Source organism: Mobula hypostoma, chromosome 8 (assembly GCF_963921235.1).
Source record: "Mobula hypostoma chromosome 8, sMobHyp1.1, whole genome shotgun sequence".
NCBI classification, from domain to species: Eukaryota; Metazoa; Chordata; class Chondrichthyes; order Myliobatiformes; family Myliobatidae; genus Mobula; species Mobula hypostoma.
The window spans coordinates 100345526-100417614 of record NC_086104.1 but is presented as its reverse complement, the minus strand read 5'-3'; the positions used below and the strand labels follow the sequence as shown (position 1 = coordinate 100417614).

The following is a 72089-nucleotide window of genomic DNA, read 5'->3' as shown; positions in this document are numbered from 1 at the left end:
AAGTTTCACAACAAATAGCACACGTGATTTGTGGCAAGGGTTGCATACCATCGCAGACTTCAAAGCCAAACGCAGTGGTGCTGCCAACATCGCAGCCTCTCTCCCAGATGAACTCAATCTCTTTTACGCTCCGTTCAATGTCGCTAACTCTGAGCCTCCGAGGAAAGCCACCACTACAACCTGCAACCTGGTCATCTCTGAGGCTGATGTACGCTGATGTTTCCAACGAGTGGACAGTCGCAAGGCTGCGGGACTGGATGGCATCCCAGGGTGAGTACTCAGGATTTGTGCAGCACAACAGACAGTTGTGTTTACTGAAATTCTTAATCTTTCCCTCTCCCAGTGTGAAGTGCCCTCCTGCTTCAAATTATCCACAATTGTCCCTGTACTAAAAAAGACCAAGGTAAACTGCCTGAATGAGTGGCTTCCTGTCATACTCACCTCAATAATAAGCAAATGCTTTGAGAGGCTGGTCAAGGATTACATCTGCAGCTTGCTACCACCCACACTGGACCCCCTACAATTTGCCTACTAACACAACCAATCGACAGACGATACAATGCCCACTGCTCTACATACCGTCCTTACACATCTGGAGAAGAAGGATGCTTATGTGAGAATACTGTTCTTGGACTACAGTTCAGCATTCAACACCATAATTCCATTCAGTCTCGACAGGAAGCTCACAGACTTTGACCTTGACCCTGTCTTGTGCAGCTGGATCCTGGACTTCCTGTCAGATCGCCGTTATGTGGTAAGAGTGGGCTCCCTCACCTCCAGCCCTCTAACTCTTAATACAGGTGCCCCTCAGGACTGCGTACTGAGTCCTCTCCTTTACTCCCTGTATACCCATGACTAGTGTCGCCACCCACAGCTCCAATTTTCTAATTAAATTTGCTGACGACACTACATTGATTGGCCTTATCTCAAACAATAACGATGTGGCCTACAGGGAAGAAGTCACCTCTCTGACACAGTGGTGTCAAGAAAACAACCTTCCCTTAATATTGCGAAAACAAAGGAGCTGGTTGTGGATTACAGGAGGAATGGAGACTGGCTAACCCAGACATTCCACCTCTCCTGGAACTTCCAGGAGTCTCCCGCATATTAATAGTGGCTCCCTGATGCCCGCAAATTATATACAATATCACGGAAATCAATTTTTTTGAGAGTGAGCGAGAGAAAAGCAAGAGAGAGCGTGAGAGCGACCACAAGAGAAAGTGCGTGCGAGAGAGCGAAGGCAAGCGAGCGAGAAAGCGAGAGCGAGACAGAAAGCAAGCGAAAATGCTTGAGAGCGCGCCATGGCAGAGTGTTCCAAAAAAATACAAAACGTATGTCACCCCAGACTACACTAAAGTGTACCCCTGCCTAATAGGGGTCAAAATAATGACAGTGCTGCTCACTGCACTGTTTGCAACAGTGACTTTTCTATTGCCCATGGTGGGTTAAGACTGTAAAAGACATTTTAAGGTAAGTTTAACAGGTGTCATTCGTTCATTAGCATAGCTAATGTTATTTAAACTAGCTGTCCGGCTGCTAAGGTGCTACTCTATTGCAGACATCTCACCTCTCCTGGAAGTCTCCTGCAAATTGATGGTGCTACCTCCCTGAAATGAGTTTTTGCAGGGTGGGGTGTTTGCTAACCCATACTGACATCAATGGATCTGGGGTTGAGAGGGTAAACAGCTTTAAGTTCCTCGGCATCCACATCACTCAGGATCTCGTGTGGTCTGTACACACCAGCTGTGTGGTGAAAAAGGCACAACTCTTTCACCTCAGATGATTGAGAAAGTTTGGTATAGATTCTCAAATCCTAAGAACTTTCTACAGGGGCACAATTGAGAGCATCCTGACTGGCTGCATCACTGCCTGGTAATGGGAAATGTACTTGCCTCAATTGCAGGACTCTGCAGAGAGTGGTGTGAACAGCCCAGCACATCTGTAGTTGTGAACTTCCCATGATTCAGGACATTTACAAAGACCGTTGTGTAAAAAGGGCCTGTAAGATCATTGGGGACTTGAGTTACCCCAACCACAATCTATTCCAGCTGCTACCATCCAGGAAACGGTACCACAGCATAAAAGCCAGGACCAACGGGGTCCGGGACAGCTTCTTCCACCAGGCCAACAGACTGATTAACTCACGCTGATTTGAGTGTATTTCTATGTTACATTGACTGTTCTATTTTTATAAACTACTTTGCTTGCACATTGCACATTTAGACGGAGACGTAACGCACAGATTTTTACTCCTCATGCATGTGAAGGATGTAAGAAATAAAGTCAATTCAATTTGATAAGAATCCTGCTATAAACCCTGTATTCTGCCTTCATGCTTGAACTTCCAAAGTGAAACTTTAGTTTTCCAAGTTGAACTTCACCTTCTCTTCCCGTCAATGACCCACTATAACACACTACCCACAATTCCACCGATGTTCATGTCATCTCAAAACATACTAACCTATTCTTCCATTTCTTCATCCAACTCATTTATAAAAATCACAAAAAGCGGGCGACCTAGAACAGATCTCTGAAGATCAACTCTAGTCACCGACTTCCAGGCAGGACACACTCCATCTGCAGGCACGCTCTGCCTTCTGTGAGCAAGACAATTCTGAATCTACATAACCGAGTTTCCATGGATCCCATGTCTTCCATCTTTCTGAATGAGTCTACCATGGGAATCTTATCAAATGCCTTACTAAAATCCATATTATCACCACATCCACTGCTCTACCTTCATCAATATGACTGCAACATTAATTGTATTTCTCTCTACGAATGCCACTTGACCTGCTAGGCATTTCCAACATTTCCTCCTTAATTTTGGATGTGCAACTAAAATTATAACAAACCTCTAATGGAACTAAGCAGCTGTAACCATGCATTATCATCATTATGTGCTCTGTCGCATGACGTGGGTGATAATTCTTTTCAATGACCACGACTGTTCTTGGCAAATCTTTTCTACAGAAGTGGTTTGCCATTGCCATCTTCTGGGCAGTCACCACTATGTTAGTCAAATTCCATTCTTTTTAGTTTAACCGTCACACTAAAACAACATCACTTTCATCTTCATACCGAATATCTTCTCCAGGTCTTTGCATCTGTATGTAAGACATGCAAAACAAAACCTTTCACTGTGAAATAAACAGTGTCTATAAAAAGTACTCCCCCTACTTGGAAGTTTTCATGTTTTATTGTTTTACAACATTGAATCACAGTGGATTTATTTTGGCTTTTTTGATACTGCAATACAAAAAGTCTCTTTCGTGTCAAAGTGAAAACTACAGATCTCTACAAAATGATTTAAATTAATTAAAAATATAAAACAGAAAATAATCAATTGCATATGTATTCACCTTTAATATGACACAACAAATCATCACTGGTGCAGCCAATTCGTTTTAGAAGTCACATAATTAGTTAAATGGAGAAAACCTGTGTACAGTTGAGGTATTTCAATTGATTGCAGTGAAAATACACCTGTATCTAGAAGGTCCAGCTGGGGAGTCGAGTGGATGCATGCATGAATGTGGTTGCGGAACTTGTTGAGGGAAAGAGAGTGGGGAAGGAGAGGGAATTGCTGGGAGGGGGTTGTGTGGTTCCGGTAATGGCGGACCAGGTGAGTGGGGGGTTGAGGGAAAGAGAGTGGAGAAGGAGTGGGATAGGTATTCGGGATCAGAGGTAGGCAGCTGGGGAGAAATGGATTATTGTGAAGAGAGAAATAAAGGGAATGAGGAGATAGTGAGGGGACAGATGAATGAAAACCGAGACAAAGGGAATAAAAGAATAAGAAATGACAGTGGAGAGAGCTCTGAAAGTGAGTAAGATGAACAAGTTCAGAGAGAAGGTTAGATTAGATTAGATTATGAAGACATGTAGTCCTCTTTTATTGTCATTTAGTAATGCATGCATTAAGAAATGATACAATATTTCCTCTGCTGTGATATCACAAAACACAGGACAGACCAAGACTGAAAAAAACTGACAAAACCACATAGTTATAACATATAGTTACAACAGTGCAACAATACCATAACTTGATGAAGAAGTCCATGAGCACAGTAAAAGTTCAAAGTCTCTCAAATGTCCCACATCTCACGCAGATGGGAGAAGGAAGAACTCTCCCTGCCATGTCGACCATAGTCCAACTCTGAGTCATCCGAAAACTTCGAGCTCTGATCAGCTCTCTGACACCGAGTACTGAGCGCCATCTCTGTCCGAACAATTCGACCTCAACCTCGGTCACCAACAGCAGGCAAAGCCGGGGATTTTGAGGCCTACCCTCCGAAAGATTCCCGACCACGCAGTAACGACAGCAGCGATCAAGCGTTTCAGAAATTTCTCCAGATGTTCCTCTGTGCTTTCACGTCCATTCTCCATCAAATCAGAATTGTTCACGGCCCCTATTTAACCGATACAATATCATTTTTCACCGGAGGGCTGTTGTCATAATTAGGAGAAGGCTCAAGGAAACATGAAGAAAATTAACCCGTTTGTGCTAACAACAACTCTGGCAAATAAGATAGGGGAAATAGTATCTGCAGAAGTCTTTAGTGATGGCAACCTATTGGTAAGATGTGCGAATGAGGAACAACTTGAGAAAGCACTCAAGCTGAAAGAGATAGGAAAATACAAGGTGGAATACACAGTGAGGGTGGGAGCATGAAATGGCGGTGGATGTAAAGGAGTGATCACGGGGGTACCAATGAGTATAAGTATGGAGGAGTTAAAGAGGAATATCAAAGGAGGAAAAGTAAGGAATGTTCAAAGACTGAAAACAACAAAGGAGGGAATGAAAAAGAAAAGCCAAACAGTATTGATTGAATTTGAAGAAGAAAGAGTGCCGAGGAAGGTGTTCCTGGGTTTCATGAGTTACCCAGTAAGGGTGTATGTGCCAAAGCCACTAAGGTGCTATGATTGTCAAAGTTTTGGACACATAGCTAAAAACTGTAAAAGGCAGAGGAGAGGTGCTAGATGTGGGGGTGATCATGAATATGGAAAGTGCGGAACAGGAGTTCAACCAAAATGCTGCAATTGTGGAGGAGCTCATAACGTGGCATATAGTGGGTGTGAGGTTACGAGACAGGAGAATAAAATTCAAGAAATAAGAGTGAAAATAAAGATCACTTATGCAGAAGCTGTAAGAAAGTCAAGAGAATAGAATAATGCTCCTAATGAACAGGGAGCAATAGGGATGCGAGAGATGCAACAAAGAACAAATGACAGGATTTATGTATACAAAAAGGCTCTAGTAACATTGATTGCAGGAGTGTTAATAGTATGGCTGGGGTAAGGTCAAAAATGACAAAGTTCAGCTGGTGGTCAAAGCAGCAGTAAACCATTTAGGGTTAGCAGGACTGACATGGGAGGAAGTGAGGGAGAACCTCACTAATCAGTCAAGCCAGGAAGTGTCATGGGTTCGTTAATACTAATTATGGTGATTCTTTTGCAATGGAATGCAAGGAGCTTACTGGCCAATAGCCAGGAATTCAAGCACATTATTAAAGAAATGGTTGTAAAACCAGATGCAGTGTGTATTCAGGAAACTTGGTTGAAACCAACTTTAGACTTTGTGGTATATGGGTATACAATGAAAAGGAAAAATAGAAATCTAGGGGGAGGAGGGGGTTGTGCTATGTTAGTCAACCAAGGTATACCATATAGGGTACTGGAAAAAGGAGATGATCAGGAATACATCGTGGTGGAATGTGGGAGAGAGGGGAGGGAGATTTATAATTAACTACTACAATCCATGTAAAAGGTTAGATTTGGACAGCCTATTAAGGATACAAGGACAAAACAGACATAAAGTAGTGTAGTGTGCAGATTTCAATGCTCACAGCACAATATGGGGGGGATCCGATTACAGATTCAAATGGAAAGGTAACTGAAGATTTGATGGAAGGAAGGGATTTGGTGTGTATGAATGATGGTAGAGGAACAAGAATAAACATAATAACAGGAACTGAGTCAGTATTAGATATTACGTTAGTGTCTAATAACTTGGCTGGAGTTAGTAACTGGGGAGTTTGGACTGTTTCAGCAGTGATCACTACCCAGTTTTATGTTCAGTGGGTGAAAGAGTTGAAGTAAGACCAGGTGGTGGAATCCCAAAGTGGGTGTTTGGAAAAGCAGATTGGGGTAAGTTCCAGAAGTTGAGTGAAGAAGCATTGACAAAGATTGACAGTTCTGGAAATATACATGAATATCAGGTGACTTCAGCAATTATTATGGCAGCAGAAGGATCTATACTCAGGAGTAAAAATAGGATGAATAGAAAACTGGTACCATGGTGGACAGAGGAATGTTGTCAGGCTGTAAAAAACAGAAATAGAGCATTCAGATTAGTTAAAAGAACCCATAATATGCAGTATTTGATTCAATATAAAAAGGCACAGGCAGTGGTGAGAACTATATGTCCAGCTAAAAGGGCAAGTTGGAGGAGTTTTTGCAACAAAATAGGAAGAGCAACACCTGTGGGAGAGATATGGGGAATGATTAAGAGGATGGGAGGAGATAGAAGGGAATGGGAATATCCAGTAATGATATCTGAGGAGGAAACTGCAGTTTCCAGTAGGGATAAGGCTGACATCATGGCCAAGTCATTTGTACAGATGCACAGTTCAGAAAATTTGTCTGAAGAAGGGAGAAAGGGAAAGAACAATGAGTCAACACCCAGGTGTGTTAAACAGGAGGGAAGAAACAGATGATATAATTGATGACCCATTTATGTTGGCAGAAATAGTGAGAGCAATAAAGAGATTGAGACCAACCTCTCCAGGGAAAGCGCAAACACAAGGAAATCTGCAGATGCTGGAAATTCGAGCAATACACACAAAATGCTGGTGGAACTAAGTAACCCTCTAACTATCTCTTCTTTCAGTTAGTCCTGACAAAGGGTCTCGGCCCGAAACGTCGACTGTACCTCTTCCCATAGATGCTGCCTGGCCTGCTGCATTCCACCAGCATTTTGTGTATGTTCCCCAGGGAAAGATCTGATATGCTATGTTATGCTAAAAAATCTAGGAGAAGGAGCGCTCTTGAAGTTGCTGCATTTTTATAACAGAGTGTGGGAGGAGGGCAGATTACCAAGTGCATGGAAAGAAGCAGTAGTAATTCCAATAAGGAAACCTGGCAAGGATCCATCAAAACTCACTAGCTACAGACTAATAGCATTAACATCAAATATATGTAAGATAATGGAAAGGATGATAACAGAAAGGTTATCTTATGAGCTTGAGAAGAGGGGAATGCTGGCAAGTTATCAGAGTGGTTTTAGGAAGGGAAGGAATTCCATGGACTCAGTGATGAGGTTAGAGACTGAAATAAAAAAGGCCCAGGCAAATAAACAGTCAGTAGTTGCAGTGTTTTTTGACATAGAAAAAGGCTATGATATGATGTGGAAAGAAGGATTGTTAATTAAACTGCACAAGATGGGGGTTGGTGGGAGAGTTTTTAATTGGATTAAAGATTTTCTGTCTGGTAGAAAAATTCAAGTTCAGATTGGATCAGAATTATCAAAATAGTACATAGTGGGAAATGGTACACCTCAAGGTAGTGTGATTAGCCCATTGCTTTTCATCATTGTGATCAATGATGTCTTCACAAAGGTACCAGTGGATATAGGTAGGTCACTGTTTGCGGATGATGGGGCCTTGTGGAAAAGAGGCAGGAACATGGAGCATATAATCAGGAAACTACAAGAAGCAATTGATGAAGTGGTGGGGTGGGGTTATGATTGGGGATGTAGATTTTCAGTAGAAAAAACTCAAAATGTATTTTTCACCAGGAAAAGAACTGAGGTAGGGAAGAAGTTAAGAATGTAAGGGATTGAATTAGAAAGGGTTGGATCATTTAAGTTTCTGGGAGTTATATTTGACTCACAATTAACAGGGGCAGACCATATCAGGAAAGTTGAGGAGAAATGTAAGAAAGTAATAAACGTGATTCGATGTCTGACTGGTAGGGAATAGGGAGCAAGTTGTTCAGCATTGAAGAAAATGTACGTGGCTTTAGTAAGATCTATGTTGGACTATGGAAATATAGCATATAGATCAGCAGCTAGGTCTCTTATAAGGAAACTGGATGTGATTCAGGCTCAGGTTTTGAGAGTGTGCACTGGGGCTTTTAAAACATCACCAGTGTCAGCCCTACAGGTAGAAATGGGAGTAATGCTTTTGTAACTAAGAAGGATGTAATTGATGGCAAACTACTGGGCTAATTTGCAGGGGCACAATGATTCTCACCCTGCAAAAGGAGTGTTGCAGGAGTGCTGGGAAAATGGGAGGTTTCAGAAGGATAACTTCAGTCGTGTAGGGAATGATATTGCTAAAGAATGTGGAGTGTTTGATCTAAGGATAAGTCCTTCAGTAGTTTATCCGGTTCTAGCTCCATGGAAGCTTGTATGGCCTGACATAGACTGGCATTTGTTAGAGGTAAAAAGGAAAGGAAAATATAAAACTGATTTGGTAAGTACATTTAACTGTCATGTGATGGAAAAATATAGTGATTATACTCAGATTTATATAGATGGTGCTAAGGAACCTGAAACAGGAGTGACAGGGTTTGGGGTGGTTATACCAGCAAAAGAAATTGGAATCAGCAGAAGAACATCTAATAAGTTAGGGGTGTATACAGTGGAGATGCTGGCAGTGTTGGTTGCGTTGCAATGGGTGCAGAAAGCCAGACAAGCCAAAGCATTGATATGTTCAGATTCATCCTCAGTTCTAGCAAGTTTAAGGTCTTTTCACACAAACAGTCGGCAAGATGTACTTTATGAAGTCCTTCAGTTAGTTACAAGAATTGCAAATCAGGGAGGTCAGGTAAAATTTCTATGGGTTCCAGCACATGTAGGGGTGAAGGGAAATGAGAGGGTGGATGAGTTGGCAAAGAGGGTGTTAAAGAAAGAAAGTATAGAAATGCACACACGAGGAAATCTGCAAATGCTGGGATTTCAAGCAACACACATAACAGTTGCTGGTGAACGCAGCAGGCCAGGCAGCATCTCTAGGAAGAGGTACAGTCGACGTTTCGGGCCGAGACCCTTTGTCAGGACTAACTGAGAGAAGAGCCAGTAAGAGATTTGAAAGTGGAAGGGGAGATCCAAAATGATAGAAGACAGGAGGGGGAGGGATGAAGCCAAGAGCTGGACAGGTGATTGGCAAAAGGGATATGAGAGGATCATGGGACAGGAGGCCTAGGGAGAAAGAAAAGGGGGAGGGAGGGAAACCCAGAGATGCACATTAGTATCAGTAAAGCAGAGGTTAAATGTGTAATCTGGGAAAAAATCAATCCAATGTGGCAAGAAAGATGGGACGGGGAGGGGAAAGGGAGGCACTTACATCAAATACAAAAAAGTGTTTCCGGTACCAGGGTAGGTAGTGGATATAGAAGAGAGGAGACTGTGGGGACTAGGTTAAGGCTGGGACACTGTACGTTAAACAAAACATTGAAAATGATGGGGAAACACCAGACAGGATTGTGTGAGGAATGTCAGGAAGAGGAGTCAGTAGAACATGTAGTTCTGAGTTGCAGGAAGTATGGGTTACAGAGAGAGATGATGAGAATTAATCTAAGGGAATTGGGGGTGCAGGAATTCACATTAAAAGGGTTGCTGGGCATGGGTGAGAGAGCACAGGTCAGGGTACTTTTAGCTTTCTTAAGGGGTATATGGGTTTTTTATAGGATATGACGGATAAACAGGAATAGGATACTAGGATGGTCAACGATAGGAGGATAAAGTGTAGGTGAGGGCAGTGGTCCCCAGCCTCCGGGCCGCAGACCGATATGTTGCCGCAAAGCATGCAGCAGTGGCCGAAATGCACCCAGCACATCTTTAAGAAAAAAGCTGAAATAAACGAGCTAATTGATTAGGTGCCCGATGTGTGTGTGTGTGTGAGTGAGAGAGAGAGAGAGAGAGAGAGAGAGATTGGGTGAAGGGATATAGAATGTAAGTCTATTGCACACTCCGGAGCAGAAGGTGGCAGTAATGCACCATTAAGCTGGGTGCCAACCGCCGTAAAACAAGACGGAGAAGAAGAAGAAGGTCCAACTGCTGATGAGTCAGTATCCTGGCAAAAACTACACCGTGAAGATAAAAGAACACTCCAAGCAATTCCACAAAAAGGTTATTGAAAAGCACAAGTCAGGAGATGGATGCAAGAAAATTTCCAAGTCACTGAATATCCCTTGGAGTACAGTTAAGTCAATCATCAGGAAATGGAAAGAAGATGACACAGCTGTAAATCTGCCTAGAGCAGGCCGTCCTCAAAAACTGAGTGACTGTGCAAGAAGGGGACGAGTGAGGGAGGCTACCAGGAGATCTATGACAACTCTGGAGAAGTTACACAAGCTTCAGTGGCTGAGATGGAAGAGACTGTACATACAACAACTGTTGCCTGGGTGCTTCACCAGTTGCAGCTTTATGGGAGAGTGGCAAAGAGAAAGCCACTGTTGAAAGAAATCATGATATTCTGGCCAGAGTTTGCCGGAAGGCATGTGAGAGACTCTATAGTTATCTGGAAGAAGGTTCTATGGACTGATGAAACCAAAATTGAGCTTTTTGGCCATCAGACTAAATGCTATGTTTGACGTAAGCTAAACGTCACACATCATCAAAAACACCATCCCTACTGTTTGGTATGGTGGTGACTGCATCATGCTGTAGGGATGTTTCACTGCAGCAGGCCCTGGAAAGTTTCTGAAGGTAGAGGGTAAAATGAATGCAGCAAAATGCACGGAAATCCTGGAGGAAAACCAGATGCAGCCTGCAAGAGAACTGCGATTTGGGAGAAGATTTGTTTTCCAGCAAGACAATGACCACAAGCATAAAGCCCAAGTTACACAGGGTGGCTTAAAAACAACAAAATTAATGTCCTGGAGTGGCCAAGTCAGAGTCCAGACCCCAATCCAAATGAGAATTGGTGGCCGGGCTTGAAAAGGGCTGTTCCCTCACGATCAGAATCAGGTTCATTATCACTGGCTTGTGATGTGAAATTTGTTAACTTAGCAATTCAATGCAATACATAACATAGAAGGAAAAATAATAATGATCAATCACAAGATCACAAGACAAAGGAGCAGAAGTAGGCCATTCGGCCCATCGAGCCTGCTCCGCAGCTCCCCCATGAGCTAAACTATTCTCCCATCTAGTTCCAATTTCCGGCTTTTTCCCCATATCCCTTGATACCCTGACTAATTAGATACCTATCAATCTCCTCCTTAAACACCCTCAATGACTGGGCCTCCACAGTTCTATGTGGCAACGAATTCCATAGATCCACGACCCTCTGGCTAAAAAAATCTCTCCTCATCTCTGTTTTAACTGGGTACCCTCTAATTCTAAGACTGTGGCCTCTTGTCCTGGACTCACCCACCAAGGGAAACAGCCTTTCCACATCTACTCTGTCCAGCCCTTTCAACATTCCAAATGTTTCTATGAGATCCCCTCTCATTCTTCTATACTCTAATGAATACAGTCCAAGAGCCAACAAACGCTCCTTATATGTTAGCCCCTGCATTCCAGGAATCATCCTCGTAAATCTTCTCCGAACTCTCTCCAACATCAGTACACCCCTTCTAAGATAGGGGGCCCAAAACTGCACACAGCATTCCAAATGAGGTCTCACCAGTGCCCCATAGAGCCTCACCAACACCTCCTTACTCTTATACACTATTCCTCTTGAAATGAATGCCAACATAGCATTCGCTTTCCTTACTGCTGATCCAACCTGGTGGTTAACCTTTAGGGTATCCTGCATGAGGACCCCCAAGTCCCTTTGCACTTCCAATTTTTGAATTTTCTCCCCATCTAAATAATAATCTACCCGATTATTTCTTCTTCTAAAATGTACAACCGTACATTTCTCAACATTGTATCTCATCTGCCATTTCTTTGCCCACTCTCCTAAACTGATTAAGTCTCTCTGCAACCTTTCCGTTTCTTCAACATTTCCTGCTCCTCCACCTATCTTGGTGTCACCTGCAAACTTAGCTACAAAACCATTTATTCTATAATCTAAATCATCGATATACATTGTAAAAAGAAGCGGCCCCAACACCAACCCCTGCGGAACACCACTAGTAACCAGCAACCAATCAGAATAGGATCCCTTTATTCCCACCCTTTGCTTTCTGCCTATCAGCCAGTGCTCCACCCATTCCAATATCTTTCCTATAATTCCATGGGCTCTCATCTTATTAAGCAGCCTCATATGCAGCACCTTATCGAAGGCCTTTTGAAAATCCAAATACACAACATCCACAGCCTCTCCCTTGTCAATCTTATTCGAGATTACCTCAAAAAATTCCAATAGGTTGGTGAGACAGGATCTTCCCTTCATGAAACTATGCTGGCTTGGGCCTATCTTGTCATGCACCTCAAGGTAAATACATAAGTAAATCTTATTCCGTATACCTCATACAGTATATGTATATTGAATAGATTAGAAATCATGCAAAAAACAGAAATACTGTATATTAAAAAAGTGAGGTAGTGTCCAAGGGTTCAATGTCCATTTAGGAATCGGATGGCAGAGGGGAAGAAGCTGTTCCTGAATTGCTAACTGTGTGCCTTCAGGCTTCTGTACCTCCTACCTGATGGTAACAGTGAGAAAAGGGCATGCCCTGGATGCTGGGTGTCCTTAATAATGGATAGTGCCTTTCTGAGACACCGCTCCTTGAAGATGTCCTGGGTACTTTATAGAAGGAGCTGACTAGATTTACAACCCTCTGCAGCTTCTTTCGGTCCTGTGCAGTAGCTCCCTCCCCCCATACCAGAGAGTGATGCAGCCTGTCAGAATGCTCTCTACAGTACATCTATAGAAGTTCTTGAGTGTATTTGTTGACATACCAAATCTCTTCAAACTCCTAATAAAGTATAGCTGCTGTCTTGCCTTCTTTATAACTGCATCGATATCCCCATGCAATTTGAGAGTTTAAGCACTTTTGTAAAGAATGGGGAAAAGTTGCAGTGCCCAGATGTGCAAAGCTGATAGAGACCTATCCACACAGACTGTAATTGCTGCCAAAGGTGACTCTGCTAAATACTGACTTGTAGGGGGTGAATAGTTATGCAATCAATTATTTTTTATTTATATTTGTAATGAATTTAGATCACTTTGTAGAGATCTGCTTTCACTTTTATACTAAAATCTTTTTCTGTTAATTCAATCCACTGTGATTCAATGTTGTAAAACAATCAAATATGAAAACTTCCAAGAGGAATGAATACTTTTCATAGGCACTGTATACACACACAGAAAGTATATATTATATATGGAAGCGTAGTGGTTCGCACTACACTAATTACATCCTGGAGAGTCAGAGTTTATCTTCTGCACCGTCTGTATGTCCTTTCCGTGACCGTGTGGATTTTCTCCCACATTGTAAAAATGAACTGGTTATTTCGTCCATTGATTAGTCTAGAATTCAGCAGGTGGGTTCTTGGGCGGCGTGGCTCGTTGGGCCTGTTCCGTGCTGGATCTTTAGATAAATAAATGACTTTCCATCCATCTATCAGACATCAAACTGCTTTTAATGTTCTCTATTACTTTAGTTTAGTTTCTCGAACGAATTTATGAGCAAATTCTCCAAACTTTTCTTCCTGTGGAGCAACTCTTCCTGATAAATCAATTGAAGTGTATTTTTAATCTTCGCAAATTTTCACTGTTCCTATTTACTGCCATTTGTAATCGATGCAAAAATATATACATATTTTTAAACTGCTAGATGCAGATTTACTTTTTAAGGGTAGCAGAACTCCACCAGTTTCGGGATTCCCGCAATCCCGCGCTTTGTAAAAACTCACTTCCGGAATCGGGGGTGGGGAACGGCAGCGATCCCCGGATGTGACGCACGAATCTCGTTGCCGTTCCGAAAGCGCTCACGTGACCGCTTTTTTTTATAAAAACGCCTCTGACACCCTGCGGTTTATTTATTTTCTGAAAACGTCTATAAAAATTATTCCCTTTTTAAATTCTCGAAACACGACGACAACAATTGTAAGAGTGAAAGGGGGGTGGGGTGTATGTGCGGCTGTTAGTGCGAGCGATCCCTTGCCTTCAGGGTGCGGGAGCATCGGGGCCCGGCGAGATCGACCCGCCTCGAGTCTTTGTTCGGGAGATTCCGGTGAGACTACTTCACTCTTCCCCTTCCCTTTCGCCTTCTCCCCGACCGGTTGAATGAGGCGGGGGAGCGAGTGGTAGCGGTCGGGCTGCGGCCGCGGGCGCCGGGCCTGCCGGTTGCCTGGGTAACCGGCTCCCCTCCCCCCGCCTGCGTGCTGGTCCCGGCGCGCCTGTCAATCAAGCCGCTGGGTCGAGCGCTTCCTCCTCTCTCTGTGCCGGGGGGTGGAGGGGGGAAGCGGTCTGAACGAGCTCGTCTGCGGCGACAGGAGGTGTACGAGGACGCCGGCGGGCACAGGAAGCATGGGCGCTTATCTCTCTCAACCCAACACGGTGAAGAGCTCCTGCGAGCGATCCACCGACAAATTCGGCTTCGGCGTCTCGGCCATGCAAGGCTGGAGGGTTTCCATGGAGGTGAGTGGAGACTGTGTGAATAAATGCACAAATGCACACGTTATCTACAAGGGGCCTTGCATTTGGGCTTTGCCTAGCCCTGACCATCTTGTATCCAATCGCTCCCTGTTTAATGGTGCCGGTTGACAGATGGGAACAATCAAAATCACTTGTTCATTCCACTCCCGTAACAATGAACGATAGTGTGAACAAAGCGATAAAATACCGTTTTTGAGATTGGTCTAATTTGAAAATGGGAAACTAAAAGAGAAAACTTTCAGTGTTAGTTCAACGAATTAGAGTAATCTCGGGAAGATCGCATTTTCCACCTCGTGGTTTGAAAAGAAAACAGCGCGCCAACATTGGAGGTCTATTCGGTTATCCAGGTGTACTAAGTGCAAATGCATGGCTCTTTGTAATTTTTACCCTTGTAAATGTTGTTAAACCTGATGTGTTTTTTCATGCTTGTAGTTTTTAAGCAAATGTCGGCTTTTGCAAACGAACACCTCATCCAGATTCGGTAACTATTGTTTTTCTTCAGGATTATGACTTCACTGCATGTTATTGGTACATTTAATTGTATTAGAATTCATTTTGTCTTTGGTATTACCAGCAGATTACCAGTGGCAGTTTAATTAAACTTCTGACAGCCTTGGCTTCAGAATCCCTGCAGAAGAGGTATGGTGATAGCAGGCATAGTACAAAATTTAGCTGATTTAAAACGCAGAAGAAGTGAACATTTTGAATTAATGCATACAGGTTATGGAATGCACTTTTAGGGGTGGTGGTAGAGCCAGATGCATTAGGGACATTTAAAAGACTTAGATAGGCCCAAGTAATTGAGATTGTGTTTCTGAAGATAATGAGACCATGGAGATTGTCAGTCAAGACCCTCATGCCTGTTCTGTTGGTCGTTGAGCTTAATGCTGATGTGTATGTCAATTCTATTTAATCACCTTGGCTTCATTTCCCTTTAAGGCCCTGATAGCTTCTGTCACCTTTAGCATTGCCCTCAAAGCTCTAGGAAGTTTCTCATCTCTAAATAAATATAAATGTCCTCTTCCAAAATTATTCCCTCCTTTTCAACATTAAACACTTTTTCAGGAAAATGGGCACCTCCTTATCTGCTTCATTTTGATTCCTTGGGGAAATTTTCTGCCGTCGAGGCACCTGCACTTGCTGCTTCCTTGAATCAGGTGGTGATGAGGAGGCGTACAGAAGTTAGATGTGTCGTCTGGTTAAGTGCAATTGCAATAACAACCTTGCACTCAATGTCACTCAGAGAAAGGAGCTCGCTGTAGGCTTGCAGAAGGCAAAGTAAGGAGAATGCACACCAGTCCTCATTGAGGGGGGAGTCAGTGGTGGAAAGGACGCGCAGCTACAAGTTCCTGGGTGGTAACAGCACCGAAAGGATCTACCCTGAGCAGAACACATTTGTTGCAATAACAAAGAAGGTATGCCTGCAGTCAAGAGTCTGTGGAGATTTGAAATATCAGCAAATTCTCTTGCAAATTTCTATAGATGCATGGTGAAGGGCACTTGGACTGGTGGCACCACAGCCTAGTATGGAGCCTCCAGTCATTGCAAGAACGTGAAGAGATTTATGAGAATGGTACCTGGAGTTACAGGGAAAGGTTGCTCTTTCATCCAGGGAGAGGTTTGAACAATATCAAAGTGATTAGTCAAAAGCTTTTTCCAAGTATGTAAAAATAAATAAGAGAGATGAGAGTGGATATAGGACCACTAGAAAATAAGGCCGGAGAAATAATTACAACGGACAAGGAGATGGCAGATGAACTAAATGAATATTTTGCATCAGTCTTCACTGAGGAGGACATGAGCAGTATGCCAGATGTTGAAGGGTGTGAAGGAAGAGAAGTGGGTGCAGTTGCTGTTATAAGAGGGAAGGTGACCTAAAGGTACATAACTCACCTGGACCAGATGAACTGCACCCTAAGGATCTGAAAGAGGTAGCGTTAGAGATTGTGGTGGCATTAGAAATGATCTTTCAAAAATCATTGGACTCTGGCATGACTCTGACTTGTGCAGAACACCCTGAAGGTTAACTTGTAGGGAGAGTCGGTGGTGAGGAAGGTAAATACAATGTTAGCATTCATTTCAAGAGCTCTAGAATATAAGAGCAAGGTTGTGATGCTGAGGCTTTATTAAGCACTGGTGAGGCTTCACCTTGAGTATTGTAAACAGTTTTGGTCTCTTCATCTAAGATGCTGGCATTGGAGAGGGTTCAGAGATGGTTTGCAAGGATGATTCCGGGAATGGAAGTTATACGAGGAACATTTGATAGCTCTGGGTCTGTACTCGCTGGAATTTAGAAGGGTTGGGCGGGGGGATCTCATAGAAACCTTTTGAATGTTGAAAGGCCTAGACAGAGTAGATGTAGAAAGGGTGTTTCCCATGGTGGGGGAGTCTAGGAGAAGAGGGCACAGCCTCATGAAAGAGGGGCGTCCATTTAAAATAGAGATGCAGAGAAATTTCTTCAGCCAGAGAGTGGTGAATTCGTGGAATTTATTACGACAGGCAGTTGTGGGGGCCAGGTCCTTGGGTATATTTAAGGCAGAGCTTGATAGGTTCTTGATTGGATACAGCATTAAAAGTTACAGGAAGAAGGCCGGGGAGTGGAGCTGAGGAGGGGGGAAAAAGGCTCAGCCATGATTGAATAGCGGCACAGACTCAATGGGCCAAATGGCCTAACTCCTGTCTTGTGGTCTTGTGTTGGATCTTCCTTAGACCAGAGGAGAATGAAGGTGCTGTCATCAAAGCTTATATAATGAGGGATAGAAATAAGGTGAATAGTCTGTTTTTTCTGTAGCATTGGGGAATCCAAAACTAAAGGGCACAGATACAAGATCTGGGGGGGGGGGGGCGGGAGGAGAGAGAATTAAGAGACCTGAGGGGTGACTGCTTTACATGGAGAATAGTGAGTACCTTGAATGAGCTGCCGAGAGAATGGTTGAGACAGGTTCAATTGCAACACTTCAGGATAATTTGGATTGGTACATGGAGGGATGGGGCTTGGATGGTTCTGGGCTAAAATGCAGGTAACTTGGACTAGTAGGTAGGAAGTGGTGGTCATCATGGACAATTTGGGATTAATGGTCTGTTTCTGTGCTCTATTACTCTGACTCTCAGGTGGCAGACAAAGCCATCTCTGTTGTAGGCGCAACCCTCCCACCACATAGGACATCCTCAAGAGGAGGTGATTCAAGAAGGCCACCATCTGGAACTTGCCCTGCGCTCATTCCTCCCAATTGGGAGAAGGTACAAAAGCTGGAAGACCCCTATTCAACAATTTAGGAACAGCGTCTTCCCCTCTGAACTCGGATTTCTATATGGTTTATATGCACTACCTCATTTAAAAAAAATCTCTTGCGAATTTGTTTTTCGCTGTTCTGCCGCAAACAACAGTTGCAGCCACAGTTGTGATCATAGCAGGTGATGTTACCTGAGCACTGAAAATTCTTTGTGTTATCTGGCTTGTAGTGCTGTTCATATCAGTTGTAAAAGTCTGGATATTTTTAATAGGTGAGTCATTCTCTAGCACAAAGTTTCACTCGCTGGCCCATTGTTTTGAACTGAGCAATACAAACTATTTGTTTCTATTTTCACTGTGTCCTTTTTTTTAATGTCCAATAGACGTGATGGAGAAGTTCATTAAATCGTAGAATTGCTCAGCCCACTGAGGCCATTGAAGAATGATCTTGCTCTTTTTATAGCAATACTGTTTTTGTTATTGTCAGCCCATCACCTCTACTGGGGCATAGGCAGCTTGCTGAAGTCCACGGTCCTGGTCCAGTCTTTCAACATGTAGCCCACGGTAGACCCTTCCTCGGCCAGACATGGGATTGCTAGCCCCTTGCCCAATCTTCCTCCTCTTGTAACTGAGCTTGGGAATGTCCATGGCATAGTTAGTATGTTGTTTGTTTTTTTTTAAAAGTTGGATAAATATTTGAAGGTCATAATGTATTCTGCATCCATGGTGTATTCTGGATTATTACTGCCTGTTAGGTAATGAAGTTTTCTTTCCTCATTCCCCTTTCTTTTGCCAATGCCTGTTTGTGTCCTCTACCTTTTGACCTTGTTGATGTTTCTCTCTTTGCCCATTTCAACTTAACAAATCAAACTTGCATATCTCCAGAAAATCTATCATATCTCCTATAATCCTACTTTCCGAAAGGGAATAACCTTAGATTCTTGATCCTTGTAATTTCCAGAGTCGTTCCAGGACCTCTTTTCTGCATCCTGTCCAGAGCTTTCACACTTTTCTTAAAGCATTAGTGGCTTGAATCTGATGTATTACCCTGGCTGTGGGCTAACCAGCTTTTGTAGCGCTCCTGTGTTTACGAAATGTGGAATCCCAATGCTTCATTAACTACATTTTCAAAGTTCTGTTGTATTCTAGACATGTATAGATGCATGTATGTTGAAACTCTTGCCTTTATTCATTATTCATTGAATATAAACTGTTCTCGCTCTGCATTTCATTAGTGATGTGGCTATCTGTGTTGTGAAAGTCCTTATCTACCTTATCTAATGTTGATCATACTTCCAAGCTTTGTGTATTCTATAAATTGTACTTGTTTTGTCCTTTAATATGCATGTTAAAAGTTAAATGTTCCAAGTTTGTGATTCCATTTTTGTAGTGCATCCCTTTTTTATTAATCAATGGTATAATTATTTTTGGATGGATACTCTGCTCACAAACAGCAATCCCATCATGTATGTTCCTGTACAAAGTCAAAGTCCAAAGCAAATTGCTCTGCTATTTTTTAATCAGTTGCCAATGTTGTTTAAATAACAACAATGATGCTGGGAACCTTGTATGTGATGTATATTAACGATGTGCCTATGAAAGTAGGAGGTGCGATAAGTAAATTTGCAAATGGAACAAAATTTGGTGGTGTTGTGGATAGTGGGAAAGGTTGTCAAATGCTACAGCAGAATATGGATCAGGTGAAAAGTTGGATGGTCTTTTGGCTGATGGAATTAATACTGATAACACATGCAGTAATTGGGAGGGTGTAAGAGCATAGTGACCTTTGAGTTGAAGTCCATAGTTCCCTGAAAGTGCCAACATAGTTAGATGGTGGTGAAGAAAGCAGATGGCATACTTGATAGGTCAGGCATAGGATTTAAAAGCTGGAAGTTGCTACAACTTAACAAAACACTGACTAGACCACATCTCAAATCTTGTGTGCATTTCTAGTCGCTGCACTATAGAAACAAGGTGGTTGTGTTGGACAGAGTACATAGCAGATTCACCAAGATGTTGCCTGTATTGAATAGTCTGGGCTTGTTTTACTGATAGCAAAGGAGGCTAAGGGGTGCTTTGACAGGTGAGTATAAAATTATTAGAGGTATAAAGTGGATAGGCAGAATCTTTTTTCCATGGTAGCTATATCTAGCACATGAGGTTATAGGTTTAAGTTGAAAAGGAGTTGAAAGGGGGAACTGAGGAAGTCTCTCCCCTGCCCTGAGTTTGGAACCGGTGGTGAGAGGAGTCAGATAAAAATTGCTGTTTAGATAGGCACTTAATCAAGGCAGAGAAGGCTATGGACCTTGTTTATTTAGATGCAAAGAGTATTTCTGAAGACCCACACATCAAATATTTGAAGCTGGAGCAACAGTTAATCTGCCAGAGGAACTCAGCAGGTCAAGCAGCATCAGATGGGATGGTGGGGATGAGGAATTGTTAACATTTTGGTTCAACACCCTGCATCAGAAAGCTGGGAGTCAGTTGATTTCTTGTCTGCCACAGACCTGGCATTTCTGGCATCTATAATTCTTTGTAAATTGATGTTACTTTAAATGTTTTTTCTCCTAGGTATTATGCTTTCGTTATTGTGATGACTCTGTAGTATTGATTTATGTTGGTGCTGTTGGAGGGATGGATGTAAGATTAACAAAAAGAGAACTTGAATTATTACTGATAGTAACCTAGCCCATAGTGTTTTCCTCGGGTGAAATAAAGGTGAGTTGTATATTCTAAAAGACCACAGATAATGACTTAGTTTTGAAGCAAAATAATGTGATTCCATGATTGCTATTTTTCAAGTGTTAATATCATCGGATTGACATTCTTTTGATAATGAGGCATCAACACTGAAGTGTGAGCCTTTATAATTGTTTTGTTAGACTTTCATTCTATGTTAAATCTCAAACATTTGATGTCCAACTTAGTGTAGATCTGTCAAGTCACAATCACTTTGAAGTGTGAAAGTCAATAAACAATGATGATAAGATAGAGCAACATGAGGCCGCTCAATCATCCCAGTTTTTTTTTCAACTTTATTCTCTCCTTGTCCAATCAATAACCTATCAATCTCTTCCTTAAAAATATCCCTGGACTTCGTCCATCCTGGGATCCTGATTAAAACTGGGTGGTATGATTTGGTTTTCCAAAGCAAAATATTGCAGGTGCTGGAAGTACTCAGCTGTTGAAGCAACATTAATGGAGAGAGGTAAACAGAAGATATTTTCAGATGATGACTTTTCATCTGTACCAGGTGCAGTTACAGAAGCTGGGGCATGCAGATGACAGAGAACAAATGACTATTTAGAGCAACACACATCAAAGTTGCTGGTGAACGCAGCAGGCCAGGCAGCATCTCTCGGAGGAGGTACAGTCGACATTTCAGGCCGAGACCCTTCGTCAGGACTAAAGGAAGAGTTAGTAAGAGATTTGAGAGGGGGAGGGGGAGGGGGAGATCCAAAATGATAGGAGAAGACAGGAGGGGGAGGGATGGAGCCAAGAGCTGGACAGGTGATAGGCAAAAGGGATATGAGAGGATCATGGGACAGGAGGCCCAGGGAGAAAGACGGGGGGGGGGAACCAGAGGATGGGCAAGGGGTATATTCAGAGGGACAGAGGGAGAAAAAGGAGAGTGAGAGAAAGAATGTGTGTATAAAAATAAGTAACAGATGGGGTACGAGGGGGAGGTGGGGCATTAGTGGAAGTTAGAGAAGTCGATGTTCATGCCATCAGGTTGGAGGCTACCCAGACGGAATATAAGGTGTTGTTCCTCCAACCTGAGTGTGGCTTCATCTTTACAGTAGAGGAGGCCGTGGATAGACATGTCAGAATGGGAATGGGATGTGGAATTAAAATGTGTGGCCACTGGGAGATCCTGCTTTCTCTGGCGGACAGAGCGTAGGTGTTCAGCAAAGCGGTCTCCCAGTCTGCATCGGGTCTCGCCAATATATAGAAGGCCACATCGGGGCCAATATATAGAAGGCCACATCGAGATGCTGCCTGGCCTGCTGCGTTCACCAGCAACTTTGATGTGTGCTGCTTGAATTTCCAGCATCTGCAGAATTCCTGTTGTTTGACTATTTAGAGGCCTGGAAAGGAATGGTACTGAAAGCCAGTGCATAACAAAAGTTGTGTGTTTGGCAGGTTATAGTTGAAGGAGCCAAAGATTACATGCTGAAGTGAGGAAGAAAGAACTCAATCTTGGAAAGGGGAGAGGAGGTTATAATGGCTGATTGCTTAAAACTGATGAGTTTGGAAGATAGTCAAGAGTCTTGTTGGAAGATGAGAGAATTACTCCTTTTGCCTGTATTGAGGTTTATTGGAGCAGTGTGGGTGAGAGGAGACCTAGTAAATAATTTTTAAAGACACTGTGTTACTCCTTAAGGATAATTGGCACACACCAAAGGCTGTCAGAATTGTATTTCGTTTGTTGTCCCTGTGATAAATGCTGATGAATCGTACATCAGTGTATCTGTCATTGGTTATAATGTTTTATTTTCATTGTTTTAATCAAAATCTGGTAATGTGTTACTCAATTTTGTATTATTTGATTGAAATGTGATCTAATTTTTTTGTTTCAGGATGCCCATAACTGTATACCAGAGTTGGATAATGAAACTGCTATGTTTGCAGTCTATGATGGACATGGAGGTAAGAGGCTCTGAGCGAAGAATATTTTTGCCTTTGTGCATGTGATGTAGGACAGACATAGATAGGCCTTTTAAAGTGGGCTTCACATGACTTTCTCTTGTCCTTCTAGTCTTCAACACGGCTCCCTGAGTTGAGTTCCCATGTGAAGTTTGTAGCCTTGGATGTTAATATATAAAATGAGCTGATGTTTGTTGCACTTTGGCTCAACATTCCCTTCCATGTTCCACAAGCCCTGTAAGAAATAAAAAGGAAATCTCTATTTCCTCTTCAGCTCCCTCAGGCAGTTGCCAGATACACTCAGTGGCTATTTTGTTGCATACACCTTATTAATCCAGATGTCTAATCAGCCTGTCATATGGCAACAACTCGATACATTAAAAGCCTGCAGACATGGTCAAGAGGTTCAGTTGTTGTTCAGATCAAACATTATAATAGGGAAGCAATGAGATCTAAGTGACTTTAACTGTAGAATGATTGTTGGTGCCAGATGGTGTGGTTTGAATATCTCAGAAATTGCTGATCTGTGATTTTCAAACACAACAGTTTTTAGAGTTTATAGAGAATTCTGTTTTTTTTTAAACAAAGCATCCAGCAAGCGGCAATTTTGTGGGCGAAAATACCTTGATAGTGAGAGAGGCTAGACTGATTCAAGCTGACAGAAAGGTGACAATAACTCTAACAAGTTCAAGTTTAACTATCATTCAACCACCCATGAAGACAGCCAAACGAAACTGCGTTCCTCCACGGCCAAAGTGCAAACCATGGTACCAACAGTCATACACAGCACAAGACTCATACAGCAAATATAAGATGGCAGTAAAACATAGTGACACTAAAAAATATAATATTGCCCGAGTCCCTGAATCACATGCCCTTTAAATTGATGGTGCATGAGTGTTATCAGCAAGAACAAGCAGTTCTCAGCAGTCTGGGGACCAATGCAAACATGCAACCCTGTGTCATTCCACTGACTGAACACTAGAGGGCAGCACTGATGGACGGGGCCAGCCCCCGACCCAGCATGGACGCCTCTGCCTCTGGACTCTGTCTCAAGCTCATTTGTTGTCTGTCTCGCCTATAACCAAGGGATTTTACGTTATCAATGTCCAACAGTGTCTTGTGGTCCCAAGTGAAACAACATAGACAGTCACTCGCTGTTAGATTGCACACAGCCTTCGTGCATCAACTCCAATGTCGCCACGTAGCAGACAGGAACACAATCTGCACCAAGTCCAACTCCTTCAGCTGTGCACAACAGTGGTGTGTAGAAGACTTCAAGTTGATGGCCTACAGCAGCAGAAGACCACACCGGGTTCCACCCCTGCACGTAATACACTGGCTACTGAGAGTAAATGGCTTTCTTTGAAATGGCTGATTCCTTCCTTCCATTTGCAGTTGTTTGCAGCCCTTCAGTCAGGAATGTTGCAGACACTTTCCACTAATACAACACACGAGTATAGAATATCTAAGGTAGTTTGGAGCAGTGACCAAGATATTTTATAGACTGATGATTTCTGTCAGCTTAAATTTTATGATTGCAATTTTAACTTTGTAATTCGGTTTTAAAAAGAGAGCTTTAATTCCACAACAATATCTAGTTGTTTAACTAGATATTGTTGATCTGCATGTTTTCTCACTCCAAAATCAGGAATCTATGCTGAAAACTCTAAAAATTCAGTATATTTAATGGGGCTGTTAATAAAATGTTGGAATGTTGAGGCTTCTGATGTACCTTGATTGGCAGCAGAAGTCTCAATGGATACAATTAAATATTCTTGTTGCAGCCTGATACAGCTTAAAGATCACAACTGCTTCTGAGGTTAGTATAGTCAACAAAGATGTCTTAATGTGATTAAATGAACATTCACTGCTTAAAACTGATGGAAACAATGCCAATTGTGGACATATTCCTCGCCAGATTTCACGCAGAAGTGGCTGCAGGTCAGGGATACAAGTGCGTTTAAGGAAACTGCCAATACTGACTATCTTGCTGGCATATGTGCAATCTCTGCTGAATAAAATTGATGATTTCAGAGCTAGGGTTGCTGATTCAGAGGACATTAGGACCGTATGTGTCCTCTGTGCCACGGAATCCTGGTTAACTCCCTTCTGTACCGGATGCAGTGATTCAGATCTGTAGAGTCTCTCAAAAGCAGAGGTGGTAGAATATGCCTCATGATCAACTCCTCTTGGTGCATAAGTATGTCCCAGATCTGCTCACCAGACCCGGAATATCCTCACAATTAAGTGCTGTCCATTTTACCTACCAAGGGAGATTTCTGTGATTATTCTGGTAGCAGTGTATATTCCACTTCAGGCCAATGTCAGTCAGGCTTCAGATAATCTGAGCAATGGGATCAACATGCACGAAACAGCGCACCTTAATGCCTTCACCATCGTTTTGGGAGATTTTAACCAGGTCAGTCTGGAAAATATCACTAAGGAATTACCATCAACAGATCACTTGCAATACTAGAGGAAATAACACACTGCACCATTGCTACACCGCCATCAAGAATTGCTTACCGTGCTATCCCAAGCCCACTGGTAAGTCTGAACACCTGGCTGTATTTCTACTTCCTGAGTATAGGCAGAGACTGAAGACTGCAGCACCAGCAGTGAGGACCAAGAAGGTATGGACAAGCGAAGCACAGGAGCACCTAGAGGACTGCTTTGAATCGGTGGTCTGGACCATATTCAGGGATTCATCTTTGAATCTGGATGAGTATGCTGCAGTTGTTACTGATGTCTTTAAAACCTGTGTGGATGAATGTGTGTGTCCACAAACACTTACTGTACATTCCCAAACCAAAAACTGTAGATTAACCAAGAGGTACATTGTCTGCTGAAGGCTAGATCTGTGGCATTCAAATCTGGTGACACGGGTCTGTACCGGAAAACCAGGAATGACACGCAGAGGGCTATTTCAAAGGTGAAGAGACAATTTCAAACGAGGATGGAGGTGACATCGGTTGTAAGACAACTCTGGCAGGTTTGCAAGACTTTACTTCCTACAAAGTGAACCCAATAGCGTGGATGGCAGTGATGCTTCACTACGAGATGAACTCAATGCCTTCTATGCCTGCTTTGAAAGGGAGAATATAACTGCAGCTGTGAAGATCCCGGCAACCGGTGACCGTGTGATCTTTGTCTCGGAGGCTGATGTTAGGCCGTCTTTAAAGAGGGTGAACCCTCAGAAGGCAGAAGACCCTGACAGAGCACCTGGTAAGGCTCTGAAAATGTGCGCCAACCAACTGGCGGGAGTATTAAGGACATTTTCAACCTCACTGCTACGGGTGGAAGTTCCCACTTGCTTCAAAAAGGTAACAGTTATACCAATGTCTGAGAAGAGTAGTGTGAGCTTTTTAATGACTCTCGCCCAGTAGTACTCATGTCTACAGTGATGAAATGTTTTGAGAGGTTGACCATGGCTAGACTGAACTCCTGCCTCAGCGAGGACCTGGACCCACTGCAATTTACCTATAGCCACAATAGGTCAATGGCAGATGCAATCTCAGTGGCTCTTCACATGGCCTAAGACCACCTGGACCAATGTCAGGATGCTGTTCATTGACACTGTAGCTCAGCATTTAACACCATCATTCCCACAATCCTGATTGATATGTTAGAGAACCTGGGCCTCTGTACCACCATCTGTAATTAGATCCTCGACTTCCTGAACAGAAGACCACAATCTGTGCGGATTGGTGATAATATCTCCTCCTCGCTGACGATCAACACTGGTGCACCTCAGGGGTGTGTGCTTAGCCCACTGCTCTACTTTCCCTATACCCATAGTCATAGTCATACTTTATTGATCCCGGGGGAAATTGGTTTTCGTTACAGTTGCACCATAAATAATAATAGAACCCTAAGTAGTTAAATAGTAATATGTAAATTATGCCAGTAAATTATGAAGTAAGACCAGGACCAGCCTATTGGCTCAGGGTGTCTGACCCTCCAAGGGAGGAGTTGTAAAGTTTGATGGCCACAGGCAGGAATGACTTCCTATGACGCTCTGTGCTGCATCTCGGAGGAATGAGTCTCTGGCTGAATGTACTCCTGTGCCCACCCAGTACATTATGTAGTGGATGGGAGACATTGACCAAGATGGCATGCAACTTAGACAGCATCCTCTTTTCAGACACCACCGTGAGAGAGTCCAGTTCCATCCCCACAACATCACTGGCCTTATGAATGAGTTTGTTGATTCTGTTGGTGTCTGCTACCCTCAGCGTGCTGCCCCAGCACACAACAGCAAACATGATAGCACTGGCCACCACAGATTCGTAGAACATCCTCAGCATCGTCCAACAGATGTTAAAGGACCTCAGTCTCCTCAGGAAATAGAGACGGCTCTGACCCTTCTTGTAGACAGCCTCAGTGTTCTTAGACCAGTCCAGTTTATTGTCAATTCGTATCCTCAGGTATTTGTAATCCTCCACCATGTCCACACTGACCCCCTGGATGGAAACAGGGGTTACCTGTACCTTAGCTCTGCTCAGGTCTACCACCAGCTCCTTAGTCTTTTACACATTAAGCTGCAGATAATTCTGCTCACACCATGTGACGAAGTTTCCTACTGTAGCCCTGTTCTCAACCTCATCTCCCTTGCTGATGCATCCAACTATGGCAGAGTCATCCGAAAACTTCTGAAGATGACAAGACTTTGTGCAGTAGTTGAAGTCCGAGGCGTAAATGGTGAAGAAAAAGGGAGACAAGACAGTCCCCTGTGGAGCCCCAGTGCTGCTGATCACTCTGTCGGACACACAGTGTTGCAAGCACACGTACTGTGGTCTGCCAGTCAGGTAATCAAGAATCCATGATACCAGGGAAGCATCCACCTGCATCACTGTCAGCTTCTCCCCCAGCAGAGCAGGGCGGATGGTGTTGAACGCACTGGAGAAGTCAAAAAACGTGACCCTCACAGTGCTCGCTGGCTTGTCCAGGTGGGTGTAGACACGGTTCAGCAGGTAGACGATGGCATCCACAACTCCTAGTCGGGGCTGGTAGGCGACCCGGAGGGGATCTAAGTGTGGCCTGACCATAGGCCGGAGCAGCTCCAGAACAAGTCTCTCCAGGGTCTTCATGATATGGGAGGTCAATGCCACCGGTCTGTAGTCATTGAGGCCGCCCAGGACTGTGACTAGGCATAGCTCAAATACCATCAATTTGCTGATGATACAACCATTGTTGATAGAATCTCAGATGGAGACAAGAGGGTGTACAGGAGTGAGATATGCCGACAAGGTGTCGCAGCAACAACCTTGTGCTCTACGTCAGTAAGATGAAAGAGCTGATTGTGGACTTCGGAAGGGTAAGATGAAGGAACACATACCGATCCCCACAGAGAAGTCAGAAGTGAAGAGAGTGAGCAGCTTCAAGTTCCTGGGGATCCAGCCTGGTCCCAACATATCAATGCAGCTATGAAGAAGGCAAGACAGTGACAGTACCTTGGAGAGCACTCTGACAGGCTGCACCACTGTTTGGTGTGGGAGGGTGGGGGGGGTGGGGGGTGGCTACCTCACAGGACCGAAAGAAGCTGCAAAAGGTCGTGAATTTTGTTGGCTTCATCTTGGATAATGGCCTACAAAGTACCCAGGACATCTTCAGGGAGCGGTGTCTCAGAAAGGCAGCATCCATTATTAAGGACCCCCAGCACCCAGGGCATGCCCTTTTCTCACTGTTACCATCAGGTAGGAGGTACAGAAGCCTGAAGACACACACTCAGTGATTCAGGAACAGATTCTTTCCCTCTGACATCCGATTCTTAAACGGACATTGAACCCATGAACACGACCTCACCTTTTTAATATATATTATTTCTATTTTTGCATGATGGTTAATCTATTCAATATACATGTACTGTTATTTATTTTTACTTTTTTTCCCTCTACGTTATGTATTGCAGTGAACTGCTGCTGCTAAGTTAGCAAATTTCACGACACATGCCGGTGATGATAAACCTGATTCTGATTCTGAAATTTTGGTGTCAAGAGCATGCCAGTTTTTGACTCCTCATCTCCTTTGATGTCCCCCCTTTGCATTTGTTGTGCTTCCACATTTGTACTTTTGGGATTCAACAACCCTTGCCTCTTGTAACTTCTGATTCCTGAAGAAATTCTATATTATCGTCGACATATGTTGTGAAATTTGTTGTTTTACAGCACCAGTACAGTGCAATACATAAAAATGCTTTAGGAAATACTGGAGTGATGGAGTTGGCATCCATCATTTTGGACCCCCACCACTCACAGCATGCCTTTTTCTCATTACAGTCAGAGAAAAGGTACACTCTCACTAAGCATTTTAGGAACAGCTTCTTCCTCTCAGTCAACAGAATTCTAAATGGATACTACCTCATCTTTTTGCTTTTTTCCTGCGCAATTATTTGTATATTTATTTTAATTTACAATAAATTTCATGATCTATGTCAATGATAATATGGAATTAATTTGGGAAAATTGTGCCTTGGATCTTACAAGAGGCAAGGGTTGTTGAGGAGGTTGATTTCTCCACCTAACGGTTTCTGAATGGGCAATGAACCTATTATTACTTTTCCTCTTTTTGTTCTACTTAGTTAATTTTTATGTATATATTTCTTGTTATTTATGGACGGCAGCTCGGCATTCAAAACTATTGTTCCCTCAACTAATCAGTAAGCTTCAAAACTTTGGCTTCAATACCTCGTAGTGCAATTGGGACCTGTATTTCCTCACTTGTAGATCCCAGTCAATTTGGATTGGCAACAGTATTTCCTCCACAATCTCCATCAGCACAGGTGCACCATAATGCTGTGTGCTTAGCCCTCTGCTTTACTTGTTTTATATTTATTATAGTGTGGCTAAGCACAGCTCCAATGCCACTGTCATAGGCTGAATGAAAAGTGGTGATGAATCAGCATATATCAGGGAGACTGAAAATCTGGCTGGATGGTGCTGTAACAACACCTCTTGCTCAACGTCAGCAAGACCAAGGAGCTGATTATTGGCTCAAGGAGAAGGAGGGATTGGGGAATGAAAGGTGGAAAAGGACAGCAACTTTAAATTCTTTGGTGTTACTTCAGTGGACCTGTCCTGGATCCAGCACGTAAGTGCAATTATGCAGAAAGCATAGCAGCGAGGCTACCCCCTTGGAAGTTTGTGAAGATTTGGCATGATATCTAAAACTTGAACAAACTTCTGTAGATGTTTAGTGGAGAGTGTATTGACTGGTTGCATCATGACCTGGTATGGAAACACTAATGCCCTTGAATGGCAAAATGTGTCAGAAGTAGTGGATATGGCCCAGTCCAACTTGGAATGCTGTTGCAGGAAAGCAGCATCCATCATCAAGTACCCCCAGCACGCAGGCTGTGCTCTCTTCTTGCTACTACCATCAGGAAGAGGTTACAGGAGCCTCAGGACCCACCATCAGGTTCAGGAACAGTTATAACCCCTCAACCATCAGGCCCTTGAAGCAGTGGGGAATAACTTCACTCACCCCGTCACTGAGCTGTTCCCACAGTCTTCATCTCATGTTGTCAGTATTTATTGATTCCCCCCCCCCCCGCCCCCTTGGTGTTTGAACAGTTTGTTGCTATTGCACATTGGTTGTTTGTGCATCCTGTTGGGTGTGGTCTTTCATTGATTCTGTTACATTTCTTGAGTTACTGAGTTTGTCCACAAGAAAATGAATCTCAAGGTTGTATATGCTGACATGTGTACTTTGATAATTTACTTTAATCTTATATTTTATGCATTGCACTGCCCTGCTACCACAAAACATCAAATTTCATGACATGTCAGTAATAATAAATCTGATTCTGAAGCACTAATTTAGAATGACTGCAGCTGCCACCTATGACTTATATTCAGCTGGCCTTGACCTTGTGTGATCTGGTTTTCTGCCTCAATTCATCTATATTCCCAATCTGGGGTTTTGCTTCATGTGAAGTCAAGATGTGGTAATTATTTTCCACACAGTTTCCTCTGTTCTTTCAACTCTGACTTAATTTCTTCTCCACTAACCCATTCCCTCTGCATATGAAATCTTTTCTTACTTTAAAATACTTCAACTGTTTTCTTTCAGGTGAAGAGGTGGCGTTATACTGTGCAAAGTATCTGCCAGATGTTATTAAGGAGCAGCAGGCTTACAGGAATGGAAAATTGCAGAAGGTATAATCTTCACATGCTGTCTTTGAAATTAAAGTAACAATGCATTTGTCTGGTTCAAATGTAAGCTGAGTCATTTTGAGTAATTGCTTTTTGCAAATGATTGATTCGAGATACAATTGTCTTTGTCTGATTTAGTTTAGAAAGTAGTTTTTTCACACCATGTCAGAGGGCAAGTTTGCAGAAAGTACTGTGTTATTGGGAATGTCTCTCTTTGGCCACTCCTCAGGCTTGAGAATAATTTGCTTCCACCAGTTCTGAGATGACTAGTGAGGCCAATGTGGGACTTGCAGAATATGTCAGGAGTAGGCAGGAGTTGCTTAACAGAGCAATGGTTAGTTATTTTGGGAGGTGGTATGTCACTTCCAGTATTAATGCTGGGTTTCTGTGTGCTCCTGGAAAATAAGCTCTGTTGTATTTTAACGAATATGATCGATCGTTTTGTGCAGACATGGCTGGGTGATTCCCAGAAGACGGTGGGGATATTGTATCTTTTCAAGAAGAACAAACTTAAGTATTTGCCTCTTTCCACCTAGTAATCTATTGATTTATTAGTTTGGGGAAAAGATTTTGCTGAGGAATATGGTGCCAAGAATGTCCTTTGGAGCCAAGTATAGTGAAGAGGTCAATACTGAGGATTTAATTTTTAATCTGTCTTGAAATACGGCATGTATTGCACCCAAAGGAGTCTGCCACCCAATTACACCCAAAGGAGTCTGCCACCCAATTACACCCATGTGTGACTAATTAATCTACTAAAATTGTGCACCTTTGGGATATGGGGAGAAACTGGATCACCTGGGGCAAACCCAATGCAGTCAAGGGAAGAATGTACAAATTCCAGAAACACCATGGTGGGAATTGGCCTCTGAGTCATTTTGTTTTTATACAATGAGTTTTAACACAAACTGCTGTGTGCAGTTTTGTTCTCTGTACCTAGGGAAGTAGTTACTTGCCTTGGGAAATGATGCTTTGTTTACTGGCATAATCAACATGTCCTCCTGTAGGGTGGTTGAAAGTCACTGGTGTTCAGTACATTGGAAGGTAATCTCATTCGACATATACGAGTGATGTATGGACTGGAGGCTGAGGCGCAGGCTAGCTGGGACACGTGTTCTTTCCATTTGATTGATGGGGTTTGGGCAGGGCTTTCAGTAGTGCCTGTGCAATCTCATAGAACAATCTAGTCAGTCCCATGCTGCTCCAATGTTTCCTTTTTTTTCCTCAGTATTTTTACAAGTTGAAATTTATCATCATTCAACTGTACACATAGCCAGTCTATTGCCAACTGAGACAGTGTTCTTCAGACCAAGGTGCACAGCACAATACGTACAGTAACTCATACATAACACATCAAGTCATATTACCACAACTGAATTAACAAGTAATAGGTGCCTATGCTATACAAGCTTAAAAAGTAAACGGTATAATGCTACTAGTGCTTCATGCATGGTGAGATCTGTGTGGTGGCAGGGAGTACAGCAGCCTTACAGCTGTGTGGGGGGGGGGGAAGAAGTTGTTTTTCACCCTAACAGTTCTTGTCCTAGTGTTTTGGTACCTCCTACCTGATGATAGGGGGGGGGGTCATAGAGATTATTGGATAGATGTGGGCGGGGTATTCAATTTCTTGTTCAAATCTGATGATTTTGCTGGCTGTAAGAATTCTGGAAGCAATTTCCAGATTATAACTGCTTAAATGCTCTTAAAAATATTCCTCTCATCTGGTATCTTTTTGCTACCACTGTAATCAGAATTCTCTGCTCATTGAGTTCTTTTAATTTTTTGTTAGCCTTGTGTAAATCTGTCAGGATCTTGCACACCTCTGTTAAATCCTTGATGATTGCTTCAAGGTAATAGCCCCAGCTTCTCCTCTGCTTTTGAGTTGAAGACTCTTATCCTTGGAGCCATGCTGATAAATAGTTGGTGTTGAAATGAACCGCAATATGATGCAACTGTTCTATAGGATCCAGTTTTCGATGTAATAGGATGAAAGGAGAAGGCTTTAGGGATTATTCCAAAATTGGAAGTTGTCCTTTAATGTATTTGGCCAAAATTCAGAATTTGGAAAAATCAGTGTTATTTCTATTGATCCTCATGAGTTAATTTAAAACCTTTCTTCCCCCAAAAATAGCTTCCATCCTATCAGCATTAAAGTGCGGAGCTACAGCATTCCCAGACAGGTATTAGCATGATGAAAGTTCTGGTGTTCAATATTACAGCAGGTGAACGAAAGGGCGTTGTGTAACTAGGCAATGGAAGTGATTGAACTGCAGTTGTATACAGGGCTCCTTTGGTAGGGTATTAACTACAGACTTGGACAGCAGTGTTCCAGAGAATGTGTGTATGTGTATGTATATGTGTGTGTGTGTGTGTGTGTATATATTTCAGAAAAGCGTGCATGATTTTTGTTTATATTGTTTAAAAAAAACGAATCATAATGGAAAATGTTTCATGAAAGCAACACACAAAATGCTGGAGGAACTCAGCAGGTCAGGCAGCATCATTGGAAGAGTATAGTCAATGTTTTGGACCAAGATCCTTCAGCAGGACCTGAGGGGGAAAAAAAGATGAGGTGTCAGAGTTAGAAGGTGGGGGAGGGAAGGGAGAAACACAAGGTGATAGGTGAAGCTGGGAAAGGGGACGGGTGAAGTAAAGAGCGGAGACGTTGATTGATGAAAAAGATACAGGGCTGGAGAAAGGGGAATCTAATAGGGGACAGAAGATCATGGGAGAAAGAAAAAGGGGAAGGTGCACCAGAGGAATGCAATGGGTGGGTAATGAGATAAAGTGAGAGAGGATAAGGGGATGGGGAAGAGAGAAAGAGGCGGAGGGGCATTACTGGAAGTTCGAGAAATCGATGTTCATGCCATCAGGTTGGAGGCTACCCAGACGAATACAAGGTGTTGCTCCTCCACTTCAAGTGAGGCCTGATCGCGACAGTAGAGCTTGCCATGGATGAACATGTCGGAATTCCCATTGTAATTCCACTTCCTATTCCCATTCTGACATGTCCATCCATGGTCACTTTAATCGGCAGAATGGAGACAAACAACGGCTCGCCCCTCAACCCACAGATTGTCTGCCATCTAACTCCTGGAATATTCTCGGAGACCACAGAGCACCCAAACCATCTCCACATTTACTGCCTTCACCTGGATGTTTCAATCTCTCTGATGGCTTTAATCAGTGAACAATGGAAGCATTAATCGGTGAAATGGAGTCCAACATTAGCTCATGCACAGTACCTCTGCCTCTTTGCTTCCTGGAATCCTCGCAGAGACTGCTGAGCGCTGAAACACCCAAACTATTTCCAAGCAGCAACAGTTCTAGAATCACATCCAAGACGAAAAACAAATGTAAAAGACATAAAGGAAGTGAAATATGTGGTTTGTGATCTATCCAGAAGACGTTGACTGAAGAAGTGTTGTACGCAGATGCCATCTTGACTGGAAGTTTCTTAACAATCACCTATACAGCTAAAAAGTATTTTTAATAATCTTCTGCCATTGGTAAGAATGTGAATGAAATAATCTGAAACACAGAACCTGTTCTCCAAGTACAGGGGAAAATATTTTAGAACTTGAGGCTGGATGTGCAGATCATTTTGTTCTGTACTCTTCTATTCTTGCCAGCAGGTGATGCTAAAGAGCTAAATAAACTCACGACTAGTTCTAGTGCTACCATTCCAGCTGACAGTATTTTTACCCATTGATTTATTTATTAATATGCAATGCTGAATAGGTCCTTCAAGCCATGCCACCCAGCAACCACAGACCTAACGCCGGCCTAATCACAGGGCAATTTACAATGACCAATTAACCTACTAACTGGTCAATCTTTGGACTGTGGGAGGGAAGCTGGAGTGCCCGGAGAAAGCCCACACTTTCCAGGGGAGGATGTACAAATTCCTACAGATGACATCAGAATTGAGCTTTGACACAGAGCTGTAATAGCTTTGTGCTAAGCATTGCACTACTGTGGTGGTGCTCATAGATCAAGACAACATAGAATTCGGCTCTTCACCCCATTTAGCCAGTGCCGAACCTTGAATCTGCCTAGTCTCATCAACCTTCACCTGGACCATAGCCCTCTATAACCCTCTGATCTATGTATCTATCCAAATTTCTCTTCAAGTTTTGCAATCAACCCTGCATCCCACTACTTCTGGTGGCTCGTTCCACACTCTCAACACCCTCTGAGTGAAGTTCCCCCTTGTGTTCACATGGCATCCCCTTAAATATTTCACCTTTCACTCTTAACCCATGACTCACCCAATCTCAGTGTAAAAAGCCTGCTTGAATTTTCCCTATCTATACCCCTCATAATTTTGTATGTTGCCATCAAATCTCCCCTCAATCTTCTACATTCTAAGGAATAAAGTCCTAACCTATTCAATGTTGCCCTTTAACTCTGGTCCTCGTTCCGACAACATCCTTGTATACTTTCTCTTAGTTTTTCAACCTTATTTACATCTTTCCTGTACGTAATTGACCAAAGCATTACACAATAGTCCAAATTCAGCTTCACCAACAATTTCAACATAACATCACTGCTCCTGTACTCAATATGTTGGTTTATGAAGGCCAGTGTGCCAAAACTTTTCTTTACGACCCTATCTGTAAACGTAACTTTGCTGGATCAAATAACGACAACACAAGAAGATCTGTTACTTATCTTTTCACTCGTTTATTTCTTCGAGCTCAGCCGGTGAGTGAACTTAGACCCGACATCAGGGAGAGACCCTTTCTCATCTTCCCAGCGGTTCTACAAGTTCACTGCCCGATGCCAGAATTGTCAGAAGTTATAAGGCCACCGATACAGAAGAACAATCGGTTTGATAACTATTCCGGTCAAGTCAGTGGACTATTGATATAAAAGTACAATCAATTTGTTAGACACTCCAGCCACTTTAATTAAAGAAAAGGATGTCCTACCTGGTTTGCTGGAAGCCACAACTTAATGACAAAGATAAGAACATCCATCAAATTTATGCTTTAATTAAGAAAGGAATGTTCTGTCTAATTTCCATCAGGTTCTGCTTTTTGTCAAAATCAAAAGGTGTGAAAAGGCCAGAGACAACTATGTGGATCTGGGTGAACTTTAATCATCTTGCTCCAAAGAAAGCAGCTGTGAGACATTATTCAAACACACTGCAGTCACAGACATAGTACTTAATTCATTGTTTACAGGGATCTCAGAATCCCCCATTCCCTTAAACTTTATCATATCTACCTTTGACACCACTCAAGAAATTATAGATCCCTCTCCTCAGCGCCCTACCGCTCACCGTGTAAGATCTACCCTGGTTGGTCTTCCCAAAGTGCAACAACTCTCAATTGTCTGCATTAAATTCTATCTGCCATTTTTCAGGCTATTTTCACCAGCAGGTCCAGATCCCACTGTAAGCTTTGATAGTCTTTCTCACTATCCACTACATCCCTAATCTTGGTGTTCTGGTTTACCATATTATCATTCAGATCGTTGATGAAGATGATAAACGACAACGGACCCAGCATCAATCCTTGTGGCACTCAACTAGTCACAGGCCTCCAGTCAGAGAGACAACCATTTCCTACCACTCTCTGGCTCTCACAAAGCCAATGTCTAATCCAGTTTACTACCTCATCTTGAATGCCAAGCAACTGAACCTTCTTGACCAAACTCCCATGTGGCATCTTATGAAAGGCTGCTCAGAACATTAGTCCCATCGTGCTTAACCTTTCAATTCCTGACTTTGCATGTAGGCTTAACAGCATCCTTGTCCACAACCTTTCCACTAACTGGTCTGGTTTCCATACCCCTGCCACTCTAGTTTTAAACCCCCCCCCCCCCACCCATAGGTGCAGCGCTGGAACACTGACCTGTTAGGATATTAGTCCCCCTCCAGTGGTTCAGGTGCAAACCATCTCTTCTGTACAGATCCCACCTTCTCTAGAAGAGAATTCAGTGATCCAAAAATCTGAACCCCCCTCTCCTGCACAAACTCCTTAGCCACATGGAGTTAAGCTGTGTTATCTTCCTGTTTCTGCTCTCACTAGCACATGGGTAGCAATCCTAAAATCACATCCCTGGATGTCCTGTCTTTCAATTTAGCACCTAACTTCCTGAATTCTTTGCTGGACCTTGTTTCCCCTCTTACCCATCTTATTGGTGCTGACATGGACCACAGCACTGGCTGTTCATTCTCCCACTTAAGATTGCACTCAATCTGAGGTGACCCTGGCACCTGAGAGGCAGCGATCCATCTGGATGCACTTCTTGAAGGTATAGTTATCAGGGACACCTGTGGTCTCCTTACCTTGCCAGATCCCATAAGAGATACATTCCAGTGTCTTTTCTGGCATCTCCATAGCACTGTGTGCAGGAAGAAAGAATAAATAATGAAAAAAATTTTACCTGTGGCCTGAACTCCCCACTCCAGCTCTGGACAGCTCACACAATGGCTACTCTGATTAAACTTGTATAAATAATCCTATATCTCCTCGGGACTGTGGTGTGCAAAATATGCCGACTGCCTCTGCTTGCTTCTATTAAACTCTTTCCCCGATACAGTCTGGCGTCTATTCAGGACAGGCCTGTGTGGTGTTGTTGACTTTATTTTCAGTGTTCTTTCTGATTGAAGCAAGTTTCTTTTGTGGATTATCAGAAAGCAAAACAATGCAGTAGCTGGAAATCTAAAATAAAAATTGCTTTGAAAGTTTTATCAACCGTATTAATTCACTCAGTGGAAGGGTCATATTTTCTTCAGGAGATTCTGAGCATGTCTTTAAATCTGTTCCTTTAATCCATGACAGAACTTGATATAGTATGTCTGTTATATCATGGCATATAGAAACCTAGTAGTTAGAAGCAGAAGTAGGTTGTTTTTTTAATTTGGAGTTGCAACACAGTAACAGGCCCTTTTGGCCCAATGAGCTCACACTACTCAAATGCATCCATATGATCAGTTAACCTACTACTTTGTTGGATAAGCTGGGATTTTATTCCTTGGAATGTAAACAATTGGGGGGCCAGTGATTTTACAGAGGTGTATCGAATCATAAGAGGCATAGATAGGGTAAATGCATTCAGACTTTTCCCCCAAGAAATGAGAGCCTAAGGTAGGAAGGGATTGATTTAAATTGCCTTTTATTTTTTGCAGTAAGGTTGTATGTCTGAGGAGTGAACTGCCAGGGAAGCGTACAATAACTGTTTATAAAAGGCAGTTCAACAGAGTTGGGAAAGTTTGTTATGGGCAGGTTGAACTTGCTTGATTGGGGCATGTTGGTTGTATTGAATCGTTTGGGCCAAAGAGCCTGCTTCTATGCTGAATAGGTATGAATGAGCTATACAGCCCTTGGTAATGACTATATCATTGTGCTCAAATGAATGCAGTAGCCTATTCCTGTTTTCTCACCACAGCCATTTATCCTTTTAGGCCTAATTGTGTATTACACTGAGCAAACAAAGTTCTTAGTCTGGTTTTGGTGACTTCTTCTGAAAAGCTACCAGAAATCTAATATAGTTTTAGGTGTAACTTCTAAATATTTTTCCATGTCTCATCAATATTATGCAACTTTAACATTATAAACTCTTTTTTTCCCTTGCTTTTTCATCCAAGGCATTGGAGGATGCCTTTCTATGCATAGACAGCAAGCTGACAGAAGAAGTGGTTATCAAAGAGCTTGCCCAACTTGCAGGCCGGTCTCGGGAGGATGATGGCGAGAAAGTTGCTGATGAAGATGATGGTAGGTTGGAACTAAACTGATTTCTGAATGGAGTTGATGTTCACCTAGAGAAATACAGTTTATATGCATGGTTTATGTCAGAAATATAGTGCTAGTCATTTGTATTTTGTCTGCCAAGAATTTGAGTGTGTGGGCAGTGTTTCTAAAAAACACATTCCAGTTTTGTTTGTGTGCCAAGTGACTTGATGTGATACACCAGCACAAATGCTTTTTCTCCCTCACCTATCACAGAGCTATTTATAACAATTCTTTTAACAATGCTTTATCCAGCAATTCATGTTTATTTTTCCACTCTCTACCTTGTCCTTCCTCCCTAAACTAAAAGAAAAATTCTTCATTTTAAAGAAGAGTTATAAATAAGTTTAGGAGACAGTTATGTATTTCTTCTGGAGAGAGACAGAAAAAACTGAATATTTTTGTAATGAGAAAGGCCATCTTCTGATATTTAATAATTTCTGTCGATTTTCTCTTCCTGCCCCTAAATGAACTTGGTGCAGATAGTAAACGTGTTCTCAAACAGGAAGACCGTACAGGAACAACGCTCACAGTTTGATTCTCATTTGGCAACAGTGTTTGAATCGATTACTACCCAGAACAATGTGTGATTTATGATGTCTTGTGTATTTGAGTTTGGTTTATTATTGTCTCATATCAGGATACAGTGAAAGTCTTTTGTTTTGAGTGCCATCCTGGCAGATCATGCCATACAGAATTATATCATGGTAACCAAATTTGTTTTGTTTTATTTAGCGATACAGAGTGGAGTAGGCCTTTCCAGCCCTTTGAGCCCCACCATCTCATAGCCCCGATTAACCCTAACCTAATCACGGGACAATTTACAATCACCAGTTAAACTACCTGTATGTTTTTGGACTGTAAGAGGAAACTAGCACTTGGAGTAAACCCACACATTCTACTGGGAGGGCATGCAGAGACAACGGAATAATACCAGAGTTGAACTCTGGCCCCAAGCTATAACTAACTGCTATGCTATCATGCCACCCAAGTACAGGTATAGTGTTACAGTTATAGTGCATTGCAGGTAGACAAAGTACAAGGGCCACAATGAGGAGATGGAGTGCACCCACTGATACCTTACTTCATTAATATTTATTTTGTTCCTAATGCCAGTGTTATATCTCCCCCACCCATGAATCGATTTTGATTTGTTTTGTTTCTTTATGGCATTCTACTTTTCTGATATTCAGACGTTTGCCAGTGATATTAAACCTGATTCTGATTCTTTTTTTTCTTTTTTTTTAAATTTTATTTTTATTTGGATAAGGAATTCACAAATATCATGTACTTTTCACACATATAACCTTTTCCATTTTTTTATATGTATAAAACTATAATTATTTATACATTCTTCAGTACACATTGAGATGATATAAAAGGAAATTAGACACTTAAATAGATAATTATGTACTGTGGTAATTCTAATCTATTAGGCTAAGTAATGGTATTAGTTGTCAAGAAAAATAGTAGTAATAGTTTCCATATATCTCTTCTGGACCGTTTCTACTGGTCCAAAATGTTGTATGTAAGCCTATGTAACAACCATTGTAGGTGTTTATATCCTAATTTGTTCATGCTTGCTCCTGCCCCCAGACATAATTATCCAATCCCTATATACTTATTTACTTAATTTTATCATTTTTTATCCCTTTCCCAAATCTTTCCCTTTACTTGTGTTAATTCTCTATTTTCCAAAAGAAAACAAAAAAGACATTTAGACTAGGGGTGCTTACGTTAGCAATATTACTGTGTTGATGAGAAGAGCAGTATAAATCATTAGGAGAGTCATCTAAAGTCTGCTCGCATTGGGGTTATATATTCAATCCATTTATTCCAGATTTGATAAAATTTTTCTTTTTGAATTCTCAGGGAGCAAGTCAACTTTTCCATTTTAAATATTTCCAAGATAATTTCGTGCCAATCTTCTAATGTAGGTGGTATTGGATTTAGCCACTTTCTAGTGATTGATTTCTTACTTGCCGCTAAGAGGGCCTGCAGCAACTTTATATCTTCCTTCTGTTCAAGAAACAATACATGCCCCAAATAGAGCGTCTCAAAGTTCAGAGGTATCTGGGACCTAAGTACCTTAACTAATGTTCTATGAATACCTTCCCAATATAGACTTAATTTAGGGCAATCCCAGAAAATATGAAAATGATTTGCCTCCTTGGAGCTGCACCTTCTCCAACACGTCACGTTTGTATCTTTATATTTTTCCTGACGTGGAGTCTTGAAGAATCTTATAATGTTTTTCCAACAATGTTCTCTCCAAGTCAAAGAATTAGTCGAGGACCATTGAAAGCTGCAGATTTTCCCCCAAGCCTCCTCTGAAAGTACCAACCCCACTTCTTTCTCCCACTTCTCTTTAATATACAGTGTGTTTACATTTTTAGCATGGGAGAGTGCATTATATAATCGAGAAACTGATTTACTAGGTATTGAACTGCAAGCCGAATTCAGAATCTTGGAAAATTCTAATTCTACTGTTGATAGGTCTGTATATCTACAACTCTGGTTAACATAGTTTCGTACTTGAAGGTACCTAAAAAAGTCATTGTGTTCTAGGCCATGTTTGTCCTGCAGGATTTGGAAACTTTATAATACTCTTTTATCTATAAATGAGAGGTAGGTTGTAAGACCTTTCTTTATCCATAGCTCAAATCTTTTATCTCCTCTGTTGGGAAGGAATTCGGTATCATATGCACACCATCTGAAGAGTTTTAACATGTTATTAATTTCACATGAATTAACCACCTTCTGCCATACTTTTAATGTAAGATTTATCCAACTGTTTTTAAATTTTTCCAACTGGGCCATCAATCCTTTGTCAGCTATTGAGGCCTGTAGAGGAAAACTGTCAACTAATCCAAATTCTATTTCCTTCCATCTAGCCTTATATTCCCTATTACACCAATATAACAGAGGGATTATCTGTGAGGCATAAAAATAATTTCTCAGTCAAGGAAGAACCATACCTCCTTCCTTCCCTAACTGTAAGGTGTTATATCGAATTCTAGGTTTCTTTCCTTGCCAAATGAAGCGGGAAATCCATTTGTCCCATTCCCTGAATTGATTATCATCCACCTCCACAGGTAAAGTACGGAAAAGATACAATAACCGAGGAAGAATATTCATTTTTATAGTATTTATCCTTGAATTTAAACTTAAAAAGGGGATAAGATTCCATCTATGCATATCTGCTTTTATCTCTGAGATTAATGGCCCATAATTTACCTGTGACAGCGTCGAAAGATCCTTCGGCAGGGTTATTCCTAAATATTTTAATGACTTAGCTTCCCACTTAAGATCGTATGTATCCTGCAATTTTTTGGATGGTGTATAATTTAGGGACATAACTTGCGTTTTCTTTACATTTATTTTATAACCTGATATTTTCCCAAAGTCATCCAACAGTGTAAACAATCCTATAACTGATTTTTCTGGTTCACTCAGATAGACCAAAACATTATCTGCGAATAACGCCACTTTCTGTTCAATCCCTGCCACCTTGATACCTTTTACGATTTTGCTCTGTCTTATTAGTTGGGCAAGCGGTTCAATATATAGCGCAAAAAGGAGAGGAGAAATTGGGCATCCTTGTCTAGTGCCTCTCTCTAAGATGAAGGAGTCAGAGAGGTCCCCATTTATCTTAATTCGGGCTGTAGGGCTTGATTCTGATTCTTAAGATCTGTGTTGATATACAAAGCCAACAACTAGCTTGAAGGTAAAAATGACAAGAGGCAATCCATGCAGGAGGAAGAAATAATAAGCTTGACAATAGGAATGTAACAGTTAGTAATGAGACAAAGATATTAGAGTGGATGAGTACTCATAAAGAACAGTGTCAGTGGGGACCAGCTGGCAAAATATGATAATTCTGCTGTAAAGGAGTATAAGGTGAATTTTTCATTGAACATAGGACCTGTAATGTTCTTCATCCCGTCATGTTTCTATGTTTTTATGTCATGTGCTGACCTTTTAACCTGCTCCAAGATTAATCTGGCCCTTCTTTCCTACATTGTCCTCCATTTTTCTATCAGCCTTGAGCCAATCTAAGAATTAGTTAAATGACCCTAATATGCCTCTACCACTACCCTTGGCGGTGTGTTGGACGCACCCACACTTTTTTTTGTGTAAAATAAAACTACTTTTGATGTCCCCCCTGTACTTTCCTCCAAGTGCCTTAAAATGATGCCTGCTTTCCATGAAATGGTATTATTGTTTGCCGTGTCGATAGGTGTAGTTATGTGCTCCAGTATTATAAGTGCATTCACCCTACCTTCAATAATCAGCTAACACATTGTCTATTTGTTTGTAACTAAGAAGTACTTTTATCCTTCAGTTGATCATGAGGAGACTGCACTTTTGCATGAAGAGGCAACAATGACAATTGAAGAATTGCTCACCCGATATGGACAAAACCAGAACAGTACCAAACCTGTGAAAAGCAAAACTTCACCTGCTATCAAGAAACCGCTGTCCAAGGTTGGGGATAAAAACAAAACTGAGAGGGAAATGAATGGCGAGCTCGAGAGCAGTGAAACCAACACAGATGAAACAGAGAGCAACAATGGGAAATCAGAAGCAGCAGCGGGAATCTCTTCCAGTTCTGATTGTGGGGGCGAGGAAGCTGAGTTGGGGAATGGGAGCAGCACTGGGTCCAGTTCAGATAAACAACTTGCCAAGGCTGACAAGTGTTCTGAAGAGGCTGTTGTGTCATCGTCCACAGCTGATGCGGGGCCATCCTGCTCCTCCTCTGATAAATCTCAGCGAGTGGCCAAGTCAATGTTCTTTGAAGACAGTGAGGATGAATCTGAAGAAGCAGAAGAGGAAGAAGATAGTGAAGAGGTATCCTTTACATCTTTATTTTATTTGTGCTAACTTAAGAGAGGGAATTGGAGCTTGGAGGTAGAGATAGAAGTTGTATATTTAGTGGCATACTTAGAAGTATTAAAACTTGTGCTCTCGAATAAAAGTTAGCCTCACCCAGTATCTGGCTTTGGGTATTAAAAGATGAGTTGTATCTCCTCTTTGGATTTGAAATTGGGTACAGGAGCATCTAATAAGGAGATGTGTTCATCTATAGAGCCGATCAGTAAAGAGTGTAAGAAAGGAGGAAAAAGTGAGTTGTTTTTGCACCTTGAGAATGCAATAAAACAGCTAGATCTGATGTAGGCCTCAGGCTAAAACACAGCCTATCTCAAACTTCCTACATACTAATCCAAGTCATTTATATATTCCAACCAGCAGCTTCGCACTGTCTAGCACAATCGTATCTTTCCCATAGAACTGCAGAGAGTGCTCTCTACTCAAGAGTTTAAAGAAGTTGTGACATAATGTCCTGCCTTTCATATTCTATATCTCAACCTGTGATAGGAACTATACCATATACCTTGACCATCCTGTTGACCTATGTTGCCACTTTGAGGGAACTATGGTCTGGAACACCCTTGGTCCCCTGTTCATGACCATTCATTGGCATTGCCATTTACTGTGTATGTCCTCCCATCACCTATTCTTCTCCACCCCCCCCCCATTTAAAGTTACATGTAATAAGATAGTGAAAAGTGGTATTTTTCATGCCATTTATAAATATCATACATTGAGATAGTGGAAAGAGAAGGGAAATAACAGAATCCAGACTTAGTGTTATATTACCACTAAGAAATTGCAGTGCAGCTAAACTGCAAGCGCCATAATGGTGAGAGATCAGGACTTTATTGTACAAAAGGTGGTATTCTTGCAATAATGTAGGGATTCGGAACTTTGAGCACAGCTTTGTCAGTGTCCTCTGTCCACTTGATCAACACCATCTAGTGTCTGTTTGTATTGGTTATGTGAATAGTGGGGCCTACTCAATAAAACTGACTGTGATTAAGGCCTCTATTGATAAAGAGACTGAGGAGCTGGTTCACTTATCCTTCTAGTGAACTTGGAAGATGTTACTGAGGCAGCATTGATAGTTTCTTGAGATAGCTGCTGTTTGAATTTGTCCCAGGTATGAAGTCTTGACCTACTTCCTCGAAGTCTGGGCTGGGGCATTAAATGCAATGATGCAATTTCATGTCATCAGCACGCAATAATCTGTTTTCTCTTCTAATTTGAAACAATCCTTAACTTCCTTTGTTAGTCAAGTTTGATCAGACTTCTTGGGCCTTATTATTTAATGGAGGATGTGAAATATTTTCTTCATTTGTCTGCATACTGCAGATTGCCAATTGCAGTATGGGTATCTTTGTTCTGGAGTTACTGTAGGTTGAAAAACTTCCCATCAGTTCTGAAGATTGGCTCCACTCCAGCTTGGAGTGTTGCAACCAAAAAGATTGCCTCAACATTGTTTATCAATGGCTGAGTTTTGTTTCATTGATGAAGGCTTTGTTATAAGACTTTTGATCAATACCATGGCTTGTTTACACAACACTCACAAGAAAAACCTAAATTAAACATGAATTATACAAGAAAGAACTTAATTAGAACAAAATAAAGTGCAGAGTGGTTATAATATTGTAATATTGAGTTAGAGATTAGGGTTGCTTCAGGAACTGAATGGTTGCAGGAAAGCAGCTGTTCCTGAACCTGGTGGTGTGGGACTTGAGGTGTTTGAGTCTACTCCTGAAATTGTTTTTGGGTTCAGATCAGGCCTTGTTCAGTGGTGGCAGTGGGATGGCCTGAAGCAGCTGTTGTGTGGTGGGATAGGCTCAGTAGCCAACTTCCGTCCTCTAGTACTTCTCTGAAACGTGCCAGAGGATGTATGTGAACACCTGCAAAACAAAGGCTTGTGTCATTCCTGCCTGCAGTATACCACACTGCCGTCTGACAAAGGTTCCCAGGGACACCCTGGAAAATCTAGACCACTTGCCACATTTAGAAGAAATTGGAAGATGGTGAATTTAACTGTGAATGTGCCAACTCGGCATTTTGGCTGATAGAAGGAAAGCATGTTTGAAGATCAAGACTTCAGATTTGGTCTGAACTTGTCGTTCAGCAGCAGTAGTGATTTGTGCCTTCCTATGTGCCTCTGAGGCGTAAGGCATCTCAGTGTACTGGAGAAATACAGCCAATGCAAAATCCAACAAATTCCTTTGGAGGATAAAAGAACCATGTCCTTTCCCAGACTAACATCCCCAATTTTGAGGTGTAAATATATTCAGTTGGCTATGTTGGGTTGGTAACATCGTTTGCACATCAGCACCCAAAATGGAAATGGACCATTTGACCTAACTCATCAGCACTAACCAAGTCATTTACCTGGGCTCATCCCCTTTCTCCCTAAACCTTTCCTATCCATGTACCTAACTAAAGATCTTTTAAACATCATTATTGTACCTTCTGACATTGGGAAGGATTACTGAGCAGACAAGAAAAGTTTCAAGATTATGCTTCAGGCCTTCTGGAAGAAATGCAACATCTCTGCTGAATCCTGGGAACCATTAGCCCATGACTGCTCAGTGGAGAAGAATCCTGTCTTAGCGACTTTGGGCTTGCACTAAGTGCCTGCATGAACAATGGACCAAGTGGACTCACTTGGAAGTTCCCACATACACATTTGGCCACCTGGCTTATCTATGGAAGAGTCTGCAGTTCCCGTGTTGATCTAATCAGCCACTTCAGAAGCCAAAGTAGAAAATTGTCGTCCTCAATTGCAAGGGACTAAAGAGAAAGAAAATTTCCTTAAATAATTCTCCCTACTTGTCTGCCACATTACTACTACACTTATTTTCCCTGTTTTCTCGTCAGCTGTTACAATTCCTTTACAGTTGCATTCTTTCAAGCTCTTATCACTTCCCACACGAAATGCAAGATTATTAATCCAGTTTTGTTGCATGCTAGCAAACTTAAAATAGCTTGATTTTCGGTTGACTCCACGATGTATTGGAAAAGCCACCAAATGCATCGTTGAGGTTGCCTTTGCCAATTTTGATTAGTTAATCTTTCAGATGATTAAAGCTATTCAATTGTTGCAGTACATATTTTGTAGGTCACCATCATTTCTTAATTTATAGCACTCACTGATTGGGGTTTGATTCCCGCTGCTGTCTGTAAGGAATGTGTACGTTCTCCCCATGAATTTATTGGTTTCCTCTTGGTGCTCTGTGTTTCCTCACACATCCAAAAATGTATGGTTAGGGTTAATAAGTTGTAGGCATACTGCCAGAGGGATGGTGACACTTAGGGCTACCCTTAAATCAAACCCTGCTGATTTGATTTGACACAAATGCCATATGTTTCAATATACATGTGACAAATAAACTTACCTTAATTTATTCATAATCCCATAGTATAACTACTGTTAGAGGTTATAAGGATTATTTCAACTAGTTTCTTTCCTTGCTGCTATTAGCTGTGCTTCAGACATTAATGCATCTTAGTTTTTTTTCAGCCAAGGTAATTTCTCACTACTTCTTTGATCTCAGCCTTTAATAGGGCCATCACGCTAATTTTTCTCAATGATTTGCCTTGAGGGAAAGTGTGCAATTTATAATGCAAAAGATGACTTGGAGCTTTATAGCTGTGTTGAGATTGTTATACCTTGTTAAATACTCTCAACAATGTTACTACTATTGTAAATCACTACAAAAGCTATCAACTCATAGATCCCTCACTTACCAAGCCTCTACATTGGAGAAACCACTCAGTTTTAGTTTTAGTAACACACAAAATGCTGGATGACCTCTGAGCTCCTCCAGTATTTTGTGTGTTTTGCTCAGATTTACAGTGTCTGCAAATTTTTTGTTTGAAATTTAATTTTCTTTTGTCTATACAGTGCAGAGTAGACCTGTTTGGCCCTTAGAGCTGCACTGCATGAGCAGTCCTGGTTTAACCCTAACTTAATCACGGAACAATTTACAATGACCAGTTAACCTACCCAGTACATCTTTGGACTGTGGGAGGAAAGAAGAGGACCCTGAAAAAACTCACGTAGTTCACGGAGAGGACATACAGAAACTCCTTACAGAACAGCGCTGGTGTTGAACTCTGAACTCCAAAAAGCCTCGAGCTGTAATAGTGTCGTGCAAACCACTACACTACCGTGATACCTTTGGGTGATTCCTTTGCGGTGTGCCTGTGTTCAGTCTGCAGGCATGACCCTGAGCTTCCAGTTGCCTGCCATTCCATTCTTGCCCTGCCTTGCTTGTCGTCTCTGTTACATTGATGCCCAATATCATTTGAGGGACAACCCATCTTCTTTCAGTCTAGGCATGTTACAGCCTTCTGAACTTAATATGGAATTCTCCAAATTTTGCTCATCTGCTCTTTCTGTATTCTGCTAAGATTGTGGGCATGCTATATTGCCATTGAAATTTTGTGGAGACACTTGTGGGCTGCCACTAGCTCACCCTCGGGTGTTTTGGTTGTTAACGCAAGTATCACATTTCACTCTTTTGATGTACATGTAATAAATAAATTTGAATCTGAATCTTTTATCCAGTTCTGTTGAAGTGTCTTTCGCCTGCAATGTTAACTGTTTCTCCTTTCGCAGATGCTCCCTAACATGGTGTTTGCTACATTTTCTGTTATTTAGGGCCAGTGGACTGGTTCAGCTGCATTTAACTGGGGGTTACTTAATGCTGGCCTGAATGGTAGTGTTATATTTGATAACTGCGCATTAACTTTTATCCTAAGCACAACATGGCGAAATTGAAGTAGTCCTCAGCAAACTATTTTGGGAACTTGCAGAATTCTCTGGCTGTGGCATCACTAATCTTGTCGAACATATTGAATTGAATTTTCCCTGATTAAGAATCCATTACAGTAATTGAGTTGTTTATTTTCTACTATTAAGACACCAGAACATCAAGTTGCTCTGTGACTTGTGCTATGTTGAAATCTTTCATTGACAGGACTGCAGTGAGGAGGAGGAGGAGGAGGAGGAATACAGCAGTGAAGGAGGCGAAGAGGAAGAGGAGGATGAAGAGGATCAAGAAGATAGTGATGCAGAAGAGGAAGATGATGTTGTGTTGCCTGGAATGGATGGTAAAGAGGAGGTAGGCATGGTCTTGAGTTTTCAGTGTTATGCTAAGAATGTCACTTTTACTGAAATGAGTTTCCAAAATATACTAATGAATACAAATGTATGAATTAGAAGCAGAGGTGTTCTATTCAGCCTCTTGAGTATACGGTACATCAAAATTCAAAGTAAATATTATCAAAGTACATATGTCACCATTTTCTACCCTGAGATTCATTTTCTTGCAGACATGCACAGTAAATACAAAGAAACAATAGAATTGCTGAAAAACTACACACAACAAAGACTGACAGCCATTGTGCACAAGACACTGCAAATACAAACAGAAAAAAAGAAAATAATAAGCAATAATTATCAGGAATATGAGATGAAGGGTCTTTGAAAGTGAGTCTATAGGTTGTGGTAACAATTCAGTGTTGGGGTGAGTTAAGTTACCCCCTCTGGTTTTAATGGTCTGATTGATGGTTGAGGGGTAATAGGGGTCATTCAGTAAACTGACGGCTGGTCTGATTGTAATCCCTCATGTGCCCTTTCAACCACTTAGCAAAAATCTAACTCTGCCTGTTGAAGGAGCATTTGAAAAACAAATAAATAAACAAGCAATGAATATTCAGAGCATGAAATGGAGAGTACCTTAAAGTCAGTCCGTACAAGTGATTGCTGCTATAATTATAAAATTAATGTGGCTTTTTAGGGACTTTTGGCACCTCAGGAAAATTACTACCTTGAAAAGTGGAAAATGTAACTTCGGACACATCCCTGATTTATTTATTTTTTGTCTTTCTTCCAAAGTTTCAATGGAACTAAAATTGAACATTTTCTGTTACAAGCTATTAGAAGTCTATTATGAGATGAATGTTGCTTTATGTCACATTTAAAAATATTGAAATATCTCTCGAGTACATTCTTCAGAAAATCGATGTTTAACAAAAGGGGTATTGCATAAGATCATGGCAGAACATGGCAGTCATCTTTATTTTAAAAATATCTGTCCAGCACCACAGCTGAAACCTGGAGTCCATTAATAGCGTTTGTTGTCTTGCAGCCTGGCTCAGACAGTGGGACAACGGCTGTTGTGGCCCTGATCCGTGGGAAGCAGCTGATCGTAGCCAATGCTGGTGATTCCCGCTGTGTTGTTTCAGAGTGTGGCAAGGCTATTGATATGTCCTATGACCACAAACCAGAAGATGAAGTGGAGCTGGCCAGGATTAAAAATGCTGGTGGAAAAGTTACTTTGGATGGAAGAGTAAATGGAGGGTTAAATCTCTCTCGGGCCATAGGTAAATCATGTTTATTTCACTTTTGTTCACTGCTACTCTCCCCCATTATACATCAAATCATGAAAATTGTTGAACTTGAATGTCTTCATGATCTCTTTTAGATTGTAAGCTAGTTTGCAACTTCTTTTATGTTTCTTGTCCCATAATTTGCCTTAGTATCTATAAAATAGTCTCACCACAGCTTGTAGCTTACTGAGAAATTTCTGATAGGTTTGCCTTAAAAAAAACACCTCACTTGAACTTGGAGGAACTGCAGGTGAGGTTGGGGAGGTAAATGCATGTTGTTTTACATGGAAGAGCTGTGAGTGCTGAGTGCAGATTTGTTGACAAGAAGGTTTAGCAAGTTGTGTTGAAAACAGACTTTGAAGGGATTGACATAGAACATCTCTATCTTCCCCCTTCCTTTCCAGTCCTGAAGAAGGGTCTTGGCTCAAAACGTCAACTGTTTATTAATTTCCATAGATGTTGCCTGGCCTGTTGAGTTCCTCCAGCATTTTGTGTGCTGCTAGAGATAGAGCAAGTTAGCTCATGGATTAATAGTCTAGAAGAAATGAGGTAACTATTATTTAAATGGAATGAGATGTAGCACAAATAGAGAGGGTCATAGTGTGTGATATACAATAGGTTGGGATGCCAGTAAGGCACAAATTTTAAGTTTAAAGTAAATTTTATTATCAAAATGCCCATATGTCACCATATACAACCCTGAGATTCATTTTCTTGTGGGCATACTCAACAAATCTATCGAATAATTGCTATGTCAGAATCAATGAAAGACCATCCAACTAGGGTGTTCAGGTTGCAGAAGGCAGCAAACTCTGCAAATGCAATAAGAAAAAAACAGTATATTGAAAGTGAGTCCATTGGTTATGGGAACATTTCATTGACGGGAACCTGATGGTTGAGGTTCTCTTGAAATTCATCTCCTTACAGTGAGCCACAAAACAAAGAAACACAATAGAATCCACCAAATCCCCATACAACAAAGACTATCAAACAACCACTGTGCAGGGAGGAAAAAGAACAAATGCAAACAGTAAATAACACAGAATATGGACCACAATCTCCAAAAGTCCCCATAGTCACAGAGCTAGTACAGTATTGAGGTGAGTGCAGCCTTGTGTGGTATATGTGGGGTTTGCACGTTCTCCCCATGATTGTGATTTTCTTTTCCAAGTGTTCCAATTTCTTTCCACATGTGCTAGTAGATTAACCAGCCACTAATATAGCTAGAATCGGGATGCAGTTGATGTGAACGTGAGGTAAATAAAACAGGATTATTGTAACTGTTGTTTGATGATGGACTTGGTATGCCAATGGCTCAGGCAGCATCAATGGAGAGGAATAAACTGTCGATGTTTCAGGCTGTACCTCAGGAGATCCTACATCAGGAGTCTGAAACGTCCACTGTGCGTGAAAATCCCAGGAGATCCGCACCCCATCCTGCGCCGACATCCACAGTCAAAGTCATTTAGATCACACTTCCCTATTCTGATGTTTGGTCTGAGGAACTGAACCTCTGGACCATGCTGCCACATGTTTGGCTGATTAAATATTAGCACTAATGAGCATGTGTGCCTGATCAAGTGGTCACTGAGTGTACCACATAATCGAAGGATGTGCAGGGCGTTAGTTGAATGTTACAAGTAAGGGATATTGTCAAAGAATTATTGATAGATTGAAAGATGCTTTGAATGTTAATAGTAAAACAGTTCAATCTAAAATGAACTGTCTAACTTGAAAACTGTGCAAGCAAAAGAAAATCTGCAGATGCTGGAAATCCAAGCAATACACACACAATGCAGGCCAGACAGCGCCTATGGAAAAGAGAAACAGCCAATCTTTCGGGCTGATGACCTTCATCAGGACTGGAGGAAAAAAAAGATGGAGTTCGAGTTAGAAGGTGGGGGGAGGGGATGAAGAAACAAGGTGATAGGTGAAACTGGGGGAGGGGTGAAGTAAAGCTGGGAAGCTGATTGCTGAAAGAGTTACAGGGCTGGAGAAGGGGAAATCTGATAGAAGAGTACGGAAGGCTATGGAAGACAGAAAAGGAGGAGCACCAGAGGGGGGGTGTGGACAGACAAGGAAATAAGGTGGTGGAGGGAAAAGGGAAAGGGGTATGTATGGTGAGGGGGGGGGGTGGCATTACCAGAAGTTCGGGAAATTGATGTTCATGCCGTCAGGTTTGAGGCTACCCAGACGGAATATAAGGTGTTGCTCCTCCAACCTGAGTGTGGCCTCATTGCGACAGTAGAAGAGGCCATGGATTGGCATGTCGGAATGGGAAGTGGAATTAAAATGGGTGGCCACTGGGAGTTCCCGTTTTTTTTTCTGGTGGATGGAGTATAGATTCTCAGTGAAGCGGTCTCCCTGATGACAGTGAAGTGTTGCCTCACCTGGAAGGACTGTTTAGACCCCTGATTGGTAGTGAGGGAGGAGGTGTAGGGTCAGGTGTAGCACTTGTTCTGCTTGCAAGGATAAGAGCGAGGAAGGAGATCAGTAGGAAGGGATGAACGGACAAGGGAATTGCATAGAGAGCAATTCCTGCAGAAAGTGGGCGGGGGGAGGTGAGGGAGGGAAAAATGTGCCTGGTGATGGAATCCTGTTGGAGATGGCGGAAGTTATGGAGAAACTACGTGTAGCTTTGTACCAAATTTCCTTTTAATTCTAGAACTTCAAGTTGCAACTTGCTTTTGCTTGAATGCTTGCCCTTTTAATCTGTTTGTGAGGCTTGGTTTTTAAGAAAGTGTAGAGGAAGCTTGTCTGAACTTGTTTACCAAAAAATAGTAGCATCTGTGTTCAGGCATGACAGCTTCTGGGATGTGGGCTCAATTCAGTCCAGGCCTAAGGGCAAACAACATACTTCTCATGAAAAACTAGTTTGGGCAGGTGTAACCTTGATGAATCCCAGTAAACATGAGGAAATCTGCAGATGCAAGAATTTCAAGCAAAACACATAAAAATTGCTGGTGAACGCAGCAGGCCAGGCAGCATCTATTGGAAGAGGTATAGTCGATGTTTCAGGCCGAGACCCTTCGTCAGGACGAACTGAAAGAAGAGATCGTAAGAGATTTGGAAGTGGGAAGGATAGTAAGAGATTTGAAAGCCTCCTCCCACTTTCAAATCTCTTACGATCTCTTCTTTCAGTTAGTCCTGACGAAGAGTCTCGGCCCGAAACGTCAACTGTACCTCTTCCTATAGATGCTATGTTCACCAGCAATTTTTATGAATCCCAGCAAGACTTGGTTCCAGTTTATCACAATTTAATCCATGAGATGGCTACAGATTTTGTTAAACTTATAAGCATTGGTCAGAAGCAGTGTAATCAATTCAAGAAAAACTCAGTTTGAATTCTCTTCTGTGGGGATTGATGTAATGTATTAAATGTATAACTCCTGCTTATAAAGATTTGTTCTATTTGTCATGTGTACCTCGAAACGTGCTGAAGTGCATTGTTAAGCGTCGAAGGCCAACACAATCTCAGTTATGCTGGGGGCAGCTCGCAAGTGTCAAGTGAAGTGGCACCAGGTTTATCAGCTCTTAGCAAACATTCTTTGAGGAGTATTCCTTGGTATCTTTTTTCTGACACTTTCTGCCAGCGTTTGGAAGGGATGTGCAAGGTTAAGGATTAATTCCAAATGATGCTGTCGTTTCAAGCTTGTGCTTGTATTTTCTGCCTGAAATATTGCTTTCTGATTAGCATACAGATTACTTTCCAGAGCAATACAGAGGTTATGGTAAAGGTCCAGAATTTGTTAAAACAGATTATATTTGGATCAGAACTCCAAAATCAAGGCAGTTTTTATATTTAAAAAAAAGCTGGTATCCAATGTGCAATCATCACATCAAAATGGTGCGTTTGGTTACTTACAACTATTGTTACAGGTGATCACTTTTACAAGAGGAATAAGAATCTCCCTCCAGAAGAGCAGATGATTTCAGCACTGCCTGATCTCAAGTCACTGACGTTAAATGATGACCATGACTTCATGGTGATTGCCTGTGATGGAATATGGCAAGTATTAATTTGTATTTTTTAATATTTCAATCACATCCTGTCTTTCCTTTGTACCTTTTAATCCTCCCATTTCAAATGGGGGATTCCTATAATTTAAATAAAATTGAGTTTCTACCCAAGTCTAGCAGTTCCAGTTTCTTAAAAGGAGCAGACTGTAATGTCATTGACCTTATTTTGGAATCCACATCTTCCTGATTATGAACAAAGTGGGATTTTATTTAAAGAATTATTAACCATTGGAGACTGGGTCTTGCAATGTTTATCATTTCAACTTTCTTCAATTGCTTTTGGCCATCTTTGTCCATCAGAATTTTCTTGTTGTATCTCTATCCACTGCCAAAAATATACCCATACATTATCAACACTTTGAATATGAATAAAAATGTCATTTGTGTGGAATACGTCCTTCAAGACTGTTCTTCAGTCCTTTTCGTGCCTTGGTCAGCCCACATTTACTGTATCCTATGCTTGATCCCCTCACTTAACATATTAAAAACTAAAGTTTTATCTTGTTAGCCCCAACTTGACTACTCTTCTGGATTTTTATTCCATATGAATTCCCTCAGCCTCCTGTTGCAGCAGACAGACTTTTGGGTGTAGATGATGGTCAGAAACAATGAATAAATTGAAATTTCAATTTTATTCAGCACCTCCCTTCAACCAAATTTCTTAGATTTATAATTTTATCCTAGAAAATTAATACTCCTTGGACAACAAATGATATTCACAATGTTGAAGAATCTGTGAGTGACATGGTTATTAGATTTGATTATGAGGACACTCAGTCCTCGTTTATTGTCATTTAGAAATACATGCATTAAAAATGATACAAATGTTCCTTCAGAATGATATCACAGAAAACACAGGACAAACCAAGACTAAAACTGACAAAACCACATAATTATAACATAGTTACAACAGTGCAAAGCAATACCGTAATTTGATAAAGAGCAGACCATGGGCACGGTAAAAAAAAAGTCTCAAGTCCTGATAGCCCCATCATATCACACAGACGGTAGAAGGGAGAAACTCTCCCTGCGCCTCCAAGCGCCACAAACTTGCTGATGCATTGGGAGTACCCGACCGCAGTGGACTTCGAGCAAACTTCGAGCCTCCGACACCGAGCACCATCTCTGCCGAGCACTTCAACCCTGCCCCGGCTGCCGAGCAACAAGCAAAGCTGAGGACTCGGGGCCTTCCCCTTCGGAGATTCTGGATCACACAGTAGCAGCAGAGGGGAAACAGACATTTCAGAAGTTTCACCAGATGTTCCTCCGTGCTCTCACGTCTGTCTCCATCAAGTCAGGATTGTGCACAGCACCCTACTTGACAAATAACAGGTATCATTCACCGGAGTGGCTGCTGCAAGCTGCGTCAAGCCGCCATCTTCTCCTCCCTCTATCAGCATGTTTCTAGATTTGTATTCTTTCCACCCACTATATGTTGCTTGGGTCATGCATTTTCTGTAAGAGCTTTCAGCCCTTGTGTGAGGTTGATTAGTTCCTGGTTCTTTTGGGAAATCCAGATATCAAGCTTCTCTTCTCAAGTGAAAAATGTGGGTTCTTGAGAACGCCAGTGATTATTTTCCCTAACAATATTCCTGTTATTACTGTCACTTTGGAACCAAAATAATGGAAGTAACTGCAGATTAACAGGATATGGTTATTGTAGACACTCTTGTGTTCTTTCACTTGGAAGATGTCTGATAGCTGCCAGTAACTTGAAGGGAGGTATTGCCATGAGCCATTGTGCTCGCCTGTCTGATACAAGGTCTAAATGTAAGATTTAGTTCAATTTAATCAGTCTGCAGAGCAGTTTAACTGTTTCAAGGCAATTCATTATGATACTTCTGTGCTTCAAGCATTTCCTCAGGAGGAGGACTACATTGCTTCCACAGGGTACTCCAAAGTACTCCAAAATCCTCCAGAATAAACAAACATTGGGGCCATTGTTTCCTCTAAGGTGTGCGTGTGCACACAAAAGAAATTAAACTGCGCACAAAAGGTTCGTTGGCATGTTAAGTATATTTCATGATCATACACAATCACACTTCCTTTTCCGGTTTTTGATGCGGATGGTGTTGAAAATGTGGATTTTGCAATGATTTGTCTGCAGATTTTAGAACTGGCTTACTTATACTGTTTTTAATTGAAGAAATTATTCAGTGTGCACATGTTGTTATCGCTGGGCAAAAGTCACACAGCACAAGATTTTTGTGCACACTAGTCATGACAAATTAGAGGGAACAATGTTTGGGGTGCTATCATAGTGTAGTGGTTAGTGTGACAATATTACAGTTGAAGGTTGAAGTTCAATTTCGATGTCACCTGTAAGACATCTGTATGTTCCTCTTTGCGGAATGTGTAGATTTTCTCTAGGTGCTCTGCTTTCATCCCATGGTCCAAAGTTGTACTGGTGAGTATCGTAATTGGTTATGTAATTTGTCCCATCATGAGGCTAAGGATAAATCAGGTGTTGCTGTTTCACGCTGTATCTTAGTCGATCAATAAATGAATACTGTCAGCATTTTCTCCCAAGCCAACATCTCCAGCAGTGAGATCTAAGCTACATTCAGTCATCTTCATTGGGCAGGACATGTGGTTTGCATGCCTGACACCAGATTCTATTCTGAGTTCTTTATGGCAATAGATTCCAGATAGGCAGAAGAAAATATTCAAGGATGTTACCAAAATCTCCTTGGGAGGGATTAAAAAATAAATAACATCAAGGCTGACTCCTGGGATTTCCATGTCTGCAATCACTGAAAGAATATTGGGATTGCCACAAGTCCAATGCAGTATGGCAGAAAAAGCACACCACCTCCTAAACAACTATCCTGCTGACCCCATTGACTGACACCTTGCAAAGTCCATGGGTCCCACTGTGGACTTGTCTCACGAAGGAGGAATAAAAGTGAGTTCTAAAAACGTAGGTCTAGACAAGGGGATAAGTGCCCAGCCATTTAAGATTTCTGTTAGATCTACCTCTTTAAGAACTGGATGCATTGCTTTCAAGTATGTTCATGAGTGAGATCGGTAGGTGTCTTGATTGGGCAGCAAGGTGGAGGAAATGCCTGAACTGCAGAGCAGGGAGGCAGGGCTGAGAGATCCATTTTTGCTTCTGTTTCTGATGTTCTGTTTGGCTTACTTCAACCATGAAAGGAAGTTGAAGTATTGCCACTATTTTCTGTTTCATTACTAAGCATGGCAAATTGGGATCAGGCACCTGTTGACTGTGAAAGAGTTGATATTTTTAGCTTGTGACCTTTCATTGGAGTGATAAACACTGCATATCTTTATATGAAAGATGATATTGCTGTGTGAAAGTTGTGCATAGCACAACAGTCTGAAGAGAATCTCCACACATTGTTAAATCTGAATAATTAAATTATTATCTTCCCTTTTCCTCTAGGTTTTAGACCTTGTTGAATCACATGTAGATCTGCTTGCTGATCTCGGTATAATCGATAGGAACAAGAAAGAGTTAAAGAGACCTTTTGTTCTTTTCTGCTACATCAGTTTTAACAAACTTGATGATTGGAATACTTAAACTTGAATTTTCCAAAAAAAAAAATCCAGTTCCTTGCCTGATTCCAACAGCGTTAATCTCCAGTTCCTAATTTTAATCTTTTCAGCACTGACTTGATCTGAGAGATTCTGGGAGTTGATAGACGTGCTAAAAGAGCTGAATAGTTTTATTCCTAACCTGGAAGTGGATTGTGCAATTCCAGTAATTTGCTTTGCCTTTCAGGAATGTAATGAGCAGTCAAGAGGTTGTGGATTTCATCAGTGAACGCATCAACAAGCGAGATGAGAATGGAGACTTGAGGATGCTGTCTTCCATATCTGAAGAGGTAGGGGCCGCATCTCCCACACTTTATTCAGGAAGGATTTATGAAATGTACACAAAACGCCGGAGGATTGCAGCAGATCAGGCAGTATCTATGGAAATGAATAAACAGTCAGTGTTTAAGACGAGACCCTTCTTCAGGACTGAAAAGGAAGGGGGAAGACGTCAGAATAAAAAAAGGTCAGGGGAGGGAAGAGGGAAAGGTTTCAGGTGAGGCCAGGAGGGTGGGAAAGGTAAAGGGATGCAGAGGAAGGAATCTAACAGGAGAGAAGAGTGGATCGTGGGAGAAAGGGAAGAAGGAGCCCCAGGTGGAGGTGATAGACAGGTGAGAGGAGGGAGGAGGTCAGAGTGGGGAATGGAAGAAGAGGGGGGAGAGAGGAGTTTTTTTTAAAACCAGAAGGCAAAATGGAAATCCATGCCATTAGGTTGGAAGCTATACAAATGAAATATAAGGTGTTTCTTCTCCACCCTGAGGGTAGTCTCTTTGTGATAAGAGAGGAAGTCATGGACTGGCATGTTGGAACAGGAATGGGAATTGGAATAAAAATGTTTGGTCACTGGGAAATTCTTCCTTTGGAATGGAAGTACTCAGTGAAGTGGTTCCTGCATTATATGACAGATCTCAGTGTCGAGGAAACCACATTCAGAGCACTGGATACAACTGATGAGCCCAGCAAACTTGCAGGTGTAGTGTTTCTGCACCTGGAACAACTGTTTGGGGCCCTGAATGGAGGGGAGGGAGGAGGTGAATGGGCAGGCGTAGAACTTTGGCCACTTGTATGGATAAATGGGGGGAAGATTAATGGGGAGGGATGAATGGACGAGGGAATCATGGAGGGAGTGATTTCCATGAGGTGTCGAGGGGGAGGGAGTAAAGATGTGTTTAGTGGCAGGATCCTTTTGGAGATGATAGAACTTGTGGAGAATGATGAGCTGGATGTGGAGGCTCATGGGGTGGGAGGTGAGGAAAAGAGGAATTCTCACTGTTAGGGCAGCGAGAAGATGGGGAAGTGCGGATGTCCTAAGAAATGAAGGAGGTGCGGGTGAGGGCAGCATCAATGGTGGAGGAAGGGAAGCCTTGTTCTTTGAAGGAGGACATCTCTGATGTCCTGGAAAAGAAAGCCTCATCCTCAGAACAGATCTGGAGGTGACGAAGGAATGGAGAAAAGGAAATAGCATTTTTACAGGAGACTAGGTGGGAAGAGATATAGTCAAGATAACCGTGGGAATCGACAGGTTTATAAAAGATGTCAATCATCACTTTGTCTCCAGAGATGGAGGCAAAGAGATCGAGAAAGGGGAGGGTCCAAGTGAATTTAAGGGCAGGGTGGAAGTTGGAGGCAAAGTTCATGAAATTTGCAAGCTCAGCATGGGTGCATAAAACAGCATCAATGCAGTTGTCAATGTAGTGAAGAGTTGGAGAGAATTACCAGACAAGACTTGGAACATGGATTGTTCTACATAGCCAACGAAAAGGCAAGTACAGCTGCGGCCATGCAGGTGCCAGTGGCTATCCCTTGAGTCTGGAGAATGTGTTGAGGATGAGGGTTATTTCTGCCAGATGGAGGAGGATGGTGGTGGAAGGGAACTGGTTCTTTTATTTAGAAAGAAGCAGAGAGCTTTAAGGCCTTGTTGAGGAATGGAAGTGTATAGGGACTGGACATCCATGGTGAAAATGAGATGGTCAGGGCCAGGGAATTGAAAGTTACTGAGGAGATCAAAAGCATGAGAAGTGTAGGTGGGAAGAAACCGAATCAAGGGAGATAAAATAGAGTTGAGGTATGAGGACATGAGTTCAGTGGGACAGGAGCAGGCAGAGCCAGTGGGTCTACCCGGACAATCAGGTTTGTGGATCTTGGGTGGGAGATGGAAGTGAGCAGTGTGGGGTAATTATTGCCAGTGGATCGGAGTTTATGGTAATTTGCCATTTTGTGCTGGAGGATTTAAGTGGAGGATAAGTGCCATGTTAAAAGATACTTATCTCCGGCCCAATGTTGCTCAACAATGATTGTCATTAAGAGTACCTTTCCAAGCCTGGTATTAATTCAGTTTTTTTTGTGGCACATGAGGTTACTAATTCAGTAATTGAGTTTGCCACAAATCACCTTCTCCTGCAGCACAGTGGTTAAATGGAAAGACAACTCAAAGTAATGTGATCCACTTTTTTTTGGGGGGGTGGACTGAATGCATATTTGGCCATGGGATTACAGATATAGGGATCGGTCTGGCTCATGTACTCTGTGACACAAGAGATTTTGCTCATGTTGGAAATCTTGAGCAATTGGAGAAACTCCGTCAGGCAGGCAGGGGAATGTTTTGGCCCGAGACCCCTCATCATGACTGGAAAGGAAAGCAGCCAAAGCCAGAATGAGAAGGTGGGTAGAGGGGAAGGAGTTCAAGCTGGCAGGTGATAAGTGAGTTCAGGTGAGGGGAGAGGATGTGAAGAAAGACTTTGGGAGGTGGTGGGTGAGTCCAGGTGAGGGGGAAGGGATGTGAAGAAAGAAGCTGGGAGGTGAAAGGTGGAAGAGGTAAAGGGTTGAAGTGGGAATCCAATAGGAGAGGAGAGTGGACCATAGGGAGAAAGGGAAGGAGGAGAGGACCCAGAAGGAAGTGATAGGCAGGTGAGGAGAAGAGAAGGGGCGACAGGGTAACCAGAATGAAAAAATACTGTGAAATGCGGATCCTTCATTGCTATGGTCCCACAGCAGCAGATGGGGAAAGCAATCGTGTTTTTTCTGGAAATTTAACTTTCTTGTTGGTTTCACGGGTGTATTGGTAAACTGTGAACTTAGCAAACTGATATCCAGAGAGACAAGTTCCAATCCCACCACAAATGGGAATTAAAATTCAAGTAATTAAATAAATCTGGATGGAATGATTAGGATTGTGAATCTTCACCAAATAGCTACCATATTCCTATAAAAATTGAACTGCTTCATTCAGTTTTTGTTTTACAGAATTAAATCCCTTGTTACCCTCTGTATAATCCAATCCCACAATGTGAGTGACTATTAACTGCCCTTTGCAATGACCCAGCAAGTCATATAGTTTAAAGATCAGTAAAGGAGGGACAGCATCTATGTCCATAAATTGATTTTCTGCAGAGGTTAATGCATTCATCTCCATGTATAGATTCTTCCCTGTTCTTGCAGTTAAAGAATATTCTGATTTTGAAAAGCTCTGGACATGCAACAAAAAAGGTAGTCTGTTTTGCGCGATACATTTAAAGAAATTAAAATTAAACATGGTATTTAGCTCTTTTGCAGACTCATTTATTTACACCTTGAAAAGGACAAGTTTTGTATCACCTGATGTTGAAATAAACTGAGAAAATGGCCAAATTGTTCTACTGGAAATATGGTTCTGCTTGCCTAATGTTGCCTATACTGTGACACTTGGGCATGAACATAACCAACAGTGGCCTTAATGTTAAAAATTCTCCATTCTGTAAACTAATCAATATAATAAGTAATAGAGCACAAGACAATAAGATATAGGTGCAGAATTAAGCCATTTGATCCATTGAGTCTGCTCCATCATTTCATTATGGCTGATCCATTTTCCCCCTCAGCCCCCATCCCTTCATGTCTTGAATAATCAAGAATCTTATCAACCTCTGCCATTAAATATGTGTAAAGCAGCCGCCTGTAACAATGAATTCCACACGTTCACCACTCTCTGGCTAAAGAAATTCCTCCTCACCTCTGTTCTAAAAAGACATCCCTCTATTCTGTGGTTGTGTCCTTTAGTCGTAGATTCTTCCATCATAGGAAACATCCTCTCCACAGCCACTCTATCAAGGCCTTTCAACATTCAATAGGTTTCTTTTCTTTCTTTTTAAATCTTTTTATTAACTTTTCCAAGATTATAAACAAAATAACAATGTTGATACAAACAGAATGGAATAATCTTATTGTTAATAAACATATACAGAAAAAATTTCAGATAACACTGGTATAATAGACTTCCAAACTCACTATGTAATTAATCATAGAAAAAATACAAAGAAAACCCCCCAAAAAAAGAACTAAATACTAAACTCAAAAAAAGCAAATGGAACAAAACAAGGCTAGACCAATATTTTAAATCAAACAGGTTCAACAATGTCATCAACTTCACTCCTCTATTTATATATTTTAAGTTAATACAAAGGATTTGGAAAGGTCAAATTACATTATATGAAAGTGTTGAATAAGTAGTTTCCAAGTCTCTTCAAGTTTAACTGAAGGATCAAAATTAGCACTTCTAATTTTTTCTAAATTTAAACATAATATAGTTTGGGAAAACCATTGGAATGTAGTAGGAGGACTGGTCTCCTTCCAGTTCAATAAAATAGATCTTCTGGCCATTAAAGTAACAAATGCGGTCATCCGACAGGCTGATGAAGATAAAGATCTATGTTCTACCATTGGCAATCCAAAAATTGCTGTAATAACCATTTAACATATAACCATATAACAATTACAGCACGGAAACAGGCCATCTCGGCCCTTCTAGTCCGTGGCGAACTCCTACTCTCACCTAGTCCCACTGACCTGCACTCAGTCCATAACCCTCCATTCCCTTCCTGTCCATATATCTATCCAATTTAACTTTAAACGACAACATTGAACCTGCCTCAACCACTTCTGCTGGAAGCTCGTTCCACACAGCCACTGCTCCCTAAGTAAAGAAGTTCCCCCTCATGTTACCCCTAAACTTTTGCCCTTTAACTCTCAACTCATGTCCTCTTGTTTGAATCTCCCCCACTCTCAATGGAAAAAGCTGATCCATGTCAACTCTATCAATCCCCCTCATAATTTTAAATACTTCTATCAAGTCCCCTTTCAACCTTCTACACTCCAAAGAATAAAGAGTGTAATTGGATGGGGTTGTAAATCAAAACGCAGAACTGTTGAGATAATATCAAAATTATCTTTCCAATATTTTTCCAAAAGAGGACAGGACCAAAACATAGGAGTTAAGGAAGCCACCTCAGAGTGACATCTGTCACAAATAGGGTTTATACGGGAATAAAAATGGGCTAATTTATCTTTAGACATGTGGGCTCTATGCACTACTTTATTAATGTATGTTTAGCACATATAGAGGAAGTACTGACTAATTGAGAAGTTTTATCCCATTTCTCTATAGGTAGGCAAAGTTGAAGTTCCCTTTCCCATTCATTTTTAATTTTCATTTTTAATCAGATATAGCTGGCTGTAATTTCATAATTGTTTCATAGATGCTATTAATCCCTTCTGAAGAGGATTTAAACCTAAAATTCCATCGATAATATCAGTGGGGTATGAGGTCGGAAAGGTAGGCAACATAGTATTTTTAAAAATTTCTTATTTGTAAATATCTAAAAAAAAATGGGATTTAGGCAAATCAAATTTCTTAGATAACTGTTCAAAAGACATGAAACAGTTATCCAGAAATAAATCACGAAAACATGTTGCACCTTTCGTTTTCCACATCAAAAAGGCTTGGTCCGTAACCGAGGGTTGAACAAAAAATTAGATACAGTAGGGCTTGATAATATAAATTTGTTCAAACCAAAAAATTTACGAAATTGAAACCATATTTGCAATGTATGTTTATAACTATTGGATTAACCATTTGTTTATTCAATTTAGATTGCACAAAAGGAAATGAAGTTCCTAAAATGGAAGCAAAAGAGAACCCTTGTACAGAGTAGCCTTCAAGGTTTACCCAATATGGGCTTGGAATTATATTCCAATCTTGTGTCCAAAATATTAAATATCGAACATTAATTGCCCAATAATAAAACCTTAGGTTAGGCAGTGCTAAACCACCATCTTTCTTGGACTTTTGTAAATATTTTTTACTTAATCTGGGAGTTTTGTTCTGCCATATATGAGGAAAGTTTGGAATCAATAGTATCAAAAAAGGATTTGGGAATAAAATAGGTTTCAATTAAGTCACTCATCATTCTTTTGAATTCCAGTGAATGCAGGCCCAGAGCCATCAAGTGCTCTTCATATGACAAGCCATTCAATCTAGGAATCATTTTTGTGAACATCTTTTGAAGGTGGTTAGTTTAACTCTTATGTGGCGTGTGGCTAAGCGGTTAAGGCGTTGGACTAGCGATCTGAAGATCGTGAGTTCGAGCAGCTGAGGTAGCGTGTTGAACAAGGCACTTAATTACACACTGCTTCAGTCCACCCAGCTGAAAATGGGTACCGGTAAAATGCTGGGGGTTAACCTTGCGATAGACTGGCGTCCTATCCGGGGCGGGGAGTCTCGTACACTCAGTCGCTTCATGCCACGGAAACCAGCATAAGCACTGGCCTGATGAGCTTGGGACAGACTTTTAACTTTTAAGTTTAACTCTTTAAAATACTTTAAGACATCATGACATCATGTGCACTTCAGTAATATATATTATGGATACCAATTAACATGCAGTGTACAGTATAGCCCAGAATATTTACCAGTACAACTATTTCTGTACAGTTGAGGGTTATTTAATGCTGGTACCTCAAACAAATTTAGAACAAAGCCCTTTGTAAAAGCTCATAAATTAACTTAGCGTGTGCTTTTGTAATTATAGCTCTAGGTTGGGTCTACACTCTAATCGTATATTAAGGAAATAGAATTCCTTTGTGTTAATGAATGGTGTGAGTTGACAAGGCTTTTTATCACAGCATTTATTATCTTTTTTTTTTGTGCATTTGATACCCCCTGCTTGTTAACCTCTCCTTCCTGTCCTCTTCTACACCAACGGTGCTTGCCACCAATAAATACTCAGCTATATTTGCCTGACTTTGCATATTGTCTATATACTATGGCTTGGGAATTTGTACCATAGAAATCGATTAGATTTATTATCACTGACTTGTATGATGGCAAACTTGTTTTGTGAAAGCACTGCAGTGCCAAGACATAAATTACTTGGATCTTCAGCCCCTTGTACCCTCCTCCCTGATGGTATTAAGAGAAGGGGACAAGTCTGAAAGGTGAGGGTCTTTCTGCCTTCCTGAGTCATGGCCTTTTGAAGATGTCCTTGATGGTGGGGAGGGTTGTGCCGCTGATGGAGTTGGCTGAGTCTACAATCCTCTGCTGTCTCTTGTTTATTTAAATAATTCATCTTCCAGGTTTGGATGAAGTTTGGTGATGAACTACTAGAAAATATCCTTAGGACAAAACAAGAGCAGTGAAGAATACAGTCAGTGGGACTGATGTTAATCGTGCTATTTATGCTAACACTATAGAAAGCAAAATTTGACTAGCATTGTTATACAGTGATCTGAATGGGTAATTGGAATTCTATACTTCATGTCATTTTCTATCATTGACCTACGTTATTTGATAACTCAAAGCAATTTTCACTGTCTTGGTATGCAGTTCATGTGTAGATATGGGCCAGGAACGAGAATCTAAATTAGCAAAGTTCACAGTGGAAGCCATAGGAGCCTTCTAAAGTTTGTTTTTCCATTGTCTGCAGCAAATCCTTGCATTAAGCTTTGGTGTTTCTTCAAGTCCTCTAGTACTCTTTCACTTTCTGTATTTGTAGCTGCTGGATCACTGTTTGGCACCCGACACGTCTGGAGATGGAACTGGATGTGACAACATGACTTGTATTATCATCACTTTTAAACCGCGGCCTGTGAAAAGCCAGGTTGACTGCGGCAAGCGGAAACGCTGTGACTTGACAGACGATGAGAAAGAAAATGGGAAAAAGGCAAAAAGTGAATAACTTGAAGGGATTGGGAATCAACCGAGACCCAGCATCATTGTGTAATTAAAGAACTTGATATCTTTTTTAAAAAAATATAGCAAGCAATTGCTGAAAATTGTATAAAATAAATCTGCAGTATTGTACAATGTAGCCTTAGTTTGCCACCCTAGATTACTGTGTGTCTGAAGCACATGCCCTTAAGCAGCAGTCAGTCCAGGGGTCCTACATTGTTACTCACACCCTGTCAGAGACAAAAACAAGTGAATGTTTGAGTTTTTCATTGTGGGTTTGGGGAGGTGTGAAAGTTTGAGAATAAATGGGATCCACTCCTTTTTCATGGAATTTTTGATACAGGAAATGCATCAATTCACTCCACAAAAATACTAAATGCTTCAGAAGTCATACTGAATGATTTTTCAATGCAAATGTCTGAAATGAAAACTCATTTTTTTAAAAATAAGAAAGGGGGTGAGATGGTTAAATTGAGTTTATTTCTAAAGTCAACAGTTCATTGAAATGCTGTCTGTCAATGCTTGAAAGTGGAGAAACAATGCATAGTTGATGTTTTGTGCTGCCAATTCGTCTTTTGTGTTGAAGATGAGAATGGGGAGGATGATGTGGAGAAAAATATCTTTAGAATTTTTCAATATTTCAATTTTTAAAAGATCAGGAGAACATTAGTATTTTGACAGTGTATGAAATTGTAATCGTAAAGGCAGTGTTAGATCTGAAAATGGTTTCAGCTTACTTTCACTTCCTTTGTTAAACTGCTTCTACTCATTTAATGTCAAATGCATCATCGACTTCTGAAAGGTATGAAGTCATTGGTATTATCTGAAGCGACACAGATACTATACCTGAAAGGAACTTTCAACCAGTTTTATATATTAAAAGAAAACAGAATTTTTAATTTTTTTAAAGGCTGTTTTTTTCAGTTGCATTTGCTCTATTATACGATCGGAGTACTGTTATCTGAGAACCTTGATAATCAGCGTTGCTGTTTAGTTTCCAGATAATTTGGTCCACAGTTAATCAATTTAAATACTGATTGCATTGTTAATGCAGGATTGATTCTCCTTGTTGCTTTGAGATCCATTTTCAATCAAATATTCACCTTGTTTTTAAAATCACAAAGGTAAGGGCTAATTTTTTTTCTCAATTAAGAATCATGGATTTGCATCCTTGCTTCACCTTGATATTGATGTTTGGTTAGGACGAGAAGCAAAAGGACATGTTCAGCAAGTCGGGCAGCGCAATGGAGAAGGGAAAACAGCCAGCATTTTGGGCTGGCTCCTAAACGATCTTTAACCTGGAACTTTTATGTTTATCATTCTACAGATGATTCCCGTGTGTGTGTTTTTTTTTTAACAACTACAGCATTCTGTTTCCAGCTCGTACTTCCACCATCTACATTTTTTTTTGGTTTGCTTCTGTGATGGCAGAGGGGTAGATTGATGTGGCTATTCATCATGACCATTCCTGACAATTTTTTTTCTTTTCTGGACCATTAGGTGTCATGTACCATTGAATAAGCCATCCATCATATCAAATTGATTTAGTTAACACACCCCTTTTTTAAATAGAAAAGCTGGTATTAGCATACACTGTGGATTCCAGTTAATGGGATGCATCAGGACCCGGTACGTTTCTGCCCAATTAAGTGGCTACCCCAATTATCTGAAGTTTCTTGAAAATAGTTCAAAAGATACATATTTTAAAAAAAGGCAAACTACCATCTAATTGGGTAACAAATATGTTTAAATGAAACACAGAACAAATTGTAACACTATCAATATTATTACAGTATGATAAAACTATTAGTTCGTAATGGTTACTGACGGAAGAATTCATCAGGTGTATGCTGGCGTGTTCCTTTAACTATAAATGAACAAAATCATGCAGACACCTAGTGCAGTTAATGGACTGCCTTCATAGCTTTCCTGCATGAAGTAATGTCATAATCTAATAATATAAATTTCATGACATTCTATGTAGTCACCAGCTCAGGTTCAGTGGTGTTGTCCTTAACATTTTCCTCTTCTTCATATTCCCTGCCTTTGTACTTTGATGCACTGCTTTTCAACAATTGCATCCCCCAAAGCTTCATTTTCGTTGTAACATTCAAGATGAATGTTGATGCCTTCAAATTCTCCAGAGTTCCCAACTTGTTGAAGTAGTGAAATTGATTCAATTTCATTCCAAGCTGTTTCCAGCATATCTAAGCCTGAATGCTTTTTGAAACTGTAGTGAGCAAAACAGTTCTGAATTGTCTTGCTGTTTACTTCTTTCGAACTATCACTGACGAACTGTACTGCCTGTAAAAGGTTAACCCTTGCACTCACTACTTTGCCTGTTGAAGATGTCAGATTTTTTTTCAATTGCTTAAAGAATGTCTTAACTTTCTGTGATAAAACGTATTTAAATTTTTTTGATTTCCATATTCATTGGCTGCACCAAGGATATTGTACTGGAAGACAAAAATTCCAGTGGAAGCATTGACAATTCTCATTCTACATTGGGGTGTATTACACAATTATCAACAATTTTGCTTGATTTCCGCTGTACATTTTATTTCAACTCGCCAGCTATTTTTTAAAATTTCAAAGTCACCCATGCATTCCTATTAGCATAGTATTCAATTGTAAATTATCCATTTTTAGCCCCTAAAGTATCGAGGTTTAACACAATAACCATCAATTTCTTTTTTCAGTTCCTGACATACTTGAACAACACACCAGTTAAGTGATCCATTGCTTCCTTTGAACCTGGTAATGTGTGTTTGTAGCAAAGGGATCAGTCTAGTATGGCAAAATAAAAATAAGCCTTTTTTTAAAATTGGCATTGTAGATATCATCTGTACAAAATTTTTAAATCAAGTTGGGGAATTTTGCAGATTTTCATGTTTCTGCACTTGTAGCATCAGCATTACCGTTTTTGCCATCTGCTATCTTGAATCTAATGTGCCTACATTTCCATTAAACAACAAACTATCTGTTGCTTTAAAATCTTCATGACCCAGCTTCTTAGCTAGCTCCTCTGACTTGTTTTTGTTTCAACACACAACCATTGGTTGAGGGCCTCTTCAACATCTGGATCAACTTCATGCTTTTATTTTTGGATATTCTGTGTTGTCCCTTGTATGCTTCTCACAGTTTATCTTGCTGATGTATCAAGCTTGCAATTATAGATTTTGGCAGTCAGTTATCTTTACCAGCTGATGATGAGTGGTGTTAGGCAGATGGCTTTTAATTTGGTCCAGTAAGGTAATTTTTTTTCAGCTAGAGTCAAATCTTTTTGTGGCATCTTGGCAAGGGTCTCTGTTTTTTTAAAAAAAAAATTAACTTAAAAAAAAAACAAGTTATCAAAAATCAATGCTTTTTGGGTCGGCATCTGTTGACCCAAATGGATAGATAGCACAAATATGCGCAATTGTTTGCATTAAGCCAATGTAGTGTCTAATGGCCACCCAAGTGTATGTGACTAACCGTCTCCTGCCCCAATTAAGCAACAGTGCCACAAATAAATTAAGGGAATCCCAGCAATTTTCTTGACTCGTTTTTGTTCTTTGAGTTGTCCCATATAAACACAGGCTTGATTATCTGATGGCCCAGATCAACCAGAATCCACTATTAATGGTAATATTGCAGCAGTCTCTTTCAAGTGCCAGTTTTCATGCAAATATATTCTGTTTTGGCCAAGTAAAGCACTCTGACTGATGATCATCGATTTTTTTTTTTAGTGCTTTTAGGAAATGTATCTGCATAGATTCTGTTTATTGAGCTGAATAGGTTGCATTAAACCCTTGGAAACCCTCCTGTCTCCAAATCAGTAGGTTGAGGGTTGAGGCCCCGCTCCAGCCACATGGTTGACACTTGGGTCAGGGCGTATTTCAGTGTTGCTTGCATCTGTCTGCCTTCCTAATGTGTTACTTGAAACATTGGAGGATTTTCTGGGGGAAGCTTTAATCTCAGCAGTGTCTAGCCCCAATCATCTCCTTTTGGTTCTGTTGGACCTTTGTTGTGAATGATTGGCTGTTGCAGTTCTCTATATTTCAATAATCAAAGCCTGACTGACTGGCAATATAAGGTGCTATATAAATGACAATTCTTTCCTATTAACAAACATCTGATGTGAAGCCTTGGCCCAATTATTTCTGTCTAACTGTTGTCAGAGTTGTGAACTTTTATTATCATTATAAATGGTTGGATATTTTTGAGGTCTGGGATTTTTTCTCTCTTTAGAAAACTGTGATATTTACATTGATTAACCCTGCTCAGCATGAACTCTTGATTTTATAATTTTAACCACGGCACCTTGTGGATTTGAGCAGTGTAAGAAACATAATCCTCATTTTTTTGTCGTCTTTACACCTTTTATCTTCAAATTTGCTTCAAAATGTTAAATTGGAACTGAAATCTGATAACATCAAATACAAACTTTGGAAGGTTTTTTTTGTAAATAAAAACATACTTGTCATCTTGGCAGGACAGTAACACTTAAATTTCTAGCCTGCTTTGGAGTAAAGGGCACATATGCATGCAGCTACCTCAAGATGAATTGGATGATTTCTCTCTTCACTAACTGATAGTTTTATTCATATTGCAGTGTTTACTGCTGCTTTAGATTAATCCAACAGGAAATCTGCTAAATTTTCATAGTTATGGCTAGGAGGGCAGTGGCCCAAATGCGGTCAGATGGGACTGGACTAGCTCACTGGATAACACAGCTGGCTCATGGCACCTCTTGATGCCGTATGAATTGTTGATTCCTTCCCTTTTCCAACTAATTTTAAATTCAAAATGATAGAAATTGTGGCTGTTCCTTGACATCGTGGTTACCAGATGGAGTGAAATAATCTATGCAAGAGAATAAGGTAGAATCAGAGAGGTCATAAAATATGACAACAGAGGAACGGGCATCTGGACACTAGGCCTCCGTGCCCCTCCTATCCATGTACTTATGTAAGTTTCTCAAAAATATTGAAGTAGAGCCCTCATCCACCACTTCTGCTGGCAGCTCGTTTCCACACTCTCACTACCCTCTGGAGCAGTTCACCTTGAACATTTCACTTTTCATCTGTAACCCATGACCTCTAATTCTAGTCTCGCCCAACCTCTGTAGAAAAAGCCTGCTTGCATTTGCCCTATCTATACCACTTGTATATCTCTATCAAATCACCCCTCATTCTTCCATGTTCCAAGGAATAAAGTCCTGACCTATTCATTCTTTCCTTTTCACTCTGCAACTCCACTCCCTGCAGTATCCTTGTAAATTTTCTCTTCTGCTCTTTTAATCTTAGAGGTGGGTGACCAAAACTGCACACAATACTCCAGCTTGGGTGTCACCAATGCCTTGTACAACTCTTAACATCCTGTACTTAATAATTTGAATTATGGAGGCCAAGGTGCCAAAAGCTTTCATTTTGACTCTTGGTTACCTGTGATTCCACTTTCAAGGAATTGTGGACCAGTATTCCAAGATCCCTTTGTTCTACTACACATCTCAGAGCGCTACTGCGCACTGTAAGCCCTAACCTGGTTTGTCCTCCCAAAGCGTAATGCCTCATACTTGTCTGCATTAGATTCCATTTTTCAACCCCTTTTTCTAGCTGGTCTGGATCCCACTGCAAGCCATGATGATCTTTGTCACTGTCCACTACACCCCAAACCTTGGTGTCATCTTCAAATTTGTTGATCTAGTTGACCACATTAACTTTGAGATAGTTGATATCGATGACAATGGTGGATCATCACTAATCCCTGCAGCACACCACCAGTCACAGGCTTCTAGTCAGAGGCAACCATCTGCTACCTCTGGTGTATCCCACAAAGCCAATGTCTAATCCAACTTGTACCTCATCTTGAATGCCAAGTACCTGAACTTTCTTGACCAGTCTCCCAGGTGGGACCTTGTGAAATGCCTTGCTGAAGTCCATGTAGACAATATCCACCGCCTTGCCTTCATCAACTTTCCTAGTAACTCCCTCAAAAAACTGAGATGGCCTCAATACAACCTACCACATAAAAAACTATGCCGACTATCCCTAAACAGTCCCTGTCTATCCAAATACTTACAATTCAAACCTTTAGAATACCATCCAATAACCTTCCCACTACTGATGTCGGGCTCACCGGCCTGTAATTTCCTGGCTTATTCTTGGAGCCTTTCTTAAACAAAGTCACAACATTAGCTATCCTCCAGCGTCTCACCTATGGCTAAGGACATTTGAAATATCTCTGCCAGGTCCCCCTGCAATTTCTGCACTAGCCTCCAGGGTGTGAGGGAGCAGCTTCTTAGACTCTGGGGAATTACCCACATTAATTTGCCTCGATGGCAAACACCTGTTCTGTATACAGTCCACAACCTCCCTGCTGCTTTGTCTCACTTCTATACACTGTGTATCCCAAATAAATAGAGATGCAAAAATTCACTTTAAGATCTCTCCTTTCTTCTCTCTCCCCCTCCTCCACCTTTGGAATGTCAGTGGTCATCTCTGATGTATCTGACAAAGGACCAATTTTGTCCCTTGCATTCCTTTTGATTTTAATTTTGCTTTGTCTGTAGAAGCCTTGGAATCTGCTAGAGCAACCCATGCCTTTTTTAAAAAGCCATCCTGATTTCCTTGTGTTAATTTGCGCATCTTATACTGCTCAAGTACCTCATTTTCTCATTCTTGCCTCTATCTGCTATGTGCAGAAATGCAGAGGAGCAGATTGGGAGGCAGATTTTGGAAAGGTGCAAAAATAACAGGGTTGTTATCATGGGTGATTTTAACTTTCCTAATATTGATTGGCACCTGATTAGTTCCAAGGGTTTAGATGGGGCAGAATTTGTTAAGTGTGTCCAGGATGGATTCCTGTCACAGTATGTGGACAGGCGGACCAGGGGGAATGCCATACTAGATCTAGTACTAGGTAATGAACCGGGTCAGGTCACAGATCTCTCAGTGG

General features: G+C 41.3%; 1 protein-coding gene across 1 annotated transcript; it reads left to right on the top strand.

Annotated features, from left to right (window-relative positions):
- The first annotated feature begins 13875 nt into the window (after positions 1-13875).
- Positions 13876-69628, top strand: ppm1g (protein phosphatase, Mg2+/Mn2+ dependent, 1G). The gene is made up of 10 exons (XM_063056473.1): positions 13876-14540; positions 22371-22440; positions 30511-30596; positions 38194-38320; positions 42681-43186; positions 48181-48324; positions 49354-49588; positions 53474-53603; positions 57357-57459; positions 64975-69628. The coding sequence occupies exons 1-10, from the start codon at positions 14430-14432 to the stop codon at positions 65155-65157; spliced, it is 1695 nt and encodes a 564-aa protein (XP_062912543.1). The 5' UTR covers positions 13876-14429; the 3' UTR covers positions 65158-69628.
- Positions 69629-72089: the final 2461 nt, after the last annotated feature.

Bases quoted from the DNA above. Each gene is read 5' to 3' on its own strand.
- ppm1g (XM_063056473.1), top strand. From the start codon at position 14,430: ATGGGCGCTTATCTCTCTCAACCCAACACGGTGAAGAGCTCCTGCGAG. The intron at 22,441-30,510 runs GTAAGAGGCTCT...GTTTTCTTTCAG, and splicing joins AGTCTATGATGGACATGGAG to GTGAAGAGGTGGCGTTATAC. The intron at 30,597-38,193 runs GTATAATCTTCA...TTTTCATCCAAG, and splicing joins GGAATGGAAAATTGCAGAAG to GCATTGGAGGATGCCTTTCT.